The sequence below is a fragment of the Anoplophora glabripennis genome, unplaced genomic scaffold, assembly GCF_000390285.2.
Source record: "Anoplophora glabripennis isolate ALB-LARVAE unplaced genomic scaffold, Agla_2.0 scaffold24, whole genome shotgun sequence".
In the NCBI taxonomy this organism is placed as follows: Eukaryota; Metazoa; Arthropoda; class Insecta; order Coleoptera; family Cerambycidae; genus Anoplophora; species Anoplophora glabripennis.
The window spans coordinates 406165-478253 of record NW_019416404.1 but is presented as its reverse complement, the minus strand read 5'-3'; the positions used below and the strand labels follow the sequence as shown (position 1 = coordinate 478253).

The 72089-nt window shown below is 31.1% G+C and overlaps 4 protein-coding genes across 5 annotated transcripts in view; 2 read left to right on the top strand and 2 right to left on the bottom strand.

The window, feature by feature from the left end:
* Positions 1 to 12817, bottom strand: part of LOC108910943 (beta-galactoside alpha-2,6-sialyltransferase 1) — a 17057-nt gene extending 4240 nt beyond the window's left edge. Inside the window, exons 1-3 of the mRNA XM_018715729.1 lie at positions 12732 to 12817; positions 11375 to 12090; positions 874 to 1248 (exon numbers count right to left, since the gene is read on the bottom strand). Of these exons, the coding sequence (XP_018571245.1) occupies positions 874 to 1248; positions 11375 to 12077 (1078 nt within the window). The 5' untranslated portion in view covers positions 12078 to 12090; positions 12732 to 12817. The remainder of the gene's footprint in view (positions 1 to 873; positions 1249 to 11374; positions 12091 to 12731) is intronic.
* A 112-nt stretch (positions 12818 to 12929) lies between these two features.
* LOC108910961 (transmembrane protein 43 homolog) lies at positions 12930 to 14584 on the top strand. The gene is made up of 6 exons (XM_018715751.1): positions 12930 to 13044; positions 13100 to 13323; positions 13390 to 13521; positions 13585 to 13825; positions 13879 to 14098; positions 14158 to 14584. Exons 1-6 carry the CDS (start codon positions 12946 to 12948, stop codon positions 14373 to 14375), a joined length of 1134 nt encoding a protein of 377 aa, XP_018571267.1. The 5' UTR covers positions 12930 to 12945; the 3' UTR covers positions 14376 to 14584.
* Positions 14585 to 14943: 359 nt separating this feature from the next.
* On the top strand, positions 14944 to 17128 carry LOC108910951 (O-glucosyltransferase rumi homolog). The gene is made up of 5 exons (XM_018715740.1): positions 14944 to 15080; positions 15138 to 15309; positions 15626 to 15912; positions 15964 to 16157; positions 16211 to 17128. Exons 1-5 carry the CDS (start codon positions 14945 to 14947, stop codon positions 16640 to 16642), a joined length of 1221 nt encoding a protein of 406 aa, XP_018571256.1. The 5' UTR covers position 14944; the 3' UTR covers positions 16643 to 17128.
* A 10577-nt stretch (positions 17129 to 27705) lies between these two features.
* LOC108910840 lies at positions 27706 to 59028 on the bottom strand. 2 transcript variants are annotated; one of them, XM_018715587.2, is made up of 6 exons: positions 58972 to 59028; positions 46407 to 46516; positions 43719 to 43946; positions 42943 to 43125; positions 38647 to 38862; positions 27706 to 28310 (listed from the first exon to the last, which is right to left on the bottom strand). In XM_018715587.2, the coding sequence occupies exons 2-6, from the start codon at positions 46506 to 46508 to the stop codon at positions 28014 to 28016; spliced, it is 1026 nt and encodes a 341-aa protein (XP_018571103.1). In that variant the 5' UTR covers positions 46509 to 46516; positions 58972 to 59028; the 3' UTR covers positions 27706 to 28013. The 2 variants fall into 2 exon arrangements, with proteins under 2 accessions (XP_018571103.1, XP_018571112.1); XM_018715596.2 differs by having other exon boundaries at positions 43785 to 43946.
* Between the last annotated feature and the right edge of the window lie 13061 nt (positions 59029 to 72089).

Genomic DNA, 72089 nt, shown 5'->3' with positions numbered 1-72089 from the left:
TGAGCATCGAGCAATATTAAGATTTATTTTAAACTTGGTAAAACTTTCACCGCAACGTTCTAAGTAATGAACTAAGTTCATGGTGATGACTGTTTATCTCGTAGCAGAATTCATCATTCATGTTGGCCACCCGAAATCCATGATCACCACAGATTTCAACAAAACTGTGAGTGAATTCATCAAAGATCAGCCAAAATCTTCATTGAAATTCATGGAATTGAAATTGAGCATCTCAAAAAACATCAATTTGGCCTAATATTTGAGCTACCGAAAAGTATGTGTACCGTTTTTTCCGCACAAGTTGACCGACGACCAAAAATTGCTTAGAATTTAACATTGTAAAGGGGTCAAAAAGGCCAAAAACTTCTTTTACAACATTGTGACTATTGATGAAACATGATGTTTTCAATATAATCCAGAAACCAAGAGCAAAAGTGTCGAGTGGAAACCAAATCCAAAAAATCTCGTTTGGAGGAGTTATATGTAAAGATAATGTTGATTTGCTTTTACAATTCCAAGATCATTGTAATAAGGAGTTCGTTTCACCGAGCCAATTCTATATTGGCGTTCTATAATGCTCCATCTCATCGATTGACACTTGCGACCGATTTTTTGACTAAAAATCGCATTTTAACTGTCAATCACTCCCAATTTCACAATTAATTTTATTGTTTTTGGTATTCTAGTCAAACAATCTTTTTCCATTGTTTGAATAATACCGATATAAATCAATTATAGTTAATACTGACTTAAAGAAATAGCGGTTAAATATACAATTATCATTGGAAGTGCAATAGCAGTTCTCTCCGTGTATATTTATGTAAGCATCGCTAAAGAAATTAGTAAACGCAAGTCAATATACCAATTACTGACCTAAAAACCCAGACGATGGGGGATTCCTCCTAAGCCTACTAGGCGAATTGCCCTGAAGAAAATCCCACACATCCCATATAGACTTCGGATTCAGCAAGAAAAACCTAGATTTGAGGTCCCTCTTCCTGTACTCCATGTAGTTAGGAAGCAGGTTGAATTCGGGTTTTTCCAGCCATTCGCTTATTGAAGAGGAATAATTGCTGGGGTCCCATGCTACCAGTGTCGTGTTTTTATATAAGTTTGACGTGAGGAACTTGAATTCGTGTTTGGTTACAACCTGGGAGTTCAGGACTCTGACGGTGGTTTTCTTGCCCACGTCTTTCTCGAAGCCCTTAGTTGGAGCGTGGTTGAATCGTAACACCAAGTCGTGGGAATCTGTAAACCAGCAGAATAGTAAAATTTTTTAACAATAAAAATTTAAAAGTACATTTTTTGCAAAGTCAAGATGTATCTACAGGGTGATTTCACTTTAAATACAGAAACTGCAGGACTAGATTCATTACCAAAAAAATAAGTAGGGTTTGCTGTATAAACTTTTTTCCTGCGCGACTCGTTATTCAAGATACAGGGTGTTACGGTTTACAAAAAAATAAGTATATATTTGCTGCCATATCTTCATAATGCGCTGACGGAATTAAATGAAATTTACTACAGCGCATGAACTTAATTAAACCTTTTATTGAATGTAATATTAACCTTGTGACTTTAACCAGTGACGTGCTACTGGAGGTGCCTCCCCATTTTCCTAAGAAAAGAATACGCCACTGGCGGTTTTTTGTAGAAATAATGTTACATTCAGGTATTGTTATGTTAAATGAATGAAAAGTGTTGTTTTTTTAATAGTAGCAGCCGTTTAGAAGATATTTGGGCTTGTTTTTACGTTTTATTGAATTTTCCACATAAATTAATTCATTTATTTGATGAAAACCTCCTGGTTTTAACCAGTGACGTGCTAGTAGCAGCGCCCGTTAACTTTTCCCAGGAAAAGAATACGCCATTGGCGGTTTTTTGTAGAAATAACTTTATTTCTGGAAGCGATATCAAACTAAATAATAAATTAAAATTAAAAAATAGGTCGAGTAAGTAAGTAAGTAACGAGTCCTACAACGATTGTTCAAAACGAAATCCTTCCACATCGATACACTTTTGACATCTTCTAACCAGGCTATTTATAGAGGAACTCATCATGGTTTGATTTTCCCTGAAGAGGATTACAATTTTCTTCTATTCTTTGCCACAATTCGTCTTCGTGTTCATAAGCCCAAAATGGATCGCAGCTTCAGGAATAAATAAACAAAGCTAGTTGTAATACTAAAATAAGATCATCGTAAAGCTTACTAACTGATAATGCAGAAAACAATCAATTTGTATCAAGAATTTTGTATCAAGAATCATTCGATAGAAAAGTTCACACGCTAATAGTTTTTATATTTATTGGTAATATTCAATTCTTCATTTTGGGCGTCTTTTCAACCCCTAACTAGGGGTGATTTTCGAAATTTTTCAAAAAACTAAAAGCTATGCTCATCTTAATTTTTTACGACGAGTAATTTGATATCAAAAACATATTTTTATCTATTTCCTTTAGTTCTCTGCGAATTGTGAAAAAACGGGCGATTTTTGCGGTCACACTTTATCATACCATTAAAACACTTGTTTATTGAAATGGTATCCAACTTTAACATACGTTTTACAGAAGTTATTGATAGACTATGATACTGAACAGGCAAATTTTTTTTAAATTAAGCTATATAAAAAAAGGAAGATTGAAATTTTTCGCTCTTATGATACCCAATGTAACCTTCTTTTCAATTTTTCTTAAGTTCCTTGAGTAAATGTCTGTTCTCCATCTTATTTTATTAAACAGATATAAGGGTTTGTTTATGTTTATCACATTTAAATATAAAACTCAAATAGTATATGGATAAATATTTCCAACATGTTCATCAAATTAAAACTACCTAGATATGAGTGTAGTGTGGAATAATAATAATAGTAAAACATCACAAGAGAGAAACATTAGATTTTTAAGTTCCTAGTAAACGATTTTAATCAGCTTGACAGAGGCAGGGGCAATAAACGACAATCACATAATATGAGTGAAAGAGATCCAGGTTTTCAAAGAAGGATAAAGTTTTCTGCGAATATTAATCATATGATTAAAAAAATTTAGAAGTTGAATCAAAGAATACATCAAAATTTTTTACTACATCTCACTAAGGAATCTTCTTATCATATCCTAAAGACAATTATGAGATATCTCAGGATATTTAACGTATACTGACGACTCTTGGGCCGATAACATACAGGGTGTAACTAAAATATTTATCAAACAGTTGCTGGGGAAATATATTGCTACTACAAGTGTCAAAACACCGAATTATTTTTTAATTGCAAATAATTATTATTCAAATAATCATGCTATCTGGGACTAGTATAAGGTATTATTTACATAGTTGTCATTAATTTTTTTTCAACATGAAATATTTTCAGTAATTTTGAACACCCTGTATATTGAAAGCGAAGCGTTTCTGGACACATACTTTTATACTTTTTTCGTTAAATTAGCAACGCAGAATCCGCCACTAAAATTTGGACAAATATTTTGGACTAAAATACATGACATTTTCCTAATTTCAGCTCCTGTATTTTGAATACTACTATCAATATTTATCAAGTTCTGAAATAGAAAAACAAACAAAAATTGATATTTTTTCTTGCTATGAGATTTTGGCGATATTTGCTTTCGATATACTTATTTTAAAGGAATACTAATCCAAAACTGTTTGAAGGAGGAGTTTTTGTTTACTTTAGTCCTCATATAAACAAATAGCAAACTATTTTTAAAGTATTTACCTACAAAGATGTTTGTTTAGCTTATCTAAATATTAGAATTGGAATTCCAATCATCTCGATAGCTGAGAGAAGCTATCGAAGGAAAACTCAATTGGTAGTATTTTTTATTAAAATACGCTAGCTGCGTACAATCAAATAAAACGAATGTCAGATACGATTATATTTAATTAGTGCAAATTATTGTTTTACTATTTAATATTTATTTAAATTTTCATAAAATATTACTCATTTGGTCAATGAGTTCATTACGTAGAGCGAAATTTGTCAGGAAATGCGTTTTTTTCCATATGGAGAAAAACGGTTTTATCAACTTTGTAAGTATTTACAATTAACAAATTAATGTGGTAAGCAAAAAATTAACTGTAACAGCTCTCATATTAAACCATAAAGTATGTCATACACATACACCAACTAAACATTTACATTTTAAATTACAATTTGTACCGACTAACGTTATATTAGATATCATAATTAATGAGTAATAGCTTAGACAATACTATAAACTATAGTAGCGTGCGGAATGAAAAAAGTGAATTTTATAGTTTCTTTATAAGAACAAAAATTATTAACAGTTAGCAATCAATATCAGGCACTACTAAATCTGATTAAATTTGTATACTGTTCTGTATACAATTTTTCTTTCTAATTTTAAGTCGATAATATATTTTCAAGCGTATAATAATACTTATATTATATAGTGCAACAACTCATTTAGAAGCAGCCTATTGTTTAACTAGTACAAATATTTTCAATTTTTTAACTAGTAAAAAAATGTAACAATGTGTAGGTAAGTATCCTAGCAACGAATTAAAGATTCAAGAAGCTTTGACGTTTCATTAAGTGTCAGTTGAAATTTGATGTCGCGTCGGGTCGTTTTTAAAATGTCTGAAGAAATGCAGTGCACACCACCAGAATTACTGGAAATTGCAAATACATCAGTGGCAACACTTATACCAACAAAGTCGAGAAAAATTTATGAAAATGCTTATGATAAATTCATAAATTGGGCAAAAGAAAATAATGCACATATTTATTCAGAAAATGTGATGATAGCATATTTTACAAGATTATTCAGAACACTGAAAAGTTCAACTTTATGGGCGCAATATTCAATGGTAAAATCTAAATTAAACATAGAACACAATGTAAATATTGAGAAATATTCAAAATTAATTACATTTTTGAAACGACAAGGTGAAAATTATAAACCAAAGAAGTCGAAAGTTTTGTCTAAAAAAGAATTTGACGAATTCCTGAATAAAGCACCTGATGATAAATATTTAGCAACCAAGGTATGTACTTTTTAAATTATAGGTAGATATATATTTAACCTTTTTATATTTGTAATACAAAATTTTGTTATAATTTGTAAACTTATTGTAAAAGTTATTTTATAGTATCCATTACGAGAATAATAAACAATTTCCGGAAATAAAGATAGCTCATTAGAAGAATGTTGTAAAAATTCATAAATATAGATGTCTTAAAATTACGTCATGTTTTAGAATTTCCTTGCATTTTCCAACTTTTTTTATTGTTACAAAATTAATAATTCTATATTTTTTAGGTTGCACTAATATTTGGAGTCACAGGAGCTTGTAGATGCGATGAACTCATTCAAGTAAAAGTTAATGATGTAAAAGATTTGGGAAATATAATATTAGTAAATATTCCCAATACGAAAACTAAGAAACATCGTTCATTTGCCATAATTGGAGAGTTTTATTTAAATTTATACAGAAAATATGCTACTCTTCGGCCAAAAGACATAACTTTTGATAGATTTTTTATTAAATATCAAAGTGGCCATTGTCATCGTGTTGTAATGGGCATACATAAAATTTCAAAAGTGCCAAAAGATGTTGCATCATTTTTAAGGTTGCCAAATCCACATGAATATACGGGGCATTGCCTTAGAAGAACCTCGGCAACTATCTTAGTTGATAATGGTGGAGACATTACAACCCTAAAGCGACATGGTGGATGGAAATCTACCAGCGTCGCTGAAGGACACATTGAAGATTCTGTAAACAATAAGGAACAGATAGCGATGAAAATATTAAACCCATTAGAGTATAATGAACCAAGTACATCAAGCGAAACTGTAAATATTGATCCTGAAAATAATTTAATCGAAGACTTTTCTGTTAATAATGGTACAATTGTTAACACTGAAACTGAGAACCTTATTACAAGTAACGTATTCAACGACAGAACTGTAAACTTTGAAAAAAAGACAGCCAGCAGCGCTTTAAATATCAACAATTGTACCATACAAAATTGCACATTTAATATTCATGTTAATAAATAAAGTTTAATGATAGACATGTAGGTAATTTAGATGTTTATTCGTTTAATTCAAATTAAAGAAAAATAATTGTTACATTTGTTTTTTTATTCATGAATAAAGTGGTTATAACTGTCATGTTTAATTAATCAATAAAATGTATAAAATGTATAAAATAAATAGTATTACCTACCTACTGATTTTATTTTGTGCTGAGATTGAACATCGCGTTATCCGCTATAAATTTTCAAAATTAGTAATTTTTTATATTCACGCTTGAAGAAAAAATAGTATATGTCACTCTGAGTGGAAGGCTCATTATGTGTTTTGCCCAATTTGCTCAGCCTCGGCTAACGCCTCAGCGAGCAAACTTTTGGGCTCAACACATAATGATCGCCTTCTACTCCTAGTAACATAATATACTATTATCGTAGTGTATAATATTCTGATTTTTCAACAATCAATTAATAACTCGAATTTAAAGAAGAAAAACTTCCCTTAGACGTGGAAAAAGTATTGCATGCCGTAGAGAAACTATTGACCCAAAAATCACGGCTAATATATGAAAAATAATATATGTGCTTTCAAAGGAGGTATAAGTGAAAAAATACTTTTGGCATACTTTTTAGGGAAGTTGAAGAAAGTAAAGCCGTTAACATTATTATTCTAATACTCGATGATAAAGCCAAATGAAAATTGTGACATTTCAAATAATACTTCTGATGAGTCCGTTCCATTAAATAACGTTTCGTAATGTTTCATATACAGTAAACAAACTACGTTGCTTAAGAAATTACGGTTACAAACCTAAAAAACCGAAAGTCTTGGAACCAGATGATGTCATGAAATTGTTGAAAGAAGTTTCAGACGAATTTCTATAAACATTTTCTTCAAAAATTTTAGTAATTTAAGTCTTACATTAATTATAATTATGATTTCGTTTGAGGAGTACCGGATCAATAAATTATACAAGTTAGAAACATCTGATTTTGATGGTCGAACATCGGTCATAATCATCTCACTTACTATGGCCAAAACTAAGCACGATCAGCTGTTCTGTTTTACCGACAAAAAAAAACGAGTGGGTGTTTTAGATATTATTAGAAAATACGTTGATTTATGTCCAAATAATGTGTTTCACCAGAAGTTATTTATCAACTATCGAAAGAAAAACTGTTCCGTCCAATATGTAGAAATAAATAGCGTGTATAATATTTAATAATCATTATGCATTTCAGTTAACTTTTCCAAAAGCTGTTTTCAAATTTCAAAAGGAACATCATTCCTAATTTGCAGAATGAAAACAGTTTTACACGTGTTTCTTATTTGTCTGCTTATTTTCAGGGAGGACTTTTTTAGCTCGGCAAACATGGTTTCATAAAATTAAGTTTCTATTTTTTTTAAATACTCAAGTAGAAAAAAACATGTAGGTATACTACTTTTACAAAAATTGGTGCAGTCGCCGGTGTTTTTCAGTACTGTATATCGACATAATAGGCCAATCAATAGAGCACTAAATTAGTGATTTTGTGACAAAAATACTAGTAGCAAACGGACTGTGCCATTATAATTAATTTATTATACACATTTTTATGCAAAAAAAAAAGCATTTTTTTGGTTTTTTTTCTTATAAAACCTAAACAAAGCAATCTGAATGCTACTGATATTATTTATTATGTATCCACCACACAATAATACTAAGCTATACAATAACTAATAATATTCAAAATTGTATTCCTATACAGGGTGATTTCACTTTAAATACAGAAACTGCAGGAATCGATTAGTTGCCAAATAATAAATAGATGTTGTTCTATAAACTTTCTTCCCCGAGAAAGGGGTATTCGAGATACAGGGTGTTCAATTTTCCAAAAAAAAAATATTTTCTGTCATATCTTCATATTGCGCTGAACGATTTGAATTAAATTTACTACAGCGTATTCACTTAATTATACCTTTTATTGAACGTAATATTAACCTTGTGACTTGAACCAGTGGCGTACTACTGGAGGTGTTGTAAACTTTAACATCCCGTATCTCCAATACTGAGTCCCGCAGGAAAAAAGTTTTAGAGCAAACTCTACTTATTTTTTGGTCATGAATCTAGTCCTGCAGTTTCTGTATTTAAAATTAAATCACACCGTATATCCACTGCCCCTCATTTCCCGATCTTCTCCCACTACTTGACCGCGTACGCGCGCTCGGCCGTTTTTGAGCATGTTTGGAGAAATTTTTCAGCTATTTCGCATCATTTTATCGGAAAAATAGAATAAACGTTTTGTAGTATTACATTTCTACTTCTAAAATCCGGCTAAAAAATTAAAATCGGACCACCTCCAACACATCCAGAGATTTTGCAAAATAGCATCAAACATCAAAAAATTTAAATTGCAATTGTGCCAAAACTAATGGATCGATTCTCTTTATAGCATTCAGATTGCTTCGTTAGTTTAAGTTTTATAAACAAACAACCATATTAGCTTTATATTAGGTAATAACTGGTAATTCGCTGTTTCTTATAATCGTGCAAAAATTTTACGGATATAGATACAAAAACCGCAAAAACATATCGAAAAGGATTATCCTCCGAATGTCTGTATAAATTACAAATAAAGAATAAATACTGTCTGAATATTACATGATACTATCGGTTTTATAAGCTAATCCTGTCTATATACTGACGATACGTAATTCTTACATCTACATGTGTTTACTTTGTAGGTAACTATTTCAAGTCATTAAAAAAAAAATGATTCACTATATACTAAAAACCGCATGATCTTGCAATACAAAGGTTAAACATTTTCCGTGTTATCGTATGTGGCAAATACACAAAGCTCCGGCAAGATAAGAACTGAATCATTATTTCCCTTTACTCGAGTTTGTTACCATCTGACACTACGAGACTGCAATTGACGTCAATAGTACACTAATTTTTTCCCGCTAATACAAGCGACTTAAAATATGGAGGAAGTGAGTCTGTAACCTATCCAAGTTCCTGGAATACACATGATATATAACTATGGAGACTGTAAAAATAATTTAAAAAAAACATATAAACAAACAACTGCACATATTAAAATGTTATTAAAAAGATTTGAAAATCAACGTTGCATTTTTTCAATACACATTATGTAACTATTATGAACAAGTTCCCAAAACAATGAAGCAGACCTAAAATAGGTCAAGCTTAAGTTGGCACTGGCAGATTCTGGATTTTGAAAATTCCTCGTACGTTTTTGCAAACTTCTTCAACGTGCTTTGGCTGTATTTAGTAACAGAATATTTAACACCTAAAAATACCTGTAAATCTTTAACCAAGTCAAGTCGTTGAAGGATAAATAATTCAATTTATAATTATACGAGACTTGATTCATCGACAGACTAAAAGTCACTTCAGGGCGTTCAGAAGCAACAAGAGTTTATTAAATTTAAATTTCGTTGTTAATAGCGTCAAGTTCACTATTTATAGAAAATATTTTCACGTCAATAGTATAATATCAAGTAGGTAATAAGATGTGGTCAAATCAAATACAACATCATTAATGAAAAATGTAAACATGTTAGGTCCGAAGACGTACCCTGGGGAATTTTAGACAATTTCAGCAATCTTGTCTTCTGAAATTTTGACAAATTGAAACCTATCGAATTCATACGATGTCATAAGCTTCACCAAAGCAGAACATATCTAAAATTTAATTTAACTAATAACAATTCGTAATCAAGATGGTCGAACGCTTTTGATAAGTCCGCACAAATGACATCTACCCGACCTTCTTTGTCTATCATCTCAATGATGTACTGTACCATGCTGTACTGTACTATATATGTACTGTACTATATTATGCAGACCAAATTAGAAACCATTGATAGACGAAAGCCTGCTGTTCAGGCATAATATAGTTAAGGTCTACTGATAAAACTCCAATAAAACGGTTTAAAAAAATTAGCAAGTTGCATAATGTCGCAATGAATCAATAACTTGTGACATTTTTACAGTTATTTTTTTATAAATAGAACAAATCCTTGAAATTTTCCAACAATAGGTATGTGTAGATAATATTAAGTCAAATGTGAAGAATTTCTAAGAGGAATATAGCACAATCTTTGATCAAAAAGTCAGGCATATCATCAGGCTAACAGAAAAAAGTATATATGAGAATGCATTACTATTCATATCATTTGTTTGTTGCTTTAATTACAATTATTGGATGTTGTAAATCAGGAATCAGCTGGTTGCCTTTTTTAAAATTAACAGAAATCCAAAAATTATTTCGATCATATCTTACATTGTATCCATTCTCTATATTAGGGATTAACAAAAATCCACAATTTATTTGAATTATACTTTGTATAATCATCCATGTTTTACAGTGAATTATCAAGTAACCTATTTAGTTTATGTAAACGGATTTATTTTTTTCCAATAAAGCTCCTCATTTGAATTAATTCAAATACAAGTATCATTACTTAAACCTCGACTTAGTCTATGACTGAAAAAGAATCAACAAGTTGTACATTCACCTTTCCAGTTTGTAAAATATAGTTGATTAATGATTCATAGAACATTGACCCTTTTCTTTTCCATTAAATGTGCAGAAACTTAATTATGAATCATAAAAAGTATCGAACTTCATCTATAACATAAGAAATATAGAAGCTAACCAAAGGAAGTGACAGTTACTGTAGTTTACTTTGAGATTATAGGAAGTCATAGGAAATTACAAAACTGTGGCAAACGTGGAAAGGAAGAAGGAAATATTCATCAGATTGACCGGAAAGTACTTAGTAGAAGTATGGACACATTTTTTTTTTATTTGTGAAACCTTATAAAAAAATATTTACCTACTGTAAAATTAGAAGCTGAATGTGCCTGCCAACATTTTTTGGCCATTCCGTTTCAAATACCAAGCCAAATGACGCCTAAAAACTATAGAAAATAAACTATCTTGATAAATTAAAAATAGCTGTCCTACTAAAAACTACATCTAACTTTATTGTTTTAAATTGGTTTCCATTCAATGTGTATCACAACCTGACTAACTGAATCGGAAATCTGAGGAGTAAACAACGTTCCAAAAATTTGTAATCACAGATAATTTCTCAATATTACTATTTTGAAAAGCCAAATAGGTAATTACGAAACAGCAGAATCTACATTCTTGCAATTGAACAAATTAATATTTTCCTTTTTTAATTTGACTGCTTATGTTTAGTCAAATCAGATGTGCTTTAAAATAATGTTATGAAATCGTTTACACACACATATTTAAACTGTTTATAATAAACTATATACATAGGAAAGTCATTAAAATTAAATAATAACATTGTACATACACTTTATAGCAAACCACTTACCTATCAGTGAGCCTAAATTGGAATCTTTCAGGGACCCAGCACTGGCAACTATAGCGCAACTATTAAACCGCTTATTTTCAAAAAAGCCCCGTTTAGGAATGTATTCTTTCACCGGATGGAACATAATATCACTTCTGGTCAAAGTATTTAGTGAAACCGTCCTTAACTGACATAATACCTCTTTAGGCGATTTATTCATAAAATTTCCTCTTTCACCTTCATAGTGCACATTATACTGATTTTCAGTGCCCATTTTCAAAATATTACTCTCATCAGTGAACACTTTTCTTAGTTCTTTTATTAGGTCTTCCTTATACGTTGCTGTTTTTTTATCACAGTCATTTGCACTATCATTTTGCCAGCACTGGTACTTTTTGGTATCGATTGCAAACTCTTTGGGTTGTAGATTTGGAAACCTAGGTTTGCTGTTCTTGATAAGGATTGAGACGTTTTCTCTGTTTGCTGAATGCTTCGTCCTCAGTTTCGTTTCTGATAAATTATGAGATTTGTTATTGTTTGTATTGTCACTTGGGTAGTAACCTCTGTTGTAGAAGTAGATTTGTTGATCATAAGTTGAAGTCGTTGTTTCTGTCTGTCTCTCCATGTACATCCAATACTGAGACCATAATAGGTACATGTAGCCACACATGCCAAAGAACACTAAATTTATGAAGACCCATATTGAAACGACAAGGGCTCTCATTATTTCAACTATTCTGCAAAAAATAACGTATATCCACGATGAAATTTTGTTTCGTTTTGTTAATGACTCAAAATCTGACTTGTTAATGAATCAAAATTAAAACAAACTCCATATTTAGTGTTTTTTAATAAAAATTAGATTATCTACGCATTAATATTCTACAAAAGATACACAAGCAAACGTCAGAAAAATACATAAACAAACGTAAAAAAGAAAATGTAACAAAAAAAATTATGTTATTGTCGTTTAAGCTTTTACAACATAAAAGTAGTATTAAAACAAAAAAAAATGCGATGAGATCCATAGAATCATTTTAAACCCATTGTCCTATAAGTCGCATTTTTAGATGGCTATCCCAAGCCGCAAAAGTATTCTTTTTGTTTTTAAAGGATCAAACTGTTTTCTAATTCGCCCTATATAATTTATTTTAAATACGGCTAGAGTCTTCTTCTTCCTGATTTGGCATTCTGCCAATAAAACGAAGTTAGATGTGCATCCACCTATTGTACTCGTACTTTATTACAAAATCAATATAGGTAACAAAACAAAGATGAAAAATGATTATGCAACAAAAATTATCGAAAGCTAAACAGTAAGTACGCATTTTAGTTATTCTCAATTTATATAAGCAACATAATAGGGCAAGGTACTTACAAGAATTTAATGCTATAAATATTGAATTGAGGACATCATTTTCTAGGGTGAAATAAATTGGATTTTGTGAAACACTTTACCCCTGGAATATATACGACACTCTGAGCATGCGTGTTTAATGTAAAATACTAAAATATAAAATGAATTTTGCACCTAGCCCGGCAGGACAATAAGGATAATAAGGACAGGAAGCTGTGGGATAACAGGAAAATAAATGGCAACTCTAGCTGAGGAATTTCAGCGAAGTTGGTTGACTTCCGTGATTGGCTTAGGTTTATTTGCCACAGGAGTTTGGTTGTTAACATGGAATGAGGTTATATTATTATTATTATTATGTCATTGTTTATTAATAAATATTATTCTTTTAGGGCAGAGCTGTTCACCACGCATATTCATTAGATGAAACTTACAATAACGCTATTGTTTTAAACCCTTATGAAAAGTTACAGCCTGAATTAGATGGGAGGGTGATACATATCAGTGGCAATTTAATAATCGATGAACCCCTTACAGAGCCCGATTACGGGATATCCATTCAGGCAGTAAAATTAAAGAGACGAGTTCAGATGTTTCAATGGGTAGAGGAGAGAACGTAAGCCATTAAAAGATTTATATTATAAAATTAAAGTTGGATTTATTGCAGATAAACAATTTACAGGCCTAGGGATGACGATGAGTCTAGTGCGGGAAAATACAACTCTATTAATGACTACTATTATGTAACAGAATGGAGAGATAAATTGGTAGACAGCAGTAGTTTCTATATAAGGCATGGCCATGAAAATCCTAGGTGAGTGTCTTTTACCAGTGTTTATATTATTAAAATGATAAAGTGAATCTGCAAATATTTTAGGGAAATTCCATTAAAATCAGTTACATATATAGCCCCTTCAGTCAAGGTTGGGCACTTGCTGCTAGGGAATGAAATAAAACACAAATTTAACGATTTCGTAGAGGTCACGAGTGATGAGAGACCTGAACGGAGAGATGTTAAATTACATATGGGTATTTATTACCACTGCAATGACATCTGGAATCCAGAAGTGGGAGACATTCGAGTGCAATTCTCTTATGCTGGCGCCGCTGGAGAACCAGTAAGTACTAAGTACTCTTAAAATCCAATAATCACAAATATATATTTTTTAAGGTGACGATAATTGCAAAACAAGAAAATGGGGTTTTGGTACCGTATAAAACCTCAAAAAATCATAAAATAGCCTTGTTGAGGCATGGCAACTTAAATATCAATCAAATGTTCTCCGCCGAACATTACGATGCGAAAATAGAAACGTGGAAACTAAGAGGAGTGGGTGTTTTTGTTTTATATGCTTCGTCTGTGTGTTTAGCAAAACTTCTAAATATAATTGGTGAGTGAATATTATAAACGGCACATCAACAATTTTTGTAATTAAATATTAACTTTCAGTTCATCAAACACCGATTTTATCAAACGTTATTTCGGGCGAAGCAACAGCATTTGGAAATGTGATTTTGGCAATTTCGGTATCGTTAATTGTCGTAGCCACAGCTTGGATGTTCTACCGACCTATGTTGGGTATGGGGCTCCTCTTTGCTGCCGTCAGCCCATTTTTGTACTGCATGATGGGTGTTTACAATGCTGCACAAAATACTCATATAAATTAATAATGATCAGTGATATTAAATAGTATTATAAATTTTAAAGTATATTAATAAAGCTGTAGATAGTGTTTTTATTGAATTCTTGAAATTATCAGAAATTTCAACAAATAGAAGAAAATTATTCCCAATGTATTTTATTGATTATATTCATACTGGTATAATCGAAATTTAAAACCTGGTATAATTTAAAGGTGCATCTTAAAAAAGAGAGCCTAAACCATTACTGTGTTCTTTTTATTGCAAATAAAATCCTTATAAAACTAATAGTCTATTTTTTTTATAAATACTCTATAAAACTAAAGTCCATGGACTCAAAATCAAAAACGCAACAGTTGTTATTGGTTGATGTCGTTAAAAAGAACGAAGTGTTAAGTAAGGTTAGATTATTTAAGATTTGTTGTAAATGGAAAACGGCTATTATGTATCTATAATATGACCACAGAATATCCTGTAGTTAGGATATTCTGTGCTATGACCATAACCAACAAAGAAGCATTATTGACCTTGAGCCATAACCACAAAACATCATAACCTCAATAAACAAATTTTCCGAACCATATAACTTTTTCAATATGGGCAAAATTAATACTCATTTTTTAGTAACTATATATCTTTTATATATACTTTTTAATTCTAGTGTCGCTTCTACGTGCACAAGCCAAGATGAACAAAACTGCGAAGAAGAGAAAATCAATAAGTACTCCATGGGTAAAAATGAATATAAAATGTATTGTTTAGTAGCTAACGTGTATAACAATATTTCAGAGGCGAACACAAAGTATCAGAAATACTTACAGCTCATAAAAGAAGCCAAAGAATCATATAAACCGTGCAATGAAACTAAATGTAGATGTCACGCTCAAGTTATTGCCAATGATCTACAAGTTTTTAAAAAGAATGGGATATCAAAAAAGTTAATAGAAAATGTCAAATCAAAGTAAGTAAAGTGTTGTTAATTTTAATAATCATAGTTGATATTAGTACTGATCAGCAGTGCCTTGAAATAAAAAACAAAAGACTTGCTATTGTTAAGCAGATTTTCATTGTTATACCTAAATATGGAGACTACTTTATATTAAGAGTTGTTGTGTCTAGGTATGTGTTCTCTATAATAAAAATTAAGAAAGTAAGATTTAAATTCTGCAAAATGTCTAGAAATTCTAAATGACAATTGTATGTCCATTAAGTTTTTCTTTTTATTGTGATTATATGAATGTTATAACAAACGTAAGTCAACACGATTCATTTTCTAGGGGGACCAAATACCAAATAATAGTAAACAAATTATACCGTGACAAATCTTGTATGTTCCCTGCGAGATGTGCCGGTATCGAACATTTCATTTTTGACTTGTTACCAAAGTTACCCAATATGGAATTTATCGTCAATACGAGAGATTGGCCACAGATCCACAAGCAATATGGCATCTTTGGACCCATATTCTCGTTCAGTAAATCGCCAGATTACCATGATATAATGTATCCTGCTTGGTCGTTTTGGGAGGGTGGGCCAGCCATTAGCCTATATCCCAGGGGGATAGGTAATATTTTAAAATTCCATAAAAGTTTTGTATACATTTTTTGCACAACAGGTCGTTGGGATTCCCACAGGAAGAAATTAGGGAAGCTTGGAAATGAGACTTCGTGGAATGAAAAAATACCAAAAGCATTTTTTAGGGGATCTAGAACTAGTGCAGAAAGGGACCCCTTGGTACTTTTATCAAGAGAGAAACCAGAGTTAGTCAATGCACAGTATACAAAAAATCAGGCTTGGAAGTCGGATGCCGTAAGCACAGCATTTTTTTTATGAGTTTTTACACAGGCGCAGTTTCATTTTAGGATACTCTTCATGTTCCTCCTGCTAAAGAAGTTTCGTTCGAGGAACATTGTAAGTACAAGTACCTCTTTAACTTTAGAGGCGTAGCGGCCAGCTTCCGATTTAAGCACATCTTGCTGTGCAAATCCCTAGTTTTCCACGTGGGAAACGAGTGGCTCGAATTCTTCTACCCGGCCCTCAAACCTTGGATACACTATATTCCAGTCGAGGCAAATGCCAGCAAGCAAAAACTAGAGGAGCTTATCGAGTTTACAGTACATCACGACGACATTGCTCGGGAAATAGCCGAGAACGGATACAACCTGATTTGGAACAATCTGAGGATGAAAGATGTTTCTTGTTACTGGAGCAAGTTGCTTAAAAGGTATGCAAAGCTTTTAACTTATGAGCCAGTTCTAGACGCAACGCTTATTGAGATTAAAAAAAAGTATTAAAACGTCAATTCTGATTATTTTTTATTTTTTTTATAGTTATAGGGTCACTGCGCCAGTTTTCGAATATTTAGTATATTTTTTACTGTCTTAATTTCATTACAAATTTTTTCTTTAATGGTCTCAACTTGCTACTAATCTGATAAACTGAGTTATTTTAAAATGGCTAGATATGAAAATAATTTTATTTTTAAGATTTGAAAGATTTTTGAATGAAAAAATAAATGAAAACTCATTTTGTACCTGTTTTCAACTTCTGCTCCATTATGATATTCCCATTTTTGGCCACCCCTTACATTAGATATTTTTAATTGAAAATGGTCCTTCATGCATAAATTATTTGTTAAAAAAGGGCTTTTCGGAACATAGGAATAATTGCTATTTTCCTTTATTTCTTTGTAACTATCGTCATTAATTTGGTAAGAGTTTGTTTTTGGAAGGTCAAAAGAACATGTCAATAGATTAAGAAACAAATGTCTGCTAAATAAAGTAAAAACTATACAGGGTGTTTGGTAAATTGATGCATTCCTTGCAGGAGGTTATGGTACAAGTGATTTGTGATATATTTCCTTAGTCCGATCTACAGGCTGTTAAAGTTTTAATAAAAAAATGCAAATTTGTAAATATTGCGGAAACTGCTCAAAATGTTTTAATGAAATTTTACAGGCTTTGACAGTTGCAACAATACATGTTTTACGATAAAAATATTGTTTTCAGTTTCACCAGTGGCGTGCGCACATGCATGTATCTAGATATTGTTAAAGAAAAAAATGATACTCCACTGATTTTTCTTAAAATAAAAATTATTTTTGAATTCCTTGTTCAATTTGGATGGAAAAGAAAAGGTATCTCGAATGTTTTTCTTATGATGCACCGTTTTCGAGTAAAAAAAAAAATCGATTTATTGCATGGCGTAATTCGGTTTCAATAATTTCAAAAATAGCAGAAATTATGCACTTAACTGCTTCATACTCAAACACTCAAAGTGACAGCTATTATTAATTTTGTCAAACAATAACAGAAACGAGTGCACAACCAACTTGCTAATTTCTATTTAGATAGTGAATAGTGAATCTAAAAACTGATAAAAAATTTTTAGACTGATGCTAACTGCAGAGGAATAATAATTTTTTGTAATAAAATTAGTACAAAAAAAGCATAATTTCTGCAATTTTTTAAATTATTGAAACCGGATTATGCCATGCAATAAATCGATTTTAATTTTTGTTACTGGAAAAGGTGCGTCATAAGAAAAATACTCGAGATACCTTTTCTCTTCCAAATTAAACAAGGAACTGAAAAATAATTTTTATTTTAGAAAAATCAGTGGCATATCATTTTTTTCTTTAAAAATATCCTAAGATGTGCCTGTGCGCACGCCACTGGTGAAACTAAAAACAATATTTTTATCGTAAAACATGTATTGTTGTTAATTGTCAAAGCTTGTAGAATTTCATTAAAATATACTGAGCGATTTCTGCAATTTTTATAAATTTGCATTTTTTTTTATTAAAACTTTGTCATCTTGTAGATGAAACTAAAGAGAAACTAAAACGTTTCACAAATCACTTGTATCATAATCTCCTGCAAGGAATGTACCGACTTACCAAACACACTGTATATGATCTGGATGAAAAATATTTAATTTTTTGACCATTTGGTTAAAAATTATAGAAATGAAGGAATTGGAAAATAGTGGTGGAAAACCGGATCTAATAACTAAATCAATTATTTCAGAAACTACCTCGCGAGAAAAGCTCCGTCGCAATTTTGTACTACTTATGGATAAAAAAAAAAATTTTAAAGACTTAAAAGACATGGTTAATAATATCCTTGAATATTATTTCCCTTCCATTAAAAAAATGCCACAAAAACTCTTTATTTACAATAATATTACTCCTTAAGCTAAATCACTTAATTTAAAAAATATATTTTTCCTAAAAAAATCAAATGAAGTCAAAGTTCTTTCATACCAGAAACCTGGGTATGCAATATGTAGATATCTAACCCCACAGATAAAATTCCTAACTGCGGGAAATAACTACTTTAGGTACCACATGCCCCAACTAGCAGTAATCACACTTTTATATATATATATATATATATAAATTTTGGTGAAATGTTTTTTTCATGTGGTGAAAACTTGCAAAATGTGATTGAGATTGCTTCTGAAATAAGCAATTCATTTAAGCTTTCAAATAGTGAGTTAATATAAACAAAAAGATATTCAATCATAATTAAATAAAAAGAGATAGAAAGTTGAAGTTGGTTGCCCGATTCTCCATCAACTGAACGAAATTTAATCAGATATGTTTTTCAAGTACCTATTAATCGAACACTTGATTTAAAAATAAACTGTTATCAATGTAGTTTAAAAGTGCATTTCTCAATCAACTACTAATAACGCCAGACATTAACGATAAAAATCAAACCTATTTAATAATAATTGATTTTTAATTTTTGTTTTTTGAAAGGTTCACCTGAGATTTTCAACTGTTTTTATCACGTCAGTAGACTACTTGACTGTCACTGCAGGTGTTTGTACAACTAGATTACTTTAAATTAATAAAAAAATATAGATAGAACCGTTTCGAGGGAAATGATGATTGAAAACAGGGAAACCGGAAAAGAAATAATATACATGCTTTCTTATTTTTACTCGAGTTTTACAAAACTAGTTGAGAACTAGTATTTATCACATAGCTGGTGCAGTGACCCTACAATATTTTTCAGTTTTTTATTTTAATAATTTTCTAGTAACTATAAAATTAAAAGTAATTATAAAAAGTAGAATATTTTTTTAGTAAACTTTTAAAATTTTTAAAATACGCTAGAACCTCATTAATCAGACCTTCGATGGGACAGACCTTTATAAATGAAAAAGTTAGATAATACAGACTGTATTAAAAACACATTTTAAATATGAGCGCAGTCTGATAATGAGAAGTTACAAAACTATTAAAACTGTGCTTGTTGTTGAAAACCAGAGCAGATTAACATAATATAAAACAAGAACAAGTCTGGTCAATACAGTGAGTCGGACAATCGAGGGTCAATTAACCGAGATTCTATTGTATCAATAAAAAACTAAAGTTGTTGAAGAAAACAACATAATTTTTTCTTAGTGTAACATAATATCAGACATACACAGGATGTTCTGAAATTAGCCTGTATTGTTTTATTTGCACATTTTACAACTAAGATTGAGGTAAAAGTTTATATAAACTTCGGCAAAGAAATGTCTTTTAATGGTTATAATTTCTAAATTTTGGTCAAGGGTGTCAAGACTGAGGAAATTACAGATAGTGCTCTAAATTAGTTGTATGCAGATCAGATTCAATTGTTTAAATCAAAAATTAGAATTTTGGATAATTTTACAATGAAAAGGTACTATTTTTTTGTTACTTTATGACAATTCTGTTAATGTTAGCATTGCAGAAAAAATTAATAACCAATAGTAATGTTTTTACTAATAAAGCTTTTAACTAAAATCGTCAAATAAAAACTTTTATCCACGACTATTGTATAATGTACCCATTATACGTCTGTTTGCTCGACCTCATTAATACCCATTAATCACGGCAGTGATTAATGAGTCATTAATCACTACTGTCAGATGCTTCCTTGATTTAGCTATAATATTATATTGTTCTGCTACAATCAATCGGTTTTTAAAATTTTATCGTGTAAACCACTAAATATTTTCAATTCAGTGCTGTACATATAAAAAAAAAATAAAAAAGTGAAATTTCCTAGACCAGATTCGAACCCCGGACCCGCGGTTGGAACGGAAGTAGCATCTATACTGAGCCATAAGCGACTTCGTTTGTGCATGTCGTATATCTGTTTCTTAACATACCATGTTTTTCGAAACATTTCATAAATCTAAGTAGCTTTTAAATCAAAACAAATTTGACTCAAACCTGTCAACATTATTGTTTGTGTGGATAGATTTCTCAGTGTTTTGATATTTTGTGTTAAATTGCGTTAAAAAACGAACTAAAAACAAAAAAAACTTCAACAAAAATATTTAGTAGTCGTGGATAAAGTATAGTATTCTACTCCCGTATAATGGCTATTATCCACTCGGTGATTTAGGTCACTCGCCTGCGGCTCGTGGCCGTAAACTTCACCTCGTGGGTAATACCCATCATTATACGCTCGTTGAATAATATACTATTATTGCACAGGCTCCTGTAAAAGTCAATTTTATATATTGCAAATTATACAGGGTAATTTGCAAATGGTGACCAAAAATGAAACCTTGTATTCTTTGGTGAATTTTAAGAGGAATCTTTCCTATAAAGTTTTTATCTAGGACGCTTCGTTAAAAAGAAACAGCGTGTTAAACTTAAAAAAAAATTTTTTTTAGTTTTTTAAATAATTTAAAAACTAGTAAGCAAAATAATTCGAAATTGGGCACATATATTTATGTAAACATTATCCAAAATCTGAGGACTTTTTCTAAAAGTTACATGCTTCAGTGGCGGAGATACGTGGTATCGGTGGCATATTTTTCGGAAATAACCATGATATTTACTGATTCATCTTTCAGTTTTCTACAAATTACTACTCTCTTATGTTTTTCGAAGAAAGCCTGATGTTCGAGAAAAACTTAAAAAAATGAACTGAAAACACTTTACTTAAATGATATGACATGCACTAATCATTCGGTTATTTTTTCGAATACAGAAATTAATAAGATTAGTCATCATTTTATTTATTTATTTATTTACTCGAAAATCAGGCTTTTTTCGAAAAATTTAACGACGAATCTGAAAATATCATGGTTGTTACCATAAAGCAGTGGTGTATTATTTTATTTAGAAAAATCTCCGTCACTGGAGCTAGTAAAGTTTAGGAGCCCTTAGATTTAAAAATTAAAAATATTTTTTGAAGTTTAATACCCTGTATCTGTTCAACGAAGCGTCCTAGATCAAAACTTTATAGGAAAGACTATCCTTAAAATTCACCAAAGAATACGAGGTTTCACTTTTGGTCATCATTTGTGAATCACCCTGTATAAGTAAACACTTTTGACACGGTCTTAGATAAACTTAATTTAATTTATGTTATTACGTTGCCAACAATTTTTTTTTACTTGTACTCTTTTTACTGGTTTTCTTTACTTTTTTTTAAGTAACCGTTTTTAAAATATTTATATTTTTCCATGATTTTTTTTGTATTTTATGTCCAAATTTAATAAATTTTCTTACAAAATTTATAAACAATCGATATTATCTTGTTTTATAATTTACCATGAATTCTAATGGTTTATAATTTGGAACATTTTTTGGCATGTAAAGTGATTTTTAAGTTTATCGAAATGATACAAGACAAGACAACCTAGTGTAAAATTGTCTATAATTTTTCAATCGTGAACAAATTACTGCCTTTGATTAAGTTTAGACATTATTTTATCTCAAATCTTGAAATGTCTGCCTGCAAGAGACAACTTTCAGAGACTCCAATCCTTTCAGATATATTTTTCTGCCTATACATATATTTTTATGTACTTGTCAAACAGAAGTTTTCAATCATATGTGCTGCTAATTTCAGAACACCCTGTATTTTAGTGTCCTTTACTCCACATTCCGCAGTATCATTCTAAATGTTACTTTGTCAATAGTATACCTGTTTGTATGTCGAATCTTCTGTGTGATATTAAAGATATGACGTAAAGTCTAAATAATGACAATAAAATCTCATTGATAAATAAGACAATAAGTAGGCTAAGTATCCATATAACCACGTGATATTTTAAATTCTCTTATAAGGACATTTGATACTAAACTGTGGTGACTAGTAGTAGAGACTGTAGAGAGATTATTGAGGACTGGATTTCAACTCTAAGTTTTAAGTACTCGGTAGACCTTAAAATATATTATACTGGACCTGAATCAGGTTTAAAGGCGGAGTAGTAAACTGTGGCCTTAATTTTGAATACTACTATTTAAGGAGCTTTCCATTTATTTATATAGTGTGAACGTACTTGCGAGGTAAAATAATTTAGAATTTAGAACTTGCGAGGTAAAATAATTTAGAATTTAGAACTTAGTTAATTTACTGGTTTAATATGTGGTTTAAAGACTAATATTTGCCACATACTCTTCAAAATTTATTAGTTTTATTAATATTTTATATCTGCCATTCTCCACTTCCAAGAATGTTGCTTTTCCTTCTACTTTTATACATCAAACTTCATCATCGTTCAGACTTTTTTTGGCCTATTTTCTATTTATGAATGAAAAAGAAAAGTTCATAGCATTAAACAGTTAAGACAAGACGGTCCATTTGTCATCCTACTGTTCAATATTACCAGGAAGCATTCTGATGCAGGCAATTTATTACTAAAACATACAGGGTGTCCCAAAAAAAACACGAGGGAGGCCCCCCTCAAAAATAACATTTGTGATCGAGTTCAACCCAAAAAAGTTTTAGATCAAAATTGGAATGAATCTCAAAGAATCAAAATGCTAGCTACCTCATATTTGATCTTCACTTTGAGTTTTAATGTTAAATCAAGGTCAACTTGAATATAGGTATTATTATTTTTTTTTTTATTGCAGTAAGCGATAGAGAGCCAAACCTGTATACCCGAATAAGATGTTAGAACATTTTTCTGGTATATCCTTGGAGGTTATTTAGAGGTGAAGTTCTTTCTGAGTAACTCGACAAGAATGATTTCGAGAAGAAAATGTGCAAGGCTAAATCAAGGTCAACTCATATATTGAACACCCTATTTTGTGTCAGCAATTGAGAATTTTAGGTCTCCGAATATATTCTGAATAACTCAATAGGATCGAATTGTGGAACAACATTCATATTTAACCTTGAGCTGCAAGGACATACCAGAAAAATTTTCTGACCCCATATTCGGACGTAAAATTTGGCACTGTATCAATTGCCAACATAAAAAATAGAGTATTCCATTTAATATTTTCAAGTTGATTTTGATTTGACCATGAAACTTAAAGTCAAGATCTACGTCACGAAATACGACTCAGTTCTGAAAAGTTATTGAGGAGTTCGGGTCTTTTTGGAACATACTGTATAGTGAAAGTAATGAAAAATTCCTTGCTATTTTATATTAGATATTTAATAAGTCATTAAATGATAACATTTGGTAATGTAATAATGTAATAAATATTACTGCTACTAGTCATCCCTGGAATCAGTATACATATTACCCGAATTATGGACAATATTAGGATAATTAATGTAGTCAATTAAGAATGGAAAAGGAATATTTAGTATTTCGTTGTCGATCAAACATTCCAAAGCAAGTACCTACTGCAATTCGAACATTTTCAAATTTCAAATAATGAAAAACTAACTTAAGTACATTATTATAGTAACAGCTATAACTCTCATTTACAACTTTTTAAATACTCAGTTTAATTTTAACATTATAAACTATTAGAACGTTTTATTATCTTCTTATTATTTATATCTTGCATAAAAACTTCAAGTACTTTTTGTTATGATTAGTACTTAATTTCTGTTCAAATCCAATATTTTTTTTATGACAAACGTGATACAGATTCTAATATATGTAGATTCGAAATTAGAATTAACATATATATATTTTTTATTTTTCATACTTTGATAGAACATTCCAGTACTTAATATAATTATGTACTTTATTTATACAACTTTTCTTTTTCCAATATCGCTATATAGTATAAGAGCTTTTATCTTGATTAACTGTGTATATTATAATTATAATATATATTAATATAATATCAAATTTTAAAATACCAACTTAATAATTCCTATAACAGTGGCAATGATTTACAAACCAACTTAAAATTTTTGCCAATTGGATATGGTCACTTTCAATCTGTTGGTACACATATTAAATATAATTGTACACCCTTTTGTGCACAGTTAATATAAATCTTCGTATTTAAATTTTCTAATGGATTAATCGTTTAGTTAACAAAGTAAATTAGTGGTATTTTGTGCTTCATGATGATAGTGAAGTAAAAATTTAAAGTAGTGTATTTGATTAAGTATTAAAAAAGGTCGATGTATTTCTCTTATCGATGTGATGGATTGTATACTCATTATACATAGAGAACCTCGTAAATATGTGTGGCTTTAATTCATAATAGTTATTTATCCTCGTTATTTTATATTTGTTTACTGTTAGCAAATGAACAATAATCTCTGTAATAAATGTTAGAAATAGACAGAATTTTTTTGTATTAAATATCCTTTCCAATGCTCCTTATACTCTCGAATTTACACATTTCGAAAATTTGTTACTGCACACCATTCTCGAAATTATCACCTCACCAACCAATTTGAAATTTTCATTTTTATAAAGTAAAAATATATCAAGAAAATAATAAAGATAAATCAAGCTGTTAACTATAGATCCTTTGGGTGAAAGTAATGGGACTTAAGACAGACATATTTTCTTTTTAAGGGGTAGGGTGTACATTTTAAAAAAAGATGATGGCTCCTAAATAAGTTGCAATATTCCTTGACCCCACCCTCCAAACTTTCCAACTTCTTATGTACGCCTATGGTTGAAGGATATTATTTTTTAGTTCAGGTATATTTCTTTGTATTGTTTCTCACTTTTGCAAAATTTTTGCTTAAAACTTGGTCACAGTATAATACAAATCAGTAGACATAGAACCATGGTTGTTGACAATTTTTTGCACACATTACCAATCCACTTCCTTACAACATGGCAGTGTTCTGTTGTTTGTGAATTTACTGTGGTCCACAATACTGAGAATAATCTACTCCTTTTCAATATGAATGACTTGCTCAAGGTCACCCCCCCCCAAAAAAAAAAATTAAATTAAATATAAGTAAATTTTAACCCACTTTCCCTAGGGACACAAGATGTATAACTAGAAATGAAGAATTAAAAGCCACATACCCTTGGGGCGATACGATGTACCTAATTAGATTTTTAAAACAAAAAAAAGTCGTTTGAAATAGAAATTTGTAGGAGCCGTAATTGGCTTAAAAAAAAAATTATTACTGGTAAAATAAAAAAACACTATTAATATAAACACGTTATTTTAAAATCAGTTCTCTAGAGGGACGCAAGGTTCAAAAAAGCTGACATGATAAATAAATTTAAAAAACTTATAATAAAGAATAACGTGCAATCTTCATGCTACGATTAAGATATCATAGTATACGATTAAATAACAACTTTTCTAGCTTTTATTGTAGCAAATTCCTCGATAATATCTGTAGTCTTGTTCATGACGGGAAGGTCTTAAAAAAAAATCTTCAAAAAAGTAGTTTTCATAAAAATGTTGTTAACATGGTAGGGGCCCCTAGTTGGTGGGGGCCTGTAGACTGCAGCCTACACCAGCCTATAGGTAAATCAGGCACTGACCGTCGTTCTTGAGACGAAAATTCGAAATATTTGGAATTATTGAATTTTCGTGGCTGAAAACATACATAGGTATTGTATACTCGAAACCGAGAGAGTTGCACTAAACCAAATTTGGAGAGGACATAGCTAAATACAATGCGAAACATCGCCTTAATGTTAAAAATGTTGTCACCGCCGTTCTTGGGGGTGAAAATTCGAAATATTTGGAATTATTGAATTTTCGTGGCTGAAAACATACATATAGGTATTGTATTCTCAAAACCGAGAGAGCTGCACTAAACCAAATTTGGAGAGGACATAGCTAATACAATACGAAACATCGTCTTAATGTTACAAATGTTGTCACCGTCGACATGGACAACACTTACCTCCCTAGGGAAAAAAGCGATTTCCAGTTATAAATGCATATAAATAGAAATATTTGATGAATGAATTTTATTAATTATTAGTATGAATGAATATTTATAGTAATTTACACAGTTATTACATTTTGTAACATTTATAGAATCTGGATAATAATTCCCCTCGCGTTTACTAATTGTCACATATTTCTCAAAATGATTTAACCTCTCCATTTCAGTCACCGAGGCTCAATATTATCTGACTGATCCATTAAAACAGCATGATGCGACGTACTACTAGAACCTGAAGTTGGTGTCATAGTAAAGAATCCTGTTGGCTATTTCATTTTTGTTACTTCAACTGTCAGCAACATAACTTTCTGCCATTATGGCTGATTCTTACCCACCATTCTCTTCTAATACATCAACGCCTGTATTAGTCAGTAACGTTGCCGATGTTCTTCGGAATGAATGGCCTGTATATGCTTCAGGATGTTCTAGTTTCAAAAACTACTTCCTTTATTGTGTACATAACTATTATAAAAAAGTATGTTCTTACTGATTTTATTAGACTATGGCTTAGTTTACGATAGATTGTAACCTCCTTAGATGTGTGATATTGACCCACTTTGATTTACTATTGTTTAAAATTCATATCTGATGAACTGAGTTTGGCAAAGATGCCCTTAGATCGTACCAATTCTGATATCTTTATGCATAATACAAAATCCAAATTATCATTGGAATCTGTTTTTAAACTAATGACAGAATGTAAAAGTGCAAAATTTCAACTGCATACCCTAAGAGTTAACGTTATTAGCAAAAATATATTTTTGAAATTGTAATTTTGGCACCCTGTACCTAGAAAAAGAAGTATTTAAATTAAATATGGAAATCCCATTGTTTCTGCACGAAAAATGTGTGGTTAACGACATAACCTATTTTTTAAACGCCTAGTATATTATGTATGATACAAAGTTGATTTAAAAACTTTTCAAAATAATGTATGTTCTAACAAATTGTAGGAGTAATCATCATCTCTACAATAAGTGGTTTAGGGACGATGCAATAAAAGGGTTAATACAAATAGATGTTCTTAAACAATACTTATTATAACCTTCTTGTAAATTTTAACACGGTTTTTCGATAGGTGCATCGTAAGTTCCTCCATTTTGAACACGAACCTGATTAGCCCAGTTATTTAATGGGTGACCTGCAAACTAATTAGACAGAAGTGACACAGACTGTATGCTGAAAATTTAAGGTAAGTAACAATTTTGAACTTTAAAAAATACGTTGAACCTCAATAATTTTCCATTTTCGTAGGACAGAAGGGCGAAAATAATACCACACTATCATTTCAAATTACTTTATTTGAAAAATATCTGATCGAATTTTCACAATAAAACCTCGTCTCAAGAACAATTTCCTTGCAAAAATCCAAACACTTGTAGTACGTATACGCGCATAATAAACCTAAAAACTATAAATTACTTACAAACTTAAAGTTGAAAATGCTGACCGCTATTAAAAAAATATATCAGTCATTCCTCTTTATACAAATAAAAAATAGAATTGTTAAATATAATGATCAAATCGTGTGTTTTATGAAATACAAAAAATGCTTAAGGGGAAATGAATTGGGCTGTTATTAATTTACATTCTAAAGTAACCCGTCGATATCAAAACCGCCATCACCAGAATATAAGAATTCGTATACAGACGCCGCCAATTCGTCTATTTCCTTGGTTGATGTCAACTTCATGTCCTTTCCTTGTCGTCTAATTTCCAAGTCGTCGTCCTCCAGTTCCTCTTCGTCGACGTTGCCGTACTTTTGCCTCAAATCCTTCATTATGCACGCTTCCAATTTCTTGTGCTTGTAACACTTGAAGAAGAACATTGGCCTCATCAGCTCCCGGGATAGGATCAGTTTGTCCTTTTTCACCTCTGGTACACATTGCTAGAAGAAAAATAATCATGATATCGACAGTTTTTACTAATACTTGGTTTATGCATCAAGCTCTGTCCTTTATTGTCTCCGTATACATACGGAGATACATACACGTGTTACTTTACTATCAGGACCGGTTCCCATCATCAAAATAGTCCGTCTAGTAATATTTTATTCTGAAAATGATTCCTAAAGACTAAGACCTCTTTTATGCACGCGTTTTTCTCCTCTCAACGGGATATTGAGAAAAACGCGGCATATTTCTGCTCCATTTTATGCACGCGTATTCTATCAGTTGTCGCCAGTTTCATGCCACACAGTAGTCAGTGAAGTACATGAAAATGGATCCGTGTATATTGTATTTGTGCTATAAAAAAATATGTAATAGAAAACGTAAGAGGCGATGGGCAGTACATCCAATTAATAGAAATAGAATTCAATTGCGTCCATTGCATCCATGTCCCGCTTGATCAATAGCTAAACTAAAACTAAAACAAACTGTGCTAAAACTATTCTTGACAGACAGAGCCACTGGACTTGCGACAAAGAGCGCTTTGCATAAAAACGCCGATATACTGTCGTGCTTTTTCGGAACGCGTGTCGCCAAGCGTTCTGTAAAGCCATCGCGACAGAATTGAAAACGCGAGAGCAAATAAACGAGCGTAAAATGCATAAACGTAGTAACTCTATTCAGGGTATCTTGAAACGCGGCGTTTTTGTCAACTCCGCGTTGAGAGGAGAAAAACGCGTGCATAAAAGAGGTCTAAGACTCTGGAAAAAAATTTGAAATGAAATACAGTTTTTAGTCTTTAAACTTGGGACATACCACTTTCCTTATAATAGCTACTGTCATGTAATATTCGAGCAAAAATTAACCAGTGGCGTTGAAATTAGGAAAATTCTGAGTGGTTTCAACTGCCAAAAAAAAACATTGACGTGAAAAAGGATCTCTCACAGACCACAGATAGAATCGACTGTTTTCAATTAAATTTTCAAATAGAAATAATATTTTCAATTAAAATTTTTGTGCTTATCTGCTTGTTTTTTTAAAACACACATTCACGGTTAAAAGTTCAGTCACTACAAAGTGAGCATGAGTAAAAATCGAAATGACTTTAATAATAATGGCTTCAGCAGTTTCATAATTACATATCTCTAGAAATCAGAACAAGATAATTGAATTTTATCTGTATAATCCACTACTCGACTAATATTTAACATTGTCGTAATCTTTAGGTTTTTACTCTTGAATTGTTTGTGAAAAAAGTAAAAATTAACACAATTGTTTATTGAAGATTCTCTTTGATGTCAAATAACTTTTTAGTAATATTTATAACACGGAAACTTCGGAAATATTATAATTCTGAATATGAAGCTGCTGTAAGAAATAGGTATGAGTGAAAGCAATAAAGGTACGGAGTAAGTCCATTGAGTGAAACTCAATATTGAGCATTTTGATAATTTTACTCATTCGTGATAATAGTTGAACTAAAACTACTGAGTATATTTCAATCAAATAGGTGCCCATTAAACAAATTCTTCAAATAAATCTGTATTTAGTACATAAATCGATGTAAATGTACGCATTATTAGTGACCCCACCCCATTCAATGGTTGTCGTGCGTTGTCTTTGTCTATTCCCATCGTCCCTTTTAGGTCATCTCGTAGCATGGTGTATGGCGTATAGCGCTGGACAAGTGTCCGTTTATCCGATTATTTTGGTGGCAATTGTCTTTAAATGAAGTAGTTTTTACAATAATTAAAAACTATAATATATTGAGACTGCAGGTTTTGGTATAGGTACAATTTTTAGAGAATTAGCATTAGCATCCATTGCTGACGACTGAAAACCTTCATGTTCAACGAAATCGAAGATAGCATAAAAAATTTTGTGAAACTAGACCCTTATTTTCTTTTGTTCTGATATGAACTTATATTTTGCTGGATAAAGCCAGCAAATAAAAAAAATTTATCTACCAAGTAAAATAATGTATGTCGGCTTAACGTCTATTTTTCTTTTAGGCATAGTTTAACAAATTTTTAATATTTCATAAAAATTCACTATTAGAATGCAATACATTTGTATTTGGCAAATCGATAATAATTAAAAAAAATATTATATTTATAGTTTCCAAACTGTGATTTATTTAATTAATGCATTGTCACCTTAAAATAGAATGATGTTGATTAATATAAAGCCAATAATGGTTTTTAGTCCAGGCGATAGAGCAAGTCATATATTTTGTTGTACAGAAAAATCCCAAATATTATGTAGAATAAGAATCCGAGTTTGCCTATTCCAAAAAACCATTGCTAAATTCAGAGAAACAACAAACATACAAAAAGAACGAAAAATGACCCGTTTTTTGACATATTTTTTACTGTAACGTTGAAAGTAAGCGCTAAATAAAAAAAAGTAATTTTTAATTTTTTGTTTATCTGGCGATTTTCTATAACTGCTATTCATAAAAGTTGATTTTGTATTAACAATGGGCGGTAAATAGTAGAAAATTGTATGTATATTTGGAGCAATTTTTAAAATAAGTAAATATTTATAAATATTGATGAAACTGTGAAAAAATATGTCAATTCTACCCTAAAAATTTTGCAACGATCGATACCTTGATTTTCAGTTGATAGGATTGTTAATTAAGAAAATTGAAGAAGTTTGTCGCATATAAATACCGTGGGTTTAAATTAAGATTTAGAAAGGGCACACAATTTTTTAGAGATACTTGTTGTCATAATAAAACATGATCAATACTAAAAATATATATTTTTACACTTTCATAACCATTTAGAATTTTTTAAAATTTTTCAACATTTAACTCTATTACATCGAAAATTCCCTGGGCAATAAATAATTGTTTAAAAAATGTTGAAAAATTAAAAAAAATCTAAATGGTTATAAAAATGTAAAAATAAGTATTTTTAGTATTGATCATTCTTTATTATGACAACAAGTGTCTCTAAAAAATTGTGTGCCCGTTCTAAACCTTTATTTAAACCCAGGGTATGCGATAAGCTTTTTGAATTTTCTTATTTAACAATCAATAACAATATTAACAATCAATATAATTAATTAATCAAAAACCACGCTGTAGATCGTTGCAAAATTTTTAGGGTAGAATTGACATATATTTTGCTATTTGTTCACTAAGTTTCATCAATATTTATAAATATTTACTTATTTTAAAAATTGCATACATATGATTTTCTACTATTTTTCGCCCATTGCTAATGCAAAATTCAAATTTTTTGATTGGCAGTTGTTGTAACTTTATAGAAAATCGTCAAATAAACAAAAAATAGAATGACTTTTTTATTTAGGGCTTACTTTCAATGTTACAGGGAAAAATATGTCGAAAAACGGGTAATTTTTCGTTCTTTTTGTATGTTTGTTGTTCCCCTGAATTTAGCAATGGTTTTTTGGAATAGACAAACTCGGATTCTTATTCTACATAATATTTGGGATTTTTCTGTACCTACAACAAAATAGATGACTTCAAATACAAACGCCTCGAATGCTCTACCGCGTGGTAGTTTTGTTTGAGCCCTTTTAAGGGCATATAACTTCCTAAGGGTGCGTTTTAGGGCACATGTTAATAGGAACTTTTTGGCTTATTTTAATGAGTTATAAACGCAGCAGAAGTTTGGAACTCTATTTTAGAAACACCCTGTATTGGTTATGATGCCAAATAATAATTTCGCAACTTACTTCACAAAGAAACATTGACGTGATGATTAATAAAATTAAATTTTAATTGAACCGTTAAGGTAACATACAGAATATGAATTCTGGTTATTATTTTTAGTGGTAGGGTTAAAATTATTAGTTTAACTGGCTGGTTAACTTTAACTGTAAAATACAGAATAGGCATGACAGTTAGTTAACACTCTTCGCGTCAAATGTGCACCCGAGTTAAGAATCCTCGTTAAGATTCGCATTACATTACTTGTTATATTCGCATGAAATTCTGCCGTGCTATGGCAAAACCGTGTAATTGCTAAATAAACAACTACATAACTATCCGTAAATTGCTTTTATACCAGTGTACGGTAGAAGATATGTAGACCGATGTCCTGAGAATCTCCTACTAAAGTTTTATTTAGTTTTTCCTAAAGGCGGTTTTCCACTAAACGGACAAAACAAAAACAAAACACAAACTTGTGTCGAATAAAACAGAACTGTAACTTTTCGCAAACTTTTTGAAGACTGGCGTGTTTTGCGACAGTTGGAGTTTTGTTTTTCGGGTCCCGCTTGAAAGCGGTCACATCAAAAGGTTTCGACGTGTTTTGAAACTCGAGTCTGTTTAGTGAAAACGGTCGTGTATTACAGGCATTACAGTAGGATCACCCTCAAAAACTGACGTTAAGAATATTCCATGATAAAAAGGTGTGGATCGTGTTGGTGAATCAGATTATGGTTCGTGCCGCAAAAAAAAGTCAGCGTTAATTTTTTATAAGCAAAAAACAAGTGAAAAAACAGGTTTTATTAATTTTTAATATAGAACTTCTGCATTTAAAACAATGTAATTTCTACAAGATATCGGCGCTAAAAAGCCCTTTAATTTGAATGGTCGCACGTCAAAATCGAATAAATAGTTATTGAGTTATTGCAAAAAAAACACTAAAATAAGCCATTTGTTAATTATTTAATAGCTTTAACAATTTGCAAAATATCAATTTCTACCATTGTGTAAACTAAGCGTTTCGAAGGGATAAAATTACGGTTCAAATTTGGAAGAAAAATATTGAAAACTTTTTATGTAATAGCAATTGTTATTAAAAATGGGCTTTTTTTTTAAATAATTTCTATCGATTGGGGGTGTCGCGCAGCATTCAGCAAGGGCTCGTTCTTTTCGTGAAGTGTTCTAGTTTCATGCAGACCCGTTTACCTGATCATTTTTTCAATTTAAATTGTTTAAATATCGCTCCAAACTAATTGCTATAAATGGCTTAATTAATAAATGGAATAGCTCCCGTTGTAATCGCGATCGTTATTGTTTGGCAATATTTTCTTAAAGCTTGAATTTTTTGACGTATTTACAATAAAAAATGAACTTGCTAAGTGCCCTGGGAGCAGAGATAGGATTTAAAAAAAATAAATAAAAAATTTACCCCCATTTAAGTACAACCATTATTTTTTTATCTATTAGCAGTAGTAAATAATTAATTTGGATCAAAATTAAATTATTGTAAAATAATAATCATGGCAAATATAAGTCGATTATGCAGTAATAGTGGCTACTTTTAAAAATTAAAGAGAACGTTTGAAAATGTTGCAAAATACCCACCGATAATGGAAAGCGTATAAATTGCAGTAGTAAATAATGGTCTTTGCTTTAAATCGTGAAGGTAAAAGTTAATAATTCGACGAGCTACCCCAAATTAAAAAAAAATGATGAAATTCTAAGCAGTAGTTGCGGAGAAAATGGAAAAAATTTCACTTGGTTTGGATTTGAAGATCCCCCCACCACCGAGCCGCGAGCTCCGGTCCATAGCCGCAATTTCATCTCGCGTTTGGCGGTGGATTCAGGGATGTTGTTTTAATGCTAGTAACATCACGATTTTTTTTAAGAAACTTCAATTCTCCCTTTAAACATTGCTGAAAACGGCACCACAAAAATTTAATAATTAAAGGCGTGAGAATTTTTTTTTTTTTTAAATCCTATCTCTGCTCCCAGGGCACTTAGCAAGTTTTTTTTTTTTTGTAAATTCGTCAAAAAATTCAAGCTTTAAGAAAATATTGCCAAACAATAACGATCGCGTTTACAACGGGAGCTATTCCATTTATTAATTAAGCCATTTATAGCAATTAGTTTGGAGCGATATTTAAACAATTTAAATTGAAAAAATGATCAGGTAAACGGGTCTGCATGAAACTAGAACACTTCACGAAAAGAACGAGCCCTTGCTGAATGCTGCGCGACACCCCCAATCGATAGAAATTTTTTTAAAAAAAGTCCCATTTTTAATAACAATTGCTATTACATAAAAAGTTTTCAATATTTTTCTTCCAAATTTGAACCGTAATTTTATCCCTTCGAAACGCTTAGTTTACACAATGGTAGAAATTGATATTTTGCAAATTGTTAAAGCTATTAAATAATTAACAAATGGCTTATTTTAGTGTTTTTTTTGCAATAACTCAATAACTATTTATTCGATTTTGACGTGCGACCATTCAAATTAAAGGGCTTTTTAGCGCCGATATCTTGTAGAAATTACATTGTTTTAAATGCAGAAGTTCTATATCAAAAATTAATAAAACCTGTTTTTTCACCTGTTTTTTGCTTATAAAAAATTAACGCTGACTTTTTTTTGCGGCACGAACCATAATCTGATTCACCAACACGATCCACACCTTTTTATCACGGAATATTCTTACCGTCAGTTTATGTTCATTTTGGACCATTCTGTTGCCAGAATGCCTGTACTAATGTTGTATTTTCTATTTAAGTGATCCAACCCAATATCTATGTTGGCGTTTTCTTCTATCCAAAAACAATATTTTAATCATTAATGAATTGTGGCTATTAAAATATATATATGTACGGTTAAAATGTTTCTATCACGCTGGAGCGTTGCGCTATGAATATAACATCACGCTGTTGTACTATCTAGCACTTTCCGTGCACCTAACCCCCTATGCTTAGGTCCCATAACGACTCGCACTTGTGATAGAAAATAGTATGTGGCAACTCGTTCGGAAAAGTTGCCATAGCGCCACTTGGGCGCTTTCCGCACTCGCTTCGCTCGTGCGTCAACTGCGTCCGCGTGGCGCTATTGGCAACTTTTCCCCACTCGTTACACAATGTACTATTACTTGGCTAGGATACAAAGTAACTAACTAACCAAGTAAACACTTTAACCGTACATATACCACGAACTCCATCGATGGATATCTGAGAAACCGCTAGAAGAATTTTTTGAAATTGTGATGGTGTGAGCCTACCAAGCTAAAATATTTTCAAGGTCATCGTATTTCCGGTTATACCGGAAGTTGATACTAACTTTCTTATTTTAAATATAACCCCCGGTATATTATTGCAAAAAAATTTGAATTCCAATTAAAAATTTCGAGTTTTCCACATATTCTGAACTTCATATTCGTTAAAATTTTTTTGGCCACCCTGTATAAAAACTGGAAAATTTTCATGTCAAATTCGATAAAGTAGGTCTACAAAATGTCCAATTTGCACAAAAAAATAAACCGGGAAAACTAAATTTTGCTGACAGTGCATCTGTCAATTTTTGTTTAAAAATCGAAATATCTCGGAGTGTGCTATATGTTTTCAACTTAAAAATGGATGATGTTTCCAAAAATGCAATAATATACAGGGGGTTCCATTTAAAATAAGAAAATATTTTAACTTGGTGGGCGTCACGGTCCGTATCACACCACCACAATTTAAAAAAAATCCTTAAAGCGGTTTCCAAGATATCCATCGATGGAGTACGAGGTGGGACACTTTGTAGAGTGTAGACACTTACATTTTTCCAAGGACTTCAGTATAAACCAGCCATAACTAAGAATAAAAAAGTCTTCTCTAAACATGTTGGTTGGTTATTGGAAAAATGTTTTCTGACTTCCTTGCGACAACCAGTGGAAAACAGACAACCAGAAATTGAAATCGCGTTCAAAAAGAGCGCGCCCTCTTCGGCGTTCAATATCTCGGCTTCTACGGCTCTGATTTTGATGATTTTTTTTAAATCGATATAGCAAAATGAGAGGAATTCAATTATCAAGATTTCATTGAAATATTATAAAGCCTTATCAGCCTATTACGACTGCTTAAAATTTCATACATTTCATTGTTGTATATTCATGTAAATAATATCGATGACTATTGTTAAGAGGTATTAATTTTAATAACTACTTGGTAATAATGTTTAAAATCTTGAAATTTTTATGTCCTAATGTAATTTATTTATTGTTTACATATAAAATAGAAAAAAATGCAGATACAAATAATTATTATTTGATATTTATAAAACGTATCATCGCATTATTAAAAAATGTATTAAGCTTTTTTATAGCATAGTTGCTGATTTCGCTCTCAAAAATTTCTTCCTTTAGTAAACAATTAAAAATCGCACTTTGCAATTCATTATACAGGCTGTCATGCGGTGACGACCCATTAGAATATTTCGGAGACTACTTCGATTTGAATTTTGAAAATTTTTGACCTGGTGGTTTTGGAGGTTTTATTTAGAGTTTAAATAAAATAATGCCATTGTTGTAGTACTTCCGGTTATACCGGTAGTCGCCACCTATTTGCTTATTATAAATGGAACATCCTGTATATTTTTGTATATTTGAATTCTACGCATATTTTTAGAGGACTTTTATAAAGCTTCCCTATATGTATCTCTAATGGTCTAATGGTCTTCGACCTATTTCAATTTCATATTTATTGTCGAATTTGATTGACCGAACCGCCAAAACTTGGTTTTTCTAAATGGGACACCCTGTATATTTAATAAAAATCTGTTGTAGAAATTTACTCCACATCTATCCATATTACACCTCCCTATACCTATCTTTTAATTTTTCTGTTTTTGACGGATTTTGTGATAAATAAAATGATCCAATTTCTTGCGAGGATGGCTATGAAATTGCTGGCAAATTTAAAAAATCAAATTAACCAACCATAAGTCATTATTTGCTGTTAATTTAACAGTGGTACCTACTTACAATTAGTTAAGCACTGATTTGAAAATAATGGACAACAATACTTATTCAAATGCTGATATTATAAGTGAAAATACCAATGATGTAAAAAAGTGAAAAACTTTAATAATACGATAATTATGAAAGTATAATAAACACGTTTTGTAAAAATAAATAAATAATTATTTGTATCTATATTTTTTTCTATATTATATGAATACAATAAATAAATTACATATTAAATAAAGATTTCAAGATTTTATTTAAACATTATTACCATGTAATTATTAAAACTAAAACCTAGTAACAGTGGATTATGTACCTATATCCTACCATCGATATTATTATTTACATGAATATACAGTATAACAACGAAATGTGGAAAATTTTTAGTCGTAATAGACCGAAAAGGGCTTTATAATATTTTAATGAAACCTTGATAATTGAATTCCTCTCATTTTTCTACATCGATTTAAAAAAAAATCATCAAAATCGGAGCCATAGAAGCCGAGATACTGAACGCCGAAGCGCGCGCGCTCTTTTTGAACGCGATTTCAATTTCTATAATTCATCCCCTCCCCCCGGTTTTGCGGCTCAAATGGTCGGTTTGGCGATATTCATTGAATTTTCATATAAAAAGCACACGTGCGATAATATTTATAAAAGCACATACGAAAAGTTCTTAAAAAACCTACCAAATTCAATTTTTGTTGTTGTTACATTATGCATAGTTTTGCAGCTAACGCTTGTTGACTTTGACACTTGATATCTCGGAACTTATGTGACCGATTTGAACGTTCTTTTTTTCAAGTTAAGCGTCTTTCCGAGAACTATTTTTTAGTACTTTGGTATATATTCCAACCCGCAAAACGGCTTCACGAAAGTATTTGTTTATAAAGTTAAAATTTTTCGAATTTTTAAAATCGCTCCAAAAATTATTAAAAAAAAGAAAATTAATATTATAACGATTCTATATGATAGTTAAAGAGTCCAAGTATGTGTAAAAAAATCAGCGCCAATTAAAATGCCTAACTTTAACCCCAGCACTGACGCAAAAAAATAACGACATTTCGCGCTGAAATTTAGTAACAAATTGTCTCATACCAAAACTATCAGACCGATTTCGATCGGGTTTTGGAATTTCGTTTTGTAATCCTTTAAAGTACTTACATGTACATTTATAGTAGAATTGGACAATTTCTTACCTATCAGTTGAACGCTTCAAAATTACCTCGATTTTCATCACTTTCTTACGCTGTTTTGGCTTTCTAGCAACAAAAATATTGAATACGCAGGTCTCAAAACAATTGTGTCTTATAGCAAATTTCATAACAAACAATTTCAGCAGTAATAGTTTTTTCTGTAAACTGCATATTTAAGAAGTTATATTGGAAAATGTTAGGAAAAACACGTGATTTTTGAGTATTTTTGCAGTTTTTAATTTTTTCTGCGAATAGCACAACTTTTTTTCTTGGCGCAACCTTATATTTTCGACCGATTTTTACTAATATTTAATCTACGTCAAGCAACAGCCATATCTCGAAGGTTTTGAGCTTAATTCTCTTGGACTATTCCCCGATACAACCTGCCCCAACGCCGAAACTGGTACCCGTACGGATAACGAGTACCGCATACATACGCGTAATAAATCGATTCATCCATGCTCACCGAGAACTGCTGGCAGAAAGTGACCCCGTCCTGCATGTCGCGCCGCAGTTCCTCGCTCACGGGCAAATTGCTGATCCTCTCGCTGATCTTCACGTAATTTGGCTCGTAGTTGTCGTCCAGATAGCCGAGCTCTTGCATCACGCAACTCACATTCTTAAATTTGCCGTGCAGCCTGGACGGGATGGATTCCAGCTGGCTCTTGAAGTCCATTCCTCTCTGAAACGGATAATAACCATAATGCGTATAAAGTGGCTTACAAGCTTCCGCGACAGTTGTCAATGGTTGAATAATTTCCATCGTCGTTTTAGACTTCTTTCTAAAGACGAGAGGGGTATGTCTTTCGAAACGGCAGGAAGTCTAAACCGATGACGTGGCAACAGCCCGGAAATTATTGAACCACTATGTATAGGGTTTGAATCTATATCATAACTCCAGGAGGTTGCTTTTTGAATCATTTGAAACCAAAAGGCCTATGCTGAAGATACGCTTCGACACTTTAAATCTCTAGAGTTATGATCTGGAAATTTAATATCTCAAAGAATATGGCATTTAAAGCAATGTGAATAAGTACCTCCATATCCCTACAAGAGCCAGTCTTTTCACCTCCTGATTTTTTATGAAACAAATAGCTTTATAGACCGATCAAATTAACTCATTTAGAGGAGAAAAAAATAAATTGTTGCCTGGACTTTTATAAGTGGAAATGGTAAAGGGGCTTATAATAAACGAAAAAAAAATAAATGCGTGAGCAGGGGCGGCGGAGGGTTGATTTGCGGGGTTGAAAAATTATGAAAAATTGTATCATTGGAATTTCTGGCGAAAGTTGACGTCAAACAAAAAAGTATCTAATACAAAAGTTGTAGATCATGCAAAAATCTACTTTTATAGAAGTAATTTTTTAACATAACCTCAAAATTTCCGAGAAAAATGCGAAAAACAAGTTTTTTTCTGATTTTTTGGTTTTTATTTCTCATTTCCGCAAAAATAATTTAATTTTGACAAAACTTGATGAAAGTATACCTTTCTCTGTCTTAAATAACCTCAAATTTTTTTAAATAAAAAAATCGAGAAGTTTCGGCCTGAAACACTTTTTTCAAAGAAAAATTCTACTTAAAAAAATTATCGTACCTACAGAGTTCTGCCGGTAATCATTTTTTTCCTTTTGACATATACATTTTGGTGAAATACAAAAATTTGCAATCACAATTCAAAATCATGCTCAAAAATAAAAAAAGTAAAAAATGACTTGCAGCAATGAAATTTTCAGTAATTGTTGTTAATTTGTTTAAATTTAAATAAAAATCAAAAACTGATTACACCATTCAATTGTACGGAAAAAATTAAAAAAAAAACCTGTCTCATTGTTTGACCTAAAACTATTTTTATACAGTATTGCTGTAAACATAAGTCGAATAGTGAATAAATATATAATTTTTTTTCCGTAGGATCGATTAGTGTACTTATTTTTTTAAAGTTTGATGAATTCATAGATATACAGTGTGTCCAAGATAAGGATGGGATAGCATTAGGATCTAGGAAACGGTAAAATATACTGGGTGGCTCAGATTAGAAAAAAGTTGTGTTTTTTATACCTAACAATATGCTGTTTAGAAAGTTTTAAAATTCCGGGTAGTTCCGGAAATATTCAGAAAAACCCTAAAATTTGCTAAATTGTTTTTAATTTTTTTCTGGCTTTATTTGAAAACGAGTTTTAACATAAATTACATATTTGCAATGACACTTTTTTCGCTCTATACAATGGCGTGGCGTCAACATTTTTGCAATCCGACGTTTTGCTTTCGAGGGACCATCGTCGGATTATTTTTTTTAAATACGTCACTGCTATTTTTATCACAAAATTTAAAGTCATTTTTAATTCTAAATTAGAGAATATTACTATTGTAATCGCTTAAAAAGTTTTTAGCTTGTTTTATCTATAATTTAAAATTTTTCCTGAGTACGACTCTGAACGCTTACAAAATATCTATTGGATGAAGTCATAACAGTATAAAAATCAATACCGCACAAAATATACAACAATTTTTTACTACTGTTAGCAATACTAATTAGAAATAATAAAATTTTCATAAATTCGTATTATTTTTTTATTAGGTACTTTTTAAATTATGGATTAAAAAAATTGTTGAATATTTTGTGCTGTATTGACTTTTATTCTCTCCTCTCTCTCTCTCTCTCTCTCCTCCAATAGATACAGACATTTTGAAAACGTTCAGAGCCGTACTCAGGAAAAATTTTTAATAATAGGTAAAAACCTTTTTAAGCGATTACAATAGTAATATCATCTAATACAGAATTAAAAATGACTAGATTTTGTCATAAAAATAGCAGCGATATATTTAAAAAAATTAATCTGACGATTTATTTTTTTTTAGATTTATTATAAGCCCTTTTACTATTTCCATTATTTCCTATTACGGTTATTTTAGATATAATCTTCTCTTTACTTATTTTAAAAAACAAAAGCTCAAAAAATGCCCTTTTTCAAACTAAAATGGAAGACATCTTTTTTCTTAGATAGAAAAGTATATCTAAGGTGGGTTCTCAGTATGTCCATTTACCCCAGTTGAATTGGGTTATAAAGCCTGAAAACTTGAATAAATTATTAGTAGACATATTATTGCACTTTATGACTGGGAAAGGTATGTAGAATGATAATAACAAAAAAGTAACTCGAATTAAGTGAACGCTAAGTTGACAAATTGTAAATAAGTGGCAAATTTACGTGTTTTTTTCACTTTTTTTACTGCCGACGGAAATGTAGACGACCTATTGGAATATTAGTTATTTTATGTTGTAAGTTGTAAGCAATTAAATTACCCACATTTTAAGATACCTACCTTTTCACTAATTTGTTGTTAACTGTAAAATAAAGGTCGAACGCGGAAATATCAGTTTTCGAAAATTGCGCATAATTATTGCAAAAAGCGATTGATGGATGAAACTTACGGAATTGACGGTCAATTCAATGACCAACATGTGTGCCAAACTCCGATTGGATTGACCGTGAAATTGTTGCTCCAGCTATTTGTTAATTAATTTCGTTTGTTTTTTTGCAACTAATTGTTTAATTATTAAACGTTAATTTTATAAGTTAATACCGTTGATATAGGTTTTAATGGATCCAAAGAAACGTACTTATCGAAAGAGAAAAATTTAAAAAGTTGAAATTAAGTTGTCCTTTACAACTAACAAAGTAGGATGTGCAAAACAGCATTATAAACAAATTGCCCCAGGCAAAAACCGCTCGGGAATGCGCTCTTTTTGAATTAAATTGAGCTTATTTTTATGGTAATTTTAAAAAAAGATAAATCAATAACGCTTCTTTGTTCCCAAGACAGCTTTTTTTGTAACGTTATTTGTTAATTAACTATTGGACGTATCAGGCTGGAATTTTGGAGACAAATAAAGAAAGGGTTAAACTTTTATTTTCAGAAAGTTTTACATTGATACTTCATGTAATAAACGCGCTAGCAGCGATAAAAGTTAATGTTACCTGCACATGGGAGAAGGAGCGCAGTGCCCGCACAGGCGCGTGAACTCCGCTCTCGGTCGCGCGAGATTTTTTACTTGAACGTTAGCGTTTAGAAAATAAACAATTAGTTGCAGAACAACGAACGAAATTGATTAACAAATATCTAGAGCAACAATTTCACTGTCAATCGAATTAGCCTTTGGCACATATGTTGGTGTTTAGACTAGTCGTCTTTTCCATAAATTTCATCAATATTCACTTTCTGTAATAATAATGTGCAATTTTCGAAAACTTATTTTTCCGAGTTTGACCTTTATTTTACAGTTAACAAAATGAAATATGACTAGATACCTTAAATTGTAGGTAATTTAACTGCCTACAACATAAAATGACTAATTTTCCGATAGGTCGTCTGGATTTTCGTGGGTAGTAAAAAAAGTGAAAAAACACGTAAATTTGTACTTATTTACAATTTGCCAACTTAGCGTTACTTCTTTCAAGTTACTTTTTTGATATTATCATTCTTACTCTTCCCCCCGTCATGAAATACAATAAAATATCTATCAATAATTTTTACTTTGAAACTGTAATTCGACTGGAGTAATCATTGATTGACAGATTTGTATTCTAGTTCACCGAATTCTTACGCTTTAATTAGTCAAATATATTCAGAGAAATTTAAATAACTATGACCTATTTTATTCAATTTCAACACAAACTGATGGACTGAGAAAACGACCTGTATAAAATGTATCAATGTTCTTCAATTATATTATTTTTTTACTTTGTCGTAACATCCTTACCGCTATCCTGCTTCCAAAGTACTGTTGTCCAATCATGGGGAAGGAATATGGCGAAAATGGTATTTGCTGGATTCCGGGATAAAACATGGGTGCTGGGTATCCCGGGTTTGCCATGGGTGGATTGTAAAAGCTAGCTGGACCGATTCCGCCATAAGGTCTGTAAGATGGCTGGGGTACGGCATTCTAAAAAAAATTGAAATAAATTCCAACGATGTTTAAGAAGTTTGCCCCTACTTACATGTCATAAAATATATAGATTGTCTTTTTCTGAAGAAACTTTAACTCTGACAATGCTGTTTTTATTTATTATAAGAAATAAAAAGAAACGAAAACTTTTCTTTGTAGAATAAAATAAATAATAAATAAATTAATCGCAGATTTCTTCTTCATTCTATGCACTTTATGATATAGATCGAGATGATAAAAAGACCCAAATACAAGAACAAGTGTTAGCTAAAAGACAATCTACATATATATCTGAATTAAAGAGATACTTTTGTCATTTACATCAAGCAAAGTTGGAAAAGATATCGTCAAATTTAAAATAATTTGAGTTTTATACGGATTGAAAACCCTTGAATTGAAATAATATTATTTTCTCCCTTATACCATTAAAAACGGATCCATGCAGATTACCAATACAGCACATTTTCAAAACTAGTAATAATAATAGATAATAGTATTAATAAAATAATGAAAAGAATAACAAGAGCGTCAAAACTATGAAACAAAACATGTGTATCTGTTGTCCACCACCAGTTCGAAGATTTACTCACTGGTCTGAAGGCCAAAATTGCTTGATGCAATTTCTCAACGTCAAGAGTAGGTTGACTGTGGTATACCGAATTCGGTCCTATGTGGTCCTCTTGGGGCTTTTCCTCTGGGTGAGGGGTGGTGGTCGGTGCTTCTGAAGGGGGAGACAAAGAGGCGCATTTTGCGCAGGCCAGCTTCAGTTCCTTCCTGATTTGTTTCACCACGTCTTCTCCGAAACAACTTTCGTAGATCTAGAAATAAACCTCGTAAGTGACAAAACGGAATTTTTTAACGCGTTGCATATTTTTTATTGCTATACGTTTCAAATAATGGGTTGGACTACCACCGTATGCGCAAGTTACATAAAAATGGAGGGTCGATGGAGATTATGGATTAAATGTGAGCTAATACTCTATAGAAATGTAGAAACTTTCAAGTACATATACATTTTTAGGGTTGTAATAATTAATACAGGTATTTTTCTTATTTTATGAGATACAGAAATTTTTAAATGAGCAAAAATGTGCAGAATTTTATGCCGATCACAGAATCGTTTTTGAATTAAAACATTCCGAATAGTTTCGAAGATATTCGAGGGAACCCGATTTTATGCTATCACTCGTTGTATTTCACTTGTTTTTCAAAATTGTTGGACAAAAATTCTAATAAACAAGTGAAATGCGACTAAAAAAAGAAATAGCATATATATTGGTTTTCTTCGAATGTCTTCGGAACTATTCAAAAATTTCTAAATTTTAAAACGAATCCCTCATAAAATTCTGCACAATTTTGCTTATTTAACCATTTCTGTGTCTCTTAAAATATGTAAGAAGACTTTAACTTAGACACCTACATATATTTTAATTCTAATGTTAATAGTATCGAAACTATCATCATATTTCTGAATAACTTTATGAGCTATTAAAAGTTCAAATAACTTTGACTATAAATCTTAGAAGATTTACCTAACTCCAAACTATTATTATATGAAAAATAATATTAAAATTAAAATTTAAATAATGTTCTTATTATTCTTCAACTGCATTTGCTTAAAACTTGATGTAGTTGATATGTGAAAGATTGTTTTATTAATTACTATTATTTTTTTCCTACGAATTCAAAGCGAAAAGCCAATAAATTTAAAGCATAATAAATAGTTAATAACTTATTCTGTACATCTGCACTATTAACTGAAAGATAGTAAACATCTCAATGCTGTTCATGAGTGATTAAAGGCGGTAAACACATCTCGTTCACTCAGAATTTACGGGATACGAACTACATTGTAATATGTCTCAGAAACAGCTACAGTCATCATCATTAAGTAAAATACCTAATGCGATGGCAGTTTGGAAAGATGAATTTAAGTTTCGAGTAAAGCGGTTGGCTTTTAAACCTTTGCAATTAACTTTTTCCAACATGGGAAACAATTCTAGTAAAACCGTCGTTAAATATTTCCTTCGGCGTTTCGAAATCATCAGATGCGTCTGTTATACGCTAGAGAAACGTATCCTTCTTATTTTAATGGTACGTGTAATTTACGACCATCAAAGTTGTTATTAATTTATTAGATTAGTTTTCCTTTTTTAAAATAGTTAATGTCTCATATTTCATTTTTTGTCTTTGCACATTAACTTTATGTGTACCGTCGGCTTTAGAATTAGAAACACGGTGGTCCTTAGGTATGTTGCTGACAATAAAAAGGATGATTATTTATATTATTTTTGGAATTAAAGTTCCTATAGTGCCCTAAATGGTTTCCGAGACACTGTGTGTTAAATTTTTTTAATATTGTCATATTTATGTAAATATCTCGCATAATTTCTAACGTAGGTTAACCAAACTTGTGACTTAACTAAATTAAAATAATAATTCACAATTATATCAACCAGAGATAGGAGTTTGATGCCAGTGCATATTTCCTATTAATTTATTCAAAAACAAAAAACGAGATATAAATAAATTAAAAATAATTCTGAGGTTATTAACTACTACCAATAAAGTATGCACAACTTTTCTGTTGACGATACAAATACAACACAATTAAAAATTTAAAAAATATATTGGCAGAGTTTTATCTCTTTCTACCCCTAAAAAGTTAGAAAGTTCTACGTCAATGATTTTTTAAAATTTTTTATGACTGATTTTTAAAACTCTATTTGCAACTACCCAAAAAATGAAACGAAGTTTTATAGTTCGATTTATTCAACTGTATTGTACATTTTATTTCAGACAAAAGAAATAATAATAACCCAAAAATGACTCGTTTTTCGAATAAAATGAAAAAGATATTTTTCTTTGAAGTACAATTAAAAAATGTTTAAACCACTGATTGTTTAAATTGTTTATAAATTTAACAATTTTTTTATTTTACGTAGTCACCAGTTCAAATTTCATTAATCTACTTTAAACATCTTTCGATATTTAGGCAGATGTGAGATTTTTCAAAAATGACTTCCTGTATCTCGAAATTTAAACCGTCTAAAACACCTATATGAAAGAAATTCCTACGAATAAGAAACTTTTTTCCTTAAATTATTCCAAAAACAAATCACTATATTATTGGCGCATGCTTGCACTGCCTATAATAGATCCAAAAAAATTAACATCTATTTAGCAATGATTCGTTTCAACATTGTACGAAATACATATTTTAAAATATCAAGCCACAGTTAACCACCACAATATTTAATAGAAAAAGAAACACTCACCTTCATCATCGCGTACTTTTTGATGAATCTGTCTTCGCTCCCGCTGAACGATTTGACTTGTGAGAAAAAGGCTACCAAAGCCAAACACACCAACAGCTTCATGGTTAATACTACGAAGAAAATATTTGAAACAATCAAACAGGGTTACACTTTCGGAATGGTGAGTGAAATCAACGAATAAAATAGGGTCATTATTGCTATATTTGTAAACAATACAGATATGAGTATTCGGGTAAGGATAAATTCCGCAAGTCGCAAGCGATTATTTTTAATTTTGAAATGATTTATATTAAAGTACGTGCATATTCAGTCACCCACAATTTTAAATAGTAATAAAAATTAAAATTATCAAATGGACATTTATAAATGTTTTGAATTGATTGAAACATTGATATTTTTTTCAAAATACCATCACGATTGTTACTTATACTTCTTGAATTTCATTTCTTAAGCTTCTAATATATGACGTTCAGTATCCTGATCGACATTCTAATTTGTAGGTATAGTTGACTAGTGTCCCCAAACTTCCATTCATAAAAGTATATTAATTTATCTTGATGTTTGTTTATTATAATTAATTATTTTTTCCGGTGTTGATTCTCATTCTTCCTTGTTGCAATTAAGAAATATAAACAATCGTATTTTGATTTCATGAATGAATTGAAATGGGTGTGTATACTAACAGTAATGCAATATGTTTGTTGTTATTAAAAAGTACTTAGTAAAGTTAAAATTAGTTTTGATTTAAAACTAAGTTTGACATGAGCGTAAGCACAAAAAAGGTAATTGCAATACAAAATCAAAATACAGTCGGAAATGAGTCGGAAAAAGCTTGGGGCTCCAAGAAATACCTTGTTAACATTTTAAAACGATTAGACGTGAATTTTCTTTATTTTTTGGCTATTTTTCCAACTGTGAAAAAAATTTAAAATTAATGGAATAAACCCTTGTGCCAGACGGATGGATCAAGGATTGTTTTTATATGAAAATAGTTTTACCTAACCAATAATCGAACACTGAAGAGAATACAAATAACACATCACTTTATTTAAACAATTTTAGACTGTCAAAAGTAACTAAATCGAGGGGGGGTGGTCGCGTAGCTTTTGTTTGTAGTAAAATTACTGCCCATTAATTTTGAGACACCTTGTATATATGAAATAGAACAAAAACGGAGAAATAAATGCTGCATAATATGAGCATTATGTAACTGAGAATTTAGAACTGCATTTTGAAAGATTTCAACTTTCAAAAAAACTATGACATCCACGTTAGCCCAAAAACAGATTATGTTAGTTTTTATCAAATTTTTTAACAATTTTGGTACATAGTGACCAAATTGTCTTCATTCTCCTTGCAGGAAGTCATTTGTGCAAATCTTTATTCTGATTTACTAATAGTTATTTTGTGGGAAACAATTACTCTGCGAACGACAGCCCCCGTCCAGCACTGAATAACACCCTCAATATCTAACTAAAATCATTCGTCAGCAGAATCACCATACGATTTCAAAATTGTTGGTGTTCTCATCTATTCACAGATGAGGCAACTAACGAACGATTTAGCTATTTGAATATATATCTGTCGATGTATTTTAATTGTCGGTGAGATATAATCTACAAAGAATACAGGGTGTTCCTAAATATCATGTACATAAGGGAGGGGGTAATAAATTTGAGCTAAATATCTCAAAAACTGTAGGAGCTATAGAGAAAAAACTAAAAAAATTTTAAAATTTCAACACCCTGTAGATCGGTAACGAAGCGTTTGCAAACCTATGTTTATATGAACTTATATGAAATAAGCCAAAGAAGTACCCCCTCCCTTATGTACATAATATTTAGGAACACCCTGTATATGTACATGTACACAGCAATGCTTTGTATCAATAGGCAACGACGTTTAAGATATGACAAATACTGTCTAGGTTATATCTCACTCACACTTTCTACTGATTTTCAAATATCGTCCCAAAATGTTATGATTTTTGATCATATACAGGGTAGTTGATTTGCGATAGTTTTATAGGGTACAGCAAAAACGGTGATAGATAGGTACAAAAAAATGTGATATCGATGTTCCGTCCTCTTCTTTTGAGTTTACTTCACTGGTACCAAAAGATCTTGGCTAATTTGAGTAGTTTTAGATATACAGGGTTTTTTTGAAAAATCGCCGATTTCCATTCTCTCTATCTCCGTTGTCATTAAATTTAGAAGAAAATATGTTTAATGAGAAAATCATTGGCGTACTCAGATTTATTACAAATTGCACAGTTTTTCCGATATTACATAAACATTGCCATTCAGCGGGATGGCCAAATACAGTTCTACTTTAAAAAAAAACTATGTTTATGTAGTATCGGAAAAACTGTGAAAATTGTAAAAAAAATGAGTACGCCAATGGCTTCCTCATAAAAAATAGAACGAATAATGTTCAAACTGTTTTCTTCTAAATTTAATGACAACGGATATAGAGAAGTTAATGTACATGGGCGATTTAAAAAAAAAACCTGTATATCTCTAAAACTAATCAAGTTAGCCAAGATGTTTTGGTACCAGCGAAGTAAACTAAAAAGAAGAGGACGGAACATCGATAACAGATTTTTTGTATCAACCACCCTTTACAAGAATTTATTTTAAACTTTACAGTTTGTCGCAACAAATCTGTTACACCCCGTATGTGTGTATTTCCCTACATTCCTCTGGCACCTAGATATTTGCATAGTCATACCGAGTACTGCAAACTAGAGGTCAAGGTTTCTGCATACTTTTTATCATGGGGCACATGTCCGACCTGTTTTATGGCTACTGGTCAGAAAATGAATGAATCAAGTTTCACAAATAAGCGTGGATAATTCTGAAGAGCCAGCACATACTGCTGTTTTAGATTCCACATCGCGACGTGCCAGCTTGTTAAAGACCTGGATGGCAGTCGTCCAATGAAAGAAAAACGGTACCAACATTTTTACGTGTAAAAAGTAACTGTTCATTTAATCTCGTGTTTACTGAAAAAATGGATCCGATAATCGCTGCAGCTCTCTGCTTAAAAATGAGAATAAACGGGATGCGACATTAATTGTAACAGGATATAACGTGACTCGACGAAAATTTAATTTCACAATTTCTTAAAAAATATAAAGATGAACGTTTTAATTATTGCTTAGTAAAGCGGAAATATCTTTGAAGCGCGACGCTGTCCTAGATAGAGGAAGAAGAATTTATTATTATATACAGCTAGCAACAAAAGTATGAAAACATGCATTTTCTCGAAATTTAAAAATATTCTATGAAAATGCTCGAAAGCGCAGATTTTTAATTTTTTTTATTAACCCAGTCTTTTTCTTCCGGATTTTGAAAGACCAAATTATTTTACGTACGCTATTATAAAATCGCAATTTGTTAAATAAGAAAATTAAATACGAGTATTTACAACGAACTATAATTTATAATGTTCATTAAAAATTTCGTAAAATGTATAATACAATGTTTTAGTGGTTTTGCATGTTTAAGTTAATTACTTAAAATGACCGTCATCAGTTTTACACCAGGAAAATTAGCGAAAATAAAAGAGAAACTCAAAAAAATTCCTATCCGCGATATTATTGTAAAATTGTCTAAAGGAACATAATACAAGACATCTCTCATCTCGTGAGTCAGAAAATTTTATTAGCTAACTTTTCTATTTAAACAAATAAGTGAGGAAAACAGTTTTTTTCACTTTGCAGGGAAAACCATCAATTTTAGCGAAAAGTGAATCTCAGACGGCATGTAGGGAATAAAATTATCTACAAAATGAGACTTGTTAAATTAAAATCGGTTAATAAACAAGAAAGATTGCAAAAAATACAAGAAAAGTGCCCATATTTTAATTTGTTTATAACTATCGCATTTATTGTTAAAATTTTATAAGTTGAGGGTTTTCTCATACTTTAAAAGTGTGCCAAAAGTGGGCGCTTTAGGTGCAATAGACTTACTAAAGACTTTAAAAGATTTTTAAAGACTTTTTTAAGACTCTTTAAAGACTTTAAGACTTACTAAAACGCGGGTCGGTACTAATTATTGGGCCTTCAAATTTTTTAACATAATACCTCAACAAATTCAAAATTTTAATGAAAATAATTTTAAATCAAGGATAAAAAATACTTGGTAAAAAATGCCTTTTATAGTTTTGATGATTTTATTGACAATATGAATGTTATCATTAATCTTAGTATGTCGTTTATCCTATTTATTTTAATTATACCTATGTTTTTTATGTATATTTGTATAACAGTTAGTTGATTGCTATCATTATGTGTATTGTTATTTACCACTTTCTTTTTTTTTTGGACGCGTGTAAACACTTTTATGTGTATGTAACACTAGCCTTTATAAATAAATATAAATAAATAAATAGTTTTGGCACAATTCAATTTGTTTATAACGGAGGCTCCAAAAGTTATGAACTTTAAACCTCTGTACAGGCATTAATTTTCAACCAAACATGATTCTGAAAGCGAAGTAATTTCGAATATATCCAAGCTTCCCCAGAAATCAGAATCATATACAGGGTGTCTCATAATTAGCTGCCAACACTGAACAGGCCGATTCTATGATCAAAACTAAATAAAAAAGTTCATTTGAAACATGGGTCCGGAAATGCTTCCTAAGGGCACAGGGACCCATTGAAGAGGGAGGAATGGAAATCATTTTTTTTGCAATATCTCTCAATCGCGTTGTGATAAATGAATGAAATTTGGTATACACAGCTAAATTTTGATGAGAAATTTGATGAATTTATTTATTTCCACAAGGTCCATTGGGGTGGGTACGGGGGGGCCCTTGGAACTTTGCGTGTGTAACTTTTTCATCTTTGACTTTTTAACAAATTGGACAGCAAATTCCGTTTTCCCGAACTGTTTTACGTTAAAAAGGTACTCTTGTTTCAAATCGTTATCTTTAACGGTTTCTGAGAAAATCGCTCTTGAATTAATCCCACTTTGGTCAATTTCATAGTAATTTAAACAAAAAATAATAATAATAATTTTCCTTTCCTCTCTTTTCCATTTAAAGGATTAATTTTTATTTAATTTAATTTTTTATTATAATTTTTTTATTAAAATTAGATTAAATTTAAACAAAAAAAAAATTTTTGTTTAAATTACTATGAAATTGACCAAAGTGGGATTAATTCAAGAGCGATTTTCTCAGAAACCGTTAAAGATAACGATTTGAAACGAGAGTACCTTTTTAACGTAAAACAGTTCGGGAAAACGGAATTTGCTGTCCAATTTGTTAAAAAGTCAAAGATGAAAAAGTTACACACGCAAAGTTCCAAGGACCCCCCCGTACCCACCCCAATGGACCTTGTGGAAATAAATGGATTAGTCCATCAAATTGCTCATCAAAATTTAGCTGTGTATACCAAATTTCATTCGTTTATCACAACGCGATTGAGAGATATTGCAAAAAAATGATTTCCACTCCTCCCTCTTCAATGGGTACTTGTGCCCTTAGGAAGCATTTTCGGACCCATGTTCATATGAACTTTTTTACATAGTTTTGATCATAGAATCGGCCTGTTCAGGGTTGGCAGCTAATTATGAGACACCCTGTATACTTACTTTTTCAGTGTATATTAATTTTTTTTAATAAATTTGTCCAAAAATAATAATTAAAATCATGTCAGTAAACACTGACATATCTTTTTATTTTTCACTACAACGCTGACAAAATCGATACAGATTTAATAATTTGATAGTATTTAATTTTTCTATACTTATCGTCCTTATATTAAAAAAATATATTAGGTATTTTATTTGAAAAGTGACGCTATTGTCTGTAAAAAATTATGTCACGCTGTAATAAAGTAGGTTTAAATGTTGTGGCCAACTAATGATCTCGATTGTGGTTAAAGAGTAGAAGTACTTCGTATAGATATTTTTTTATACGTGAATTATGACCTACGACTTAAACTATGTTTTATTAAGGTTTTCGTTACACACTAGGTCACGAAATATGCAGACGGTCTCAATTTAAAATCCATTATGGATGACACATTGACATAATCGGCCGCTTTGAACATGCTCGGCATGTAATTATTAGCCTTTGCAAGTGTAATTGTTTTCTTACGCGTTGGTCTTCCACAAATTTCATTTTAGTAACCGTTAACTATTACTAGTGAGACTACAACTCAATCAGGGAGCGTGGGAAATTTTTAAGCTTTTTTAATATAAAAAATTTTGCAAAATCGAGGAATTTTAAAGTGGTCTGTAAATTCTTTTATGGTTAGAATATTCAAATAACCTCCATATTACTCAACGTTTGTATATGAAAATGTATTTACCATAAGAATGACTATAAGAAATTCTTTGAATTTAAATAAGAACAGATGTTTAACTAAAGCTGTTTCATGTACATATTTGTCAATTCAAACAATTCACAATTCTGTTATTTCTATGTTTGAGATGAGGACCGGAGCTAGGGGTCATTGAATATTGTAAACATAACGGTGGATAATTTACACATACCATCAACCTATTTATCTCCGTGGAAGATCTCGCTATAAAAACTAAATTGGAGGTACCACCGTTTTCTTCGACGAATTCGTTATATTACTTTGCCTAATAGAATTCTAGAAATAATTTTAATGCTTTTTAATTTGTTACTCTTGCAACGTTTCAAGTCTAATGAAATATAATTATCTTTGGCGGGCTTTTAGGTGCATTTTAATAATATAACGTTATACTAAGTAAATAACTGGTTTTTCATGTTTTAGCCCGAGGCAATTATCTTTTCACGAACATTTTTTGTGAAATTAAATTTTTCCTTAAAGTTTCTTATATGAAACCAATTAATAAAAAAAAAATTAAGTTTCAGTTAAAATGTTTTATTTCAACTCGAGCTAGTAAGAAGTAACGGAGAACTAGAATAAAATTTAAGTTAGTTCTCATAAAAAAAGGAAAAATTGTCTCCACACCAAATAAATCTGCACGGTTTGATTTGCACAGATAAATCGCTACGTGTGTGACTACCTTAATAGGTATCTGTCTGCAAGTCATTGATCGGTTGCCAACTTATACAAAATCTGTCTTTCCCTTAATGCTCATTTTTCCGTTTGAATGGCCGTTCCTATGTCAGCAAAGGAAATCTTTGGAATTTGTGTTATATATTGGAGAAATGGAGTATCCCAATTGAAAAATCCAGGAAGACTGTATGAATTATTGAGCATAAACTCTCTGGTCGTCATTCAACAAGTCGTTCAACACGAAAGGTCGAGAGAGTGTTGCTGAGAGTCCAGGAACATCAATCGGCACCGTGGCCAAGAATTGAATGTTTCGAGAAGCTCTCTATAGCGTATCCACATGAAAGATTTGCATCTTCATGCGTACAAAGTTCAATTGACTCAAGAACTGAAGCTTGCTGACCACGTAGATCGAAGAGAGTTCGTTGAATTGATTACGGAACAATAACAAATGAGGTTCATTTCCATTTTGATGGCTTCGTTAATCGACAAAATTTTCGCATTTTGAGTTCAGAAAATCCACAAGTGATTGATGAGAAACAAATGCATCCACAACGTGTCGCTATTTTGGGCTGGAGGCATCGTCGGACCATTCTTAACAGTTAATGGTGCTGTCTATCGCGACATGATAATCCAGTTGCCTAAATTGCAACATATGGATGTAGAAGACATGTAGTTTCAAAGAGACGATGCCACAAGTCATACAGCCCGAGAAACAATTCAATCGCTGCATGACTCTTTTCCTGGTCGTGTAATTTCCCGTTTTGATGATAGAATTGGCCGCCCAGATCATGCGATTTAAGACCGTTGGACTTTTTTTTGTCTAAGGTTTATGCCAACAAGTCCACGACCACCCATGCCTTGGAGGGGGAAATTGAGGGTTGTATCAGCAAAATTCAGCTGCATTTATGCAAAACGGTCATGGAAAATATCGACAAAAGAGTGCGTATGTGCCAGCAAGCCCTGGAGGCCATTTACCCGATAATTTTTAATTAAAAACCTATATTTTCTATTAAAACTACTTCTTGCGTGAATTTTGGGAAATCCTTTATATGCATTTTTTTCACTAAAACGTACAAGTTCTTAAGAACATTTGAACACCTGTTTAAACACAATGCAATCATTTTCTTCTCCATCCCAACCAATGACCAAGAGAAAATGTTCCCTTTGATATAAAAGATCTAGACCGGTTCTCAAGATATCATAATACATCCTCTTTGTGGAGATTACAAACTTGCTGCGGACGAAGATGAAACAATTAAAGCGGCACTAAAAAGCTAACGCAAAAATGCATTTCCATGTAAACGAGCAGACTCGACCATTACTTGCATTTTCAATGGTTTCCGGCCACAATACCTTATTCTAATTAAAACAATCTTGGTAGTCGTCGAACCGCAATTAGAGCTAATTGTACAGCTCAAATCTGAGGAAGCTTCGATAATTGCGATATTGTTGAGTTGATTAATTCCCGCGATCGGAGAGGATGGTTATGCATGGACAGCTACTTACTCTTTTTAACCTTGAACTTGGGTATTGCGTTTTGATATCTTACGTAGGTACGCACGTTCTTTGTATTACCTCAACGGTTTCCATAATTATATCAATTAACCGCAAATGACTCTCTACTGTTACTATTTTCGAAGAGCGTGAGTTGAGATTGCATCACTTGTTGATTTTAATCGTTTCTCATGGACATATTATCTTGAGAATTTCATCGTGAATTAATTTAACAATTTTATCATTTCTATCAACTATGCTTATGATTTATAATTAGAGATTTAACAATTCGAAAGAAACGGACACTGAATAAAAATGTTTTTTCCGAATCAAAAAATTGAAATGAACTTAAAAAGATATTTTTTATATAGATATATTTTGATGGGGATGAAAATAATATATTTTTGCAAAATTTATATATTCAGATTCAGGATGTAACCAAATTTGAAATTAGTAATGTTCAAACCCTGATTAACAAAAGATAAATATTAGACTGGGCCAAAAAAATCGGCAATTTTTTTTAAAGATATCGAGAATATAATTCAGAATGACGAAAAAAAATATCGTAGGAGTTTGAGTCCTTAATATTAGTTTTAAGAGGTCTATCATCGCTAGTTTCGATTTTTTATTCCCGATCCCATTTTTCAATAGTAAACTACATAATTGTTATTTTTAAAATTATTTTGAGACAGTAAAACTACGTTCTTGTAGAAAAAATAGCTATTGGGCGAGAATGAATTTGAATATATTATGAATTTTGGATATTTTTGGTGATTATATTGATAGAATAAGAATTGTCGATGATAATATCAATTTGTTCCGTTAAGTGGAAAAAGTTGGGTCCATAACGAAAAAATTTAATTTTTACTTCAACTTCAATCGTGAATAACTTTTGAAGGAGTAAATTTATGCAAAAATGTTAAGAGACCTTTGTAGGGCTTTAAATTTCCTTTGAAAATCTGTATTGTTCTTTTTCCGATATTAATTTGTTTGTTATTTATAAAATTCCAAAGTTAAAAAGTCAAATTGAAAAAACATCAATTTTCAAGGTTTGATTACATGAAAACGGCTCGTCTGTTGAAAATTTTCAATCAGAACTTTTTTGTTCAATTTCCTTCAAAAATATATGTAGATACATTTTTTTACCTCGATGGTTTGGCAGTTTTGACGCAAAAATGGAATCAAGAGTAAAAAATCGAAACTAGCGATGATAGACCTCTTAAAAATAATATTAAGAGCTCAAACTCTCACGATATATTTTTTTTCATCATTCTGAATGATATTCTCGATATCTTCAAAAAAAAAATAGTCGATTTTTTTGGCCCAGTCTAATAAATATAATATTTCATTCGAAACGAGTAAAAGAAACAAAATTTTATTTTTTTATGAATAAACAACGAAAAGAAGGAAAACTTCCTTCCTTCCAATTCTTTGAAACTAAAATAACAACATTAAAGTTTTTATTTTACCAAATTTCTTCATAAAAATAAAATAAAGACGAAGTTCAATATAACATTATTTTGTCAATTCATTGATAAATCCAGAGCAACATGCTGTTGGTCATTCCGGTCTTTATTACCGTCTAAAAAACTTCTTTTTCCAAATTTTTACGTTTTTTTTCCAATTCTGGAGAAACTTCAACACTCAATTTTTCCAGACTCAACCATACTTAATATGAAAATGAAAAAGAACCCTTATTTTTATTACAAGTACCCAATATGAAATAATATACTTCTATTTTTTCAAACGTACATAGTATCATTATGATCCTCATTATTTGTTTATTATTTATTTGACAACAATTAATTTCAGTATAAATCATCATAGCAGAAAACTTGTAAGTTACGAGAAGAGTGGATACTTTTTTCTAAATTTTCTTTGTTAACTTTTGTTTTAACACTAAATATTTCATCAACGCAAGATTGCTGTAATAAGACAGTATTATCTTCGTGAACATAAATCATAACCACCTTCACTTTTTAAGACGGGAAGGCTGTTAATTACAATTTGATACACTTACAAGTTAGTATAATAGAAAACAAAAAAAGAAAAGTTGAAGTAAAGACGTGTACTATTACCATTAATAGTACAGTTTAGTGAGGGAATGGTCATATCATTAGCTTCTTCAGAAGTAGAAAGGAAGTACGGTATTAGATCTTGATTGGCATGAAATTTTTTCAAAGTTTAAGTTCATAGTAATTTAATTTTACAGACAATGGAGCATTAGATGCTTCGCACTGTTGTACAGAATGTTTCAAAGCGAACGATATATGTTGTAATAGCAAAGTAGATCAACTTTGCCAAGTAGAAAATGATGATTAAAAATGTCCTAGGCCAAAATTTCTATAGGGTGTTTCCGCGTTGAAAAATTCACATTCTTCTGTGGCCACACAAAAAAAATTAAATTAATTTTTTTCTTCATATTCCATATGGCATCTCTAAAGTACAAATAGAACAAAAACCATGTGTTTCATTTTTTTTTGTCACACATTTTGCAACTTTTTAATCAATAATAAAATTCTGGTAGCACCTTTTTTAAATAGCTTTTCAATAAACAAAGAAATCTAAACAAAAGATTTAAATAGATGTGGAACGAATACACTGAAGATGAATTTTTCGAGACAAAACGTCTGAATCTGATTCGGTCTGAGGCAATATAGTATTGGAGGTCATGAAAGCTTGCAAAAAATATAATAAAATTTCTAGGATCGTATTTAAAAAAACGAAGTTGATGATGATCATGGAGAGACGAAACGTTACATATAAAAATTGATTATGCCTTTCGATAGAGTGCAGAAGGTGGCCATGAGAAAGTGTTCTCCTTTTTTCAATATTACCTCAAACAAGGCTGAAATGAAACAAAAACGGACTTCCAAAATTTCGAAAACTAATCATGTTAGCCTTGATTTTTTAGAAGCGAATTTGTAACAGCATGTATATTGTTGTATTTTCAAGTGTTTTTGTTTTTTCTACAGCATTTTTTAATAACTTACTATATTTTTTTGTTTTTCCCTGTAACTGGGATTTTCCCGTGAACAGTTGTAATTTTAAATAAATAAATAAATAAATAAATAAATAAATAAATAAATAAAAAATCTGGGAATGTACTGGGACAGAACATTTTTATTTATTGGTCACTTCGAAAAGTTTACCCCTTATTTTTCTACTCTTCGCTATTGCATATTGATCTTAACAACGAAAACCATACGTTTGATTTTTTTAAATTTAATTTAGCAATGGAAACTTCAGTTCAATATTATCATATTACGACTTCTTACTGTAATTTAATATACTAAATTAAAACATTCTAGATCCTCGTCGGAAAATCTTTTTCCATTTTTCACATTCAATTACCATAGAAGTTCCTTTTGTATATTTTCGAAAGTTTTTAGCTTCTGTAGTTATTAGGTTAAATAATTAGTGTTTTATTTCTGCATTAGGTTCAATAATTAATTAGATGTGGTCTGTAACATTATTTTGCAGTAATATGATTTACAATTATTGATAATTACAAAATAAACTAACAATTATTTTTCATACTTTTAAGAAAAATGAGGGAATTGTGATAAAGAAATTAAATGAATAGTTTTTCTCACTGATTTCGTGGATTAACTAGCCTCCAATATGCTGTACGAAATAGTAAATAAAATAAAGGCCACAAAAAGGATAGGAATTTTCACAATACTGGAATTTTGAAATTTCAGATTCAAAAGTCTATTCAATGGGGTCTATACGAAAAATAAATGAATTCCCACAAATTTCAAAAGGTTCAAAAGTTAAGTCAAAATAAGTTTCGCTAAAAATTCATTCATTCATTTATGAGACACTATATATGATTTTTTTTAAATATTCTCTTATAACATTGTGGAAAGAATAACAGTATATAAAAGCTGCCTATATACTACCATATCATGAAAACACCTTGTACATTTTTTCATACCTCGTAAGAGCTCTAATGAACTGTGCAGTACCATATCATTATTTACATGGAGACAAATTATATAACGGTTAAAACTAATAAACGTCGATTTATTAATTTCCCGCCTAATGAGAGCCTTGAACTTACCCGTCTGATCTCGTCAAAGAAAAAAAAAACACTAAGGCACCACTATGACATTCGCGGTAGCGACGTAAGAACTCTTCGGCTGCAACATCTCGCATCTACCTTTATATTCCTCCACCTCTTCTTCCTTGGCATCAGTCCGATGGCAAGGTCTAGGTCCTGTATACGTACAGGGTGGTCCCGGTTCAGTATATTGTAATCGAAGTGCGTTTGTTGTACAGGGTGTTACCCTGAATGTAGCAACTTTGATATGCAGAATCAAATCGACTATTTAAAGTAATATGAAAACCTTGGCCGTAGATAATGTTATCAACTGATGGATGGAACGAAATTTCAGTGTTTTTTACATTCTATGTTTTTCTAACGCACACGAACTTGATATAAATTTAATATAATTTTTTTGTCGTTCATGAAATATTAACATCTGTTTTGAATGCCCTGTATCTTTTTTGTAAAGCGTGTCCGGAACATTTTTCTCTCAAAATGACTTCTAACAACAGCATGTTTTTATTTGCTTTTTGTTTAGGTGTTATTAACCTAAACTATTCATCTCAGAAAAAATTATAACGATTTCTTGTTACAAAAACGATTTTAAATATAATGCAGCAGTGGCAATTTTTTTTTAGTATGTTACTATGCTTCAGAAAAATAAAAAAAATATTCTTTTAGACTTTTCATAATTACATTGTATTTAAAATTGCACTTCCAACAACAAATTTCTCTCATTTTTTTTTGTGACACAAATAGTATTGGAATTTCATTTATAAAAGTATCAACCAAAATTAAATGTATTTAACCAATTTTCAAAATATTGAGAGATGTCGAAATTCTATTGTTCCTAATGCCGGTCTTTCTCAGTATCTCCACCGGTGGTTGGCAGATTTGTATACCAACTCAGCAAATTTTGGTCAATAATTAGTTTAATAAATCTTCAAGTATCTTCAGAGATAAATATGCTATGTTTTAAAATTTCAGCTCCCTGTATCTCGAACTTTTTCAATACTGATGTGTAATGTATAATGCGCATTTAAGTTAAAACAGAGTACATATATCACACCCTGTATACATTATTTAAGAATTCAATTAATTGCTTTTTTAGTAACTTGTTTCGAGTATATCAAATACAAAAAAATCACCAAATTTTTATTGCTAATTTTTACTTTTGAAAATTTTCAGTCACTTTTGGACTTTTATTTAAAAAAACCTGTACAGGGAAGGCCAATTTCGACACTTCTGGGGTTCTCGTATTACCCTAGGAAATAAACAAAAAATGGTTAAAGTTTCTATACTATACTATAGTATTGTATTATTATTCAATTATTCAATTATATTCTACTCCATTCTATTCTATTCTATTCTATTATTCTATTCTTCTATTATTTCTATTTCTATTTATATCTTTATTTCTATTTCAATTTCTGTCGATTCTATTCTTCTATCCATACGCTTCTTCTATTTCTGTCTATTTCTATTTATATTCTATTCTTCTATTATTCTGTTTTTCTATTATTCTATTATACAGGGTGTAACTAAATAAGTGTAAAACATTTAAGGGGGTGATTCCTCATCGAAAAAAAGATAGGATCTTTCATATAAAGAAACTTCATTGGAGCATCCCTTGTTAAGATACAGCCCCTTAAAGGGGGTACATAAAATTTGTTTAACAATTTTTTTCACAAGCACTAAACAAGTTACAATATTGAAATTAACCTGACATTTTCTACTACCAAAAAGACACTTAGCCAGTAATTTATTTGGTTTACCCCATGGTAGTAAGGGGTGGAAAACGCAACCCCTAAAATTTATTTCCAACGTAATTTTTTGTCTTATTATTTTTTTACCATTTAAAAAATTATTTCCGATAGCCTGTTTCATTCTAAAAAAAAATGTCTCTTGAATTTTTTGCCCAAATTAAACCAGTTCGCAGTAAAAAATTATTTTACGAACAACTACAGAGATACATCGTCATAAATGCGGACTGGATTTACTGTTATTTTGTAGTTACTACCTGCATTAAATGATTAAAGGGGAATAATCAAAACTAATTTAATAATAACAAAACATACAACATGTAGAAATCATAGTAAATGTTCAATATGTCTACCTTCAGACATTACGCATGCGTCTAGACGTCGGCGCATTGAGCCACGTATTCGCTCAAATATTCCTGGAGTCTCTCTAATTACCCTGCACGCATCGATAATGCGGTTTCTTAAGTCCTCTACATCGCGAACAGGAGTACGATAAACCAAATGCTGCAAATGGCCCCAAGTAGACAAATCCAGAGGATTGAGATCCGGGGATCGAGCGGGCCAATTCTGTGGTCCTCCTCGACCTATCCACTGATTTGCATATGTTTCAGTTAAATGCTGACGTGCTACTTGACTAAAATGGGCGGGAGCCCCATCATGCATAAAAACCATATCCCTTCTGACGCCCAAAGGAACTTCCTCCAGCAGTACGGGGGGATGCACTTTTCTTAAAAATTGAACGTATGCCTCACCATTTAATCGAGGAGGTAGAAAATGAGGCCCAATTAAATAATCCCCAATAACTCCGACCCACACCTTAAGAGAAAACTGTTCTTGATGGTTAGTTTCGACAATAGCGTGATGGTTTTCATCAGCCCATATGTGGTAATTATGAAAATTAATAATCTTGTCCCGAGAAAAACTACATTCGTCTGTGAATTCGATCGTCTTCAGAAAGTCACGATTTCTTCTAATCATTTCCAGCATCCAATTGCAAAATTCAAGACGGTTCGGAAAGTCTCGCGGTAACAGTGCCTGTACTCGTTGCAGATGGTAAGGGTATAAGAGATGTTCCTTTAAAATTCGAAATACCGTCATATGATCAACATTTAGCTGGAAAGCAATCTTTCTAGTACTGGTAGTAGGTTGTTCTTCTATCAAATTAAGTACTGCTGCCTCAAGCTGTGGTGTTCTTACTTCTCGATGGCGACCACAATCCTGCGTTCTTTTGTTGAATGAACCATATTCACGTAATCGTTGATGAAGTCAGACAAATATTCTATGTGAAGGATGCTGCCGTTGAGGATACATTTCAGCATATCTTGTAGAAGCTTCTAACCCATTCCCCTGCGACAGACCGTAAACGTAATGCATATCAGCCATTTCCTCATTTGTGTATGCCATTTTAATAACAAGTGAATTATTAAAGTAACAAATTAAGAACAGAACAATACACAATTAGTATTACTTCAATTTCAAAAATTTACAAACTGACAGCTTGATTCCAATTTAATTGTCAGTATCGCTAATGGCGGCCTACTAGATAAATTAGTTTCGTATTTTCGTTTTATGGCGATATGTATCTTGTTCGTAAAATAATTTTTTGCTGCGAACTGGTTTAATTTGGGCAAAAAATTCAAGAGACATTTTTTTTTAGAATGAAACAGGCTATCGGAAATAAATTTTTAAATGGTAAAAAAATAATAAGACAAAAAATTACGTTGGAAATAAATTTTAGGGGTTGCGTTTTCCACCCCTTACAACCATGGGGTAAACCAAATAAATTACTGGCTAAGTGTCTTTTTGGTAGTAGAAAATGTCAGGTTAATTTCAATATTGTAACTTGTTTAGTGCTTGTGAAAAAAATTGTTAAACAAATTTTATGTACCCCCTTTAAGGGGCTGTATCTTAACAAGGGATGCTCCAATGAAGTTTCTTTATATGAAAGATCCTATCTTTTTTTCGATGAGGAATCACCCCCTTAAATGTTTTACACTTATTTAGTTACACCCTGTATATTATAGTTTCTATTCAACACTGGATTCTAAGCAAAAAAATAATAAAAGACTTTAAAAATTCACAAATAAAGCTATTCCATATCACACAAAACGGTCAAATATGCGAAATTGTATTTCTTAAACAAATAGAGATATCAAGATTCCGTTTTCAATTTTTGTCAAACATCAGCTAAGCAACACTTTTTGTCCCTCTCCTCGAGAAATACAACCCTCCAAAGGTGTCAAAATTGGCCCACGATATACTTTAGTTATAGGTAGTCATATTTCCTTCATGAGTGCAAATCGGAGGTATAGAAAAAAACTGTTTTCGCTTTAATTATGTATGTCCGTTACTCAACTAATTAGATAGTATTGATTTAATTCGATGAAAAGCCATGTAAACGATTTTAATGATGCTTTGAACACCATTCCTTTCTTTAATGACTTTACGTGCTACGATATTTTTATACATGTGTATTTTTTATATTTATACATAAACCATCTCCATTGGCGGTTCTTGACTTCCGACCAGGAAAAAATTTAAGTACATTAATTATGTTTATTAAGAAAGGAAGTGGTGAATAGCTATTATGTGGTTACTGGTGGAATAAACAAAGCCCAAGCTGCGTAGGAAATATACGCTACTCCCACTCACTTCACGGTAACGTGCGACAGTAACCATGACCACCGCTGTAAACACTTTACAGATGTAGAGGCGAGCTACGAGGAGCTCCCGTATTCAAAGTTTTGCAAATCGAATTAAATTGACTGCGCATTAAAAACTTAACATTTCATTTTTAATGTGTTTCATATAAGGCTAATTTATTTAATAATAATGTCTAATAATAGTTTTTTATGCAGTAATTTTTCAGTTTTATCGTGAATATAATAGTCAAAATACATTAACTCCGTCATATTTGGGACTTATTGCTTTTAACTCGATATTAGTTAATTTTGTGTACTCGTAAGATCTATTAACAAATATCCACTTTCATAAAGTCTCCTTCTTGTTTCACCAAAAATCTATAAACCTCCATAGTAAACGCTCTACATCGCACATGAGCATTTTCTAGTACTAAAAAATGAAAATTTAAACTTTACTGAACCTAAAAAATCCAACTAGGACACCTCGTTACCATGACCGGCTATCTCTGCCAAGTTCATAAAAATAATAATTCAGAACGTTTCTTTTTTTTTAAGCGGGTTGATCTTTATCAGACTAACATCTACAAAATTATTCGAATTTTCATGCTTTGTGTATTATAATTGTTAATGGCTTCTTTGTTCCTTTTTTCGTGTGAGTCTGAAAATCATAGCATTTAGCGGCGACAATGGATGATTTAATTTGAAAATGACCGACTTAAGCAAAAAGTAAAATACCTGGAATTGAATTCTCGAATAGTGAATCTATTAAGTTTTTTCTCGTGTTTTACGTCAGATTTGATATATTTGTCATAGTGATAGACAACTATGAATTTTTTAGCTAGTTAACAAAATTATTGTATAGGGTGATTCACTATATTTTGACCCCCCTTTAACTTTTTTGTTTTAAGAGTTATAAAAAAATGTTAAATATAAAAGTAGCGCGATTTTTTATAAATTTTTCGAAAATGTAGAAGATGAGTAGAAAAACAAATGAAGTCCAAACAAGATGGCCGCGGATGTTAACTTTGTTAAGTTAAATGGAACACCCTGTATATTTTTACATATTTGGATAGAACGTTTTCTGTAGAGTATAGCCATATAGGATTTGTTGAGTCCATCTCTAACAATAAGCAAGATACTTTTAAAAAACGAAAAGAATGATTTTTATTAAGAAAGTAAGACGTTTTGTAATTGTTAGACCTCTTTTAGGCATTTCTGCCTTTTTTTTCAATTACGTAAGGATTTACAGATTTAGTTATAGTATATTTTGACAGATCGGACATTGATACGGTCCAAAATGCGTATAGGTAATGTAACGAAATCTCACTAATTAGGCCGTGAAAGGTCTAATTACTCATGGACATTATAAGGTAGGACATGACAGTGAGAGGTAGTAATGTCTTGACAACATTGTTATTGATTGACAGTATGTATTATTATTTAATTCAAATAGGTTACACAGAAGTAGAAAATTATTTAGAATTAAAATAGAGTATGGAGAAGAACTTTGCTCTATTTTAATTCCTATAATATTTCAATTTTCTACTTCTATGTAACCCATTTTAATTAAATAATAGCACACACTGCCAAACAATAACAATAACAATGTTGTCATGACATTACCTGTCACTGTCACGGCCTACCATATAACATTGTAGATGAGTAATTAGGCCTCTCACGGCCTAATTAGTGAGATTTAGTTACAATACCTATACGCATTTTGGACCAAATCAATGTCCGATATGTCAAAATATATTACAACTAAATCTGTAAATCCTTACGTAATTGGAAAAAGGCAGAAATGCCTGAAAAAGGTTCAACAATTACAAGATATCTTATTTTCTTAATAAAAAAAACCTTCTTTTCGTTTTTTAATAGTATCTCGCTTATTGTTAGCGATAGACCCAACAAACCCTACTCGACAGGGAACGTTTTATCCAAATATGTAAAAATATACAGGGTATTCCATTTAACTTAACAAAGTTATCATCCGCGGCCATTTTGTTTGGACTTCATTTGTTTTTCTACTATCATTTTCAAAAAATTCATAAAAACTCTTGCAACTTCTATATTTCACATTTTTTTATAACTCTTAAAACAAAAAAGTTAAAGGGGGGTCAAAATATAGTGAATCACCCTGTAGATGGGGAGACATTTCAAATGGCAATTTGTTTAACAGGAGTGTTAGAAAATGTGATGACACATTCAATATTTTTGTTTATTATGGAAGTAGAGAATAAAACATTAGACTAGCAAAATCCGTAGGTATCTTCTTGCCACTTTCTAATTAATAACATTTTACTTTACAAATGGTATCACCTATCAAATAAAAAATATTTGTCATTATTGCCCGAAAGAGGAAAAAGTTTTGAAAAATACTGTGCATAACACCAAAATTTGTAGATTGAAAGCAAAAGTCCACACCCCAAAGATAATCAAAATCGATTAATACGTATTCGAGTTGGTTACAAAATTCAAAAAAAAATTCACGAACTTTGAGGCCGTCTAGCGGTCAAAAGAGGCAATTTCGGATATAAGTGCATTAGCCTAAATCTGCTTACATTGAGTCAACGAATCTGTGATCTTTCGTTGTACACGTTATTCTGGAACACCCTGTATAACTCACCTAATCTATTAAAATTTACTTACCTTCTTAAATAACAGTCTTCTACAGGTTTTTAATGGTACAAATGGTAATGGTACAAAATCTGCTAAACATTAAAATGCCATTATAATGAACATCTCTTATTATTTCATTAATTTTTGGATATACGTTTAAGTGTACATAACGGTGTTATGGTCGAGTATTTGTTTATGATTTAAAACATTCCGTTGTTAGGAACTAAAAAGTAATAACGGTATAAAACGTCGATAAAATGTATTATTAGACAGTAATTTTTTTTTAGAAAAACATTAAGACTACAAATCGCGTATCTCGTAACATAAAACGGCAAATTTGATATATTGATAACTTGAAACAGTTTTACGCAAAAGATAACAATGAAATAAAAAATGAAGAATACGAGCGTACTCCACAGACTTTGTAGACATCGATACCAATATTTTAAATAATAAAATTTACTGTACGCGTTAAATAGTATACACGGTGTTCTACAACCTCTATGACAAACTTTGACAGAGTAGCTAGGTTATTTCAAACACTTCTTATATGAACATAGGTCCGATTCGTTTTTGTTTAGAAGTTACAACCATTTTTAAAAATACAATTTCATATTTCAATCAAGTTAGCCCTGTTCAAAATTGTTAAACTAAAGTGCTAAATAAATAATGTATTTATTTACAACTGAAGAGTATGCAGATATTGTCTTTGTATATGGGTATTCCAACGGGAACGCCAGACAAGCAGCCCTAGAATACCGACGAAGATGCCCAAATAGACATCAACTTGCCCACACAGTCTTTAGTGCATCATTTCGTAGACTTCAAGAAGGTAACCCCCTCCAAAAAAGGACATTCGTCCTACTAACATGAATGTACAAAGCGAAGAAGATACAGGGCGAGTCAGTTTTTTGTAGTAGGATTTTAACAGTTGATAGAGAATCATTTTTTAATAAGAAAAGTTCCTATAAACGTAGGTTTTAGAACGCTTCGTTTGTGAGATATAGGGTGTTGAAAACAAACTTTTTTTAAGAATTTTTCTTAATATCTCTAAAAGACCACAATAACACATTAGTTATGGTGAATAAAACAAAGATATCTGTTATCCATTTCACACACCAGTAACGTGCCTGAGGTGGGTTACTGCCCCCTTTAAAAAAAAACAATTCGTACGCCCGTGGATTTTTCTGGAAAATAACATAATTTCTAAATTTTTTACTCAATGCTGAACAAAACGGCTCTCTTTCAATTTTTTATAAAATGTTTATAGAAACTTTTCTTTTTAAAAAATGATTATCTATCAACTGTTATTATTCATTCAATCGTTTTCGCTGATTTTCAGTGCACATCATATTTTTCTTATTAATTGACAAATGTATTAGGTACCAATATCGTTGTAATAGTTTCATGCCAAATGAATTTAACCAAAAACCGTTAATTTTATAAAAAATTGAAAGAGGTCTGTTTTGTTCAGAATTGATTAAAAAATTTAGAAATGTTGTTATGAAAAATTCACGGGCGTACGAATTACTTTTTTAAAGGGGGCAGTTACCCACCTCAGGCAAGTCACTGGTGGGTGAAATGGATAACAGATATCTTTATTTTATTCACCAGAACTAATGTGTTATTAATACCAAATTTCAGTTCAATATATGTTGGTCTTTTAGAGATATTAAGAAAAATTTTTAAAAGAAGTTTGTTTTCAACACGCTATATCTCACAAACGAAGCGTTCTAAGACCTACGTTTATAGGAACTTTTCTTATTAAAAAATGAATCTCTATCAACTGTTAAAATCCTACCACAAAAAACTGACTCACCCTGTATAATAGATGCTCTTACATGCTGGAGATGCTCCTTAACAATTAGAATTTTGTCGCTGGTTACTTCAACAACATGCATGATAAATTCATTTCGCTTGATATATGGTCTGATGAAGCTTGTTTATTAAGGACGGCATAAATTATAATCATAATTCAGCAACTTTTCATTGTCAATGTTTGGGATAGCATTTTCAACATTAATTTTCTGCCTGTACATATTTTAAATGCCGATCTGTATAGAACTTTCTTGACAAATAACCTTTTTGATTTCATTTTGATGACGTAGCTTAATATTGTTCAAAATATGTGGTATCAGTACCATGGTACACCATCACATAGAGGGAACCAAATAACTGCTTGGTTAAATGATAATATACATAATATACCAAATAAATGAGACCACAAGATCCAATAGCATGGCCACTGTATCCCCCAGATCTAAATCCGTTGGACTTTTATTTATGGGACATATGAAGCAGCTTATCTACCATGTTGAAATGACTACCCGTCAACAGTTACTTGAAAGAATTAAGGATGCAGCTAACCAGATAAGAAATGATCCAAATTTCATCCGTTGAGTGATGGATTAATTCGTCGATGTGAGGCTTGCATTCGAGACGAGGGTGGACATTTTGAAGAGTTTTTATAGTTTTAAGATTTGTTAATTTGACTAATAAAGGTTAACTAATATTTAAACTGTAACAACAAATAATTATTGCTACACCAACTATTACATCATTTTCCTTATTTATTTCTTTTAATTCTAAAGTTTTAAAAGACTATAAAACAAAATTCCCCATTGCTGAAAAGTCAGTAATTTATTTAAAAATTTTTAGAATCATATTGCTTACATTTCCTGTACTTCTTCTATCAATCAGAATCCGACATGGTCGTATTATTAAGTACCAGATGTAACTGATCTTCTGATTCGATAGTGCTGCGTGACACTTGAATATGAACGTGATGTTTCTCTTTCTAAAAAGTGAAATATTTTAAGTATCATGCGATATTTTCTTCCAATCGTTAAGAATATGCAAGCTTTATACAGGGTGTTAGAAATTTGACTGCCTTAACAGGCGACAGAATATATTAAAATAAACAAAAAAAACCTTATATGACATGGGTCCTAAACCCAACCATTTCCGAGAAAAACAAAAGTTCGATTAATTAAGGAATATTGACATAACTGCGTGTATAGAATACATTAAAATACAATGTTTATCACTTTTTTGAACATATTTATGCTTAATTCTAAAAAATAATTAGCGTTGTAAAATTTATATCGAGCAATGTGACAACGGCGCGGCGGTTTATTAACACGAGGTACTAAGGTGTCCAGGAACCACCAATACGCAATTCAGTTGGTATCTGGATTAGACCGTGTTGGAATGTTTTTTGCGTACCACTATTTCCTTTTCTTGAGGTATTTTCCAGCGAAGGCGCGAAAATTGCATTCGAAGGTGTCGTGCGTGCATCGAAAATGGTGATGGACATTTTGAGCATATGTTGTAGTTTGTTTTGTACTTGTGCGTTTAAAAATTACTGAATTTTGCTTTTTGGTAAGTAGGTACCTAAATTATTTTTAATACATATAACTATTTGGACGACTTGAATCTTTGGGTACTTTAATTACATATTTTTCAAATTCATAATTTCATTAAAAGTTAAGTTCCTGTTTTAAGAGACTTATAATTACTAAAATTCTAGCTAAAATTTAAGCACAACACTATCTTCGTACTACAAAATCGATACATTTTATTTTATTTATTTAAAAACTGGAAAACAATTGTCTTGAAATTTACTAAATGTTTCACAATAATAGTTGTTTACATTTTTTCCGTAGGACAAGTCTGCCGCGTGCACACGTGGTATGCACCAGCTGTGTAGCGTTAGGTTAAGCGATGTTGTCACGTTGTGATGAAACTCCGCAATATTAATACATTTAATTTGATTATAAGCTGAAGGAAATAATATATAATTATACTTACCACTTCCATTGTGAAGATAATTTCCTCTAAGATATCCTTGCATATCTTCTCAATGTCATGTTTAGTTTTGCACTCTACAATTTTTTTTAAATAGTTCGCTTCAACATCCTCAGCCTCTTCGAATCCCTCTTTCTCGTACAACTCCTTCAAGTAGGCTATAGTAGCTTTTCGTTGTCTCTGTAAATCCAACTGAAAACAAAAACATAATGAAAATACGAAACTGAAATTGAAATTAAAAAACTTGTCTTCACCTTTTGCTCTCTTTCCGCTGTTTTTTTATCCACCTCTTTCTTTATGTCTAACCAGATTTCCATCAAATACTTTGACAAGAATTGATGTACATGATACTTGGGCCTTGCTCTCAAAATTCCCTTTAATAATGCTGAAGTAATAATTTTTACCTGCAAAATTGAGCACGGTAATTTAAATATTTACTTTTTGCTGTATCTGCAGATATACTACTTAGTCCAGTTGGTAGAGGTTCGACCTGTGTCAAACTTTGATAATCCGGAAATAACTACACAGGCCTACTTTAAATGATGAGTACAATAACAGGCTAATTTGCTAACAAAGTATTTTATCAGAAAAAAAAGTTATTAACAATTTAATCGTGAATAATTTTTTTTTAGTAGTTTTCTTTAAATAACTCAGCGGGATGACTTTGTACGAAAAAATGCTTAGGACATGATTTTGTTCGTAATAAAAATAGCTACAAAATGGCGGTGGTCCGATTACGAAATTTGCAATAACAAAGCCGTGAGATTGAAAAAACGGTATAAAACGTCAATTTTTTAAAGTTGCTGTAAAAATGTCAATTATAAACAAAACGTGATAAAACTTTCGAAAACTATAGTTCAATATATATACAATAATCACGCTAAAGCGGAAAATCAGGAGAGCAAAACTTTTTGTTCTATAAGTCATCTGAAACTCGAAACTATGCCAAATTTGTTCGAAGCTTTTCTGACACTTGAAATTTGGTACACACATAGTATAAATATGCAGAAACCAAAAGCAATTTACAAAATTCAAGTATATTCATTTTTGCAGTTTTGGTAAGGTTTTATACGTCACCCTAGTTTTATACGTCACCGTTTTTTTAATTTTTGAACGTATATTTATGTAGGTATATTTATAAAATATTCCATTACGGTAGATTAGCCAGCACAATTACCTACAATTTAAAAACAAATTTTCATCGTTTAGATCCTAAGCTACTTAACATTTTGCGCCTGTTAGCCATACTCGTACATTATTCAACATATCAACATAAAACAAAAACGTACGTGTGGGGTAAACCTTTAACTTTAAGTAAACAATTGTTTAAATTTACTGTTGCATATTTCTAATAGTATACAAGCGCCGAAGAGCTGAGCTAGCGCTTTTTTCACGATTAAATTGTTAATAACTTTTTTCCTGATAAAATACTTTGTCAGCAAATTAGCCTGTTATTGTACTCATAATTTAAAGTATTCCTGTGTACTTATTTCCGAGTTATCAAGGAAATGTCACCATCAACAGTAACTTTTCGGCCTCTGCCGACTGGACTAACTTAGAATAATGGACATAATGTCCTAAGGCGTATTGCAATTTACTGTCGTCGATACAAAGGGTGTTTGCCCTACAAAATTGTACAAGTGAGCTAAATACCCTTGGTTTGTAAGGCAATTCTGGATTATTTATTGAGTTCTATTTGTGGTTAAAGTTTGATTCACCGAACTGAAACACCCTGTATAGTACCCACCTCTGGGTGTTCTTGTAGATATATCTGATTATTCCTAATTATATTCACTTTATGTGCATTTAGACAACTCTGTTGCTCATCTGTCAGTTCTGATAATTTGTAGAAGGTCATACCCCTTGGGGTATCACAGGGGTGGAATTCATATATTTCCTTTATATGTTCTGAGTCATCCGTCATTTTGAAACCTGGAAAACAACAAACAAAAAATCAACAGTAATTCATCGACCTTAATATCTAATTTTTTTAGTTAGTAACTTATATACTTATTGTATGTATTTTTGCATATGTTCTAGTTTTGAGGACAAATTAATCGAATTATAGCTACCTAAAAAACAATGTATATCCAGTTTCTATAAACTACATTACATTAAGAAACTGGTTTTTATATTCTCTGTAGTTGCCTTTCAATCTAGATTGATTTTGGTGAAATAACGTAATCTCATTGTATCTCAGTAGATTTTGCAAAAAGATCTCGCATCAAGGACTGTATGACTCATACATTTTGTCAATACGGCGATCGATTTAGTTTTTAGCGAAACTCACTGAACTGTGATC

Bases quoted from the DNA above. Each gene is read 5' to 3' on its own strand.
- LOC108910961 (XM_018715751.1), top strand. From the start codon at position 12,946: ATGGCAACTCTAGCTGAGGAATTTCAGCGAAGTTGGTTGACTTCCGTG. The intron at 13,045-13,099 runs GTTATATTATTA...TTATTCTTTTAG, and splicing joins GGTTGTTAACATGGAATGAG to GGCAGAGCTGTTCACCACGC. The intron at 13,324-13,389 runs GTAAGCCATTAA...AACAATTTACAG, and splicing joins CAATGGGTAGAGGAGAGAAC to GCCTAGGGATGACGATGAGT.
- LOC108910951 (XM_018715740.1), top strand. From the start codon at position 14,945: ATGGGCAAAATTAATACTCATTTTTTAGTAACTATATATCTTTTATAT. The intron at 15,310-15,625 runs GTAAGTAAAGTG...TTCATTTTCTAG, and splicing joins ATAGAAAATGTCAAATCAAA to GGGGACCAAATACCAAATAA. The intron at 15,913-15,963 runs GTAATATTTTAA...TTTGCACAACAG, and splicing joins CCTATATCCCAGGGGGATAG to GTCGTTGGGATTCCCACAGG.
- LOC108910840 (XM_018715587.2), bottom strand. From the start codon at position 46,508: ATGAAGCTGTTGGTGTGTTTGGCTTTGGTAGCCTTTTTCTCACAAGTC. The intron at 43,947-46,406 runs GTGAGTGTTTCT...GTTTATTTCTAG, and splicing joins AAAAGTACGCGATGATGAAG to ATCTACGAAAGTTGTTTCGG. The intron at 43,126-43,718 runs GTGAGTAAATCT...AATTTTTTTTAG, and splicing joins CAATTTTGGCCTTCAGACCA to AATGCCGTACCCCAGCCATC.